This window comes from Anthonomus grandis, chromosome 5, assembly GCF_022605725.1.
Source record: "Anthonomus grandis grandis chromosome 5, icAntGran1.3, whole genome shotgun sequence".
NCBI lineage: Eukaryota > Metazoa > Arthropoda > Insecta > Coleoptera > Curculionidae > Anthonomus > Anthonomus grandis.
Window position 1 is genome coordinate 14,288,177 of NC_065550.1, and position 55,288 is coordinate 14,343,464.

The 55,288-nt window shown below is 31.8% G+C and overlaps 3 protein-coding genes across 6 annotated transcripts; 1 reads left to right on the forward strand and 2 right to left on the reverse strand.

Moving 5' to 3' along the window:
• Positions 1-6,836: 6,836 nt before the first annotated feature.
• LOC126736602 (checkpoint protein HUS1-like) lies at positions 6,837-30,271 on the forward strand. 4 transcript variants are annotated; one of them, XM_050441042.1, is made up of 7 exons: positions 6,837-7,120; positions 28,996-29,143; positions 29,200-29,406; positions 29,471-29,574; positions 29,633-29,740; positions 29,797-29,974; positions 30,048-30,271. In XM_050441042.1, the coding sequence occupies exons 2-7, from the start codon at positions 29,092-29,094 to the stop codon at positions 30,260-30,262; spliced, it is 864 nt and encodes a 287-aa protein (XP_050296999.1). In that variant the 5' UTR covers positions 6,837-7,120; positions 28,996-29,091; the 3' UTR covers positions 30,263-30,271. The 4 variants fall into 4 exon arrangements, with proteins under 4 accessions (XP_050296999.1, XP_050296995.1, XP_050296997.1 ...); XM_050441038.1 differs by having other exon boundaries at positions 6,838-7,120; positions 30,045-30,271; XM_050441040.1 differs by lacking the exon at positions 6,837-7,120 and adding an exon at positions 7,186-7,332 and having other exon boundaries at positions 30,045-30,271.
• Positions 19,199-21,007, reverse strand: LOC126736595 (uncharacterized). The gene is made up of 7 exons (XM_050441025.1): positions 20,839-21,007; positions 20,596-20,775; positions 20,390-20,539; positions 20,107-20,326; positions 19,708-20,052; positions 19,477-19,652; positions 19,199-19,414 (listed from the first exon to the last, which is right to left on the reverse strand). Exons 1-7 carry the CDS (start codon positions 20,885-20,887, stop codon positions 19,314-19,316), a joined length of 1,221 nt encoding a protein of 406 aa, XP_050296982.1. The 5' UTR covers positions 20,888-21,007; the 3' UTR covers positions 19,199-19,313.
• On the reverse strand, positions 30,251-41,698 carry LOC126736605 (transmembrane protein 222). Its single transcript, XM_050441045.1, has 2 exons — positions 41,252-41,698; positions 30,251-30,576 (listed from the first exon to the last, which is right to left on the reverse strand). Exons 1-2 carry the CDS (start codon positions 41,511-41,513, stop codon positions 30,317-30,319), a joined length of 522 nt encoding a protein of 173 aa, XP_050297002.1. The 5' UTR covers positions 41,514-41,698; the 3' UTR covers positions 30,251-30,316.
• Positions 41,699-55,288: the final 13,590 nt, after the last annotated feature.

The window sequence follows — 55,288 nt, forward strand, 5'->3', positions numbered from 1 at the left end:
GTTTATCCGATTACCCGGCAATGGCGCAAAACATTCAGATCCAGCTTTGCCCTTTAAGCGGCGGCACTTAAAACACTGGCCCAGTATTGTCTTGATTCGTTGACGACTTTGTACTATCCAATACTTTCTCCTCGTCTGCGCCAATGTAGCATTAACTCCACTATGGAGGACCTCTTCATGAGCCTGCCAAATTATCTTCTCCGTAAGAAGAGACTTCTTTGGTATAATTATTGGATACTTGGTTTCGTAGGGAAGCGAGGCTTCTTCTAGCCTACTTCCAAGCCTTAAAAATCCATTTTTATCTAAAAATGGACGTAATGAAAAAATTGGAGACTTGCAGCTTACAGGAACGTTATTGTGAAGACACTTTATTTCTTCTTTAAATTCTTCAGTTTGAACACTTTTGATCCAATGACCTTCAGCTGCTTTAAGTTCATCCACCGACAAGTGTCCCTTTTGATTTCCATTACCTTTTAAATTATTTACAAATCTATAAACATAGGCGGTAATCCTAATCACCTTTTCCAATTTGCTGTACCTGTCCAATGCAAATATTGGCCTAACCTCTAGAATATTGTTCTCAGTGTTAACTAACAAATTCTGCACCTCTGACACATCATCAGCTTTATCTTGGTACTCATCAGGGGGCCAATTCTTGGATTCTTGTTTCAGCCATTCTGGTCCTTCTTTCCAAAAAGTTGACTCTAAGAGAAATTTCGCTGAAACACCTCTAGTAAGTAAGTCTGCCGGATTTTCTTTACCAGGGCAGTATCTCCATTGTCCTTTGCTATTACGTTGAATTTCATTTACTCTATTTTGAACATAAGGCTTCCATTTTGAAACTTTATCACGAATCCAGTACAGTGCTATTTTTGAATCCGACCACAACGTTACGGAAACTATATTTAGGTCACAATTATCCAAAATATAACACTGAAGTCTAGTGGCACACAAGGCAGCGGTCAATTCCAGTCGTGGCAAAGTAAGCTCCTTGTTTCCCTTTTCGTTCATAGGAGCTACTCGATTTTTCGACATTAAGTATTTCACTTGTCCTGAATTCGCAGATTTAACGTACACCACCGTACCATATGCCTGAGAACTAGCATCTGCAAATAGATGAAGCTCGACGCCGTTAATTTTATCCCCTAAGACACACCTATCTATCTCGAAATTAGTTAGCATCGGAACTTCTGTATACCACTTAAGCCATGATTGCTTTAACTCTAAAGATAACTCTACGTCCCATTCTAAATTCGCCTTCCAAATACGCTGCAGTAGGATCTTGCCTCGTATTGTGAACGGTCCTAAAATACCTAATGGATCAAAAACTCTCGCAGTCGTTTGCAAAACAGTTCGTTTTGTTGGCACAGTGGTCGATAAGTTAGTTAGTGATGATAAATCTATAGTTAATTGATCAGAATATGAATGCCATAGAACACCTAGTACCTTTCTTGTCTGACCCACATCTGATACTTTATCTTCTTTCCTAAAACATTCGTTTATTTCACTATAATTGGATAGCCACTTCCTTAAATTCATACCCGCGGCTGACATAATTTCCTTTAACTACTCGTAAACTTTAACAGCCTTGTCAAAGGAATCCACAGACATAACAGCATCATCAACGTAAAAGGAACGAGCCAACAACACAGCTGTGTCCTTAAGTTCATCTGATTGACTGTCTAAATGCTTCTTTAGTGTAGCAGCCAACATAAAGGGACTCGACGAAACTCCAAAAGTGACTCGTTTCATACGGTAAGTAACGAGGTCTGGCAATTTGGACATATCGGTAAGATAAGGCTCGATTTTGTCTCTAAACCATAAAAACAAATGAGAGTCTCGGTCTCTAGCTGACAAGGAAATCTGAAGAAATGCCTTTTCGATATCGGCTACAAGGCCTACATTACCAATCCTAAAATTCAAAAGAATTTTGAGCACGTCGGGCAATAAATTATCGCCTATAAATAAGTGGTCGTTTAACGACAAACACCCTGGCGCATGCGCAGACGCGTCGAACACCACGCGCACCTTGGTCGTGTCCTTATCGTCTCGATAAACAGCCCGATGAGGCATAAAATACGATCGTAACTCGTCAGTCTTAGAAGACACTAATTCGGCACAGTCATTATTTATATACTCGCGCACTGCCTTATCGTACTCGTTAATTTTTCCCTGTCTGTAAAGACGCGATATCAAGTTCTTTACACGCGCTAAAGCCCCGTTGTAGTTATTGTCCAATTTTTCTTTCGATTTCCACGGCAATGAAATCTCGTAGCGACCGTTTTTAAAGTCAATATTCTCGTTAATAAAGTTGCTTGTAAAATTGTTCAAAGTTGTTTCGTTGGCCTTGATACCTAAACTTTCCAAGTTCCAAAATCTTTTTAAATTTAAATTTTCATTTTCGTTCAAGTCCGTTGCACAATCGCTTTCGACGATTTGCGAATGCAAGATGGTCGCCACGTTAAAATTTACAGAAAAATCTGGAACCGCCTCGTTAGATTCCCGAGCTCCGTGAATTGTCCAACCTACTTCTGTATCAATAGCCCTCAATTTATCCGTCAGATGGCGTGTTTCGCCCGTAACCAACAACCAATAATTTTCGCTACCAATAAGCAAAGATATTCCGGTAGAATTCAATGGCTTTGTTTGAATATCTGCTAATCGATTTTGCCTTGCGAATTTTTCGATAACTGGGTCGGTAAGGCAAGGGGGTTTTATCGAGTCAAAACATATTTCAGGAGCTTCAATTGCATGTATCGTAATTAACTTATCTGAGTACTGACTCTTTAAAACCACTTCGACTTTATTGCACAATTTTGCAACACCGCGTTGGGAATTACCAAAAAACACAAATCGATATTTTGTGCTTTCCAATAATTGGTAAATTAAGCTCACGCGATACATCTTGCTTAATATAAGTTAATTGGCTCCCTGCATCAAAAACTGCTCGTAAAAATATCTCGTTATTATTTTCTTTTGATCTCACAAAAACGCATGCAGTTTGCAAATACACATTTTCGAGACGCCCTGTAGAAAACGCGGTCACAGTCAATTGTTCGTTAGAAGTGTCATTTCGTTCGTTCTCATTCCGATTTTTCGGTTTGAATGATGGATCGCACAAGGCAGTCACATGTCTACCCTTACACTTTTTACAAGCAATGTCTTTCGCTTTACAAAATTTAGACTTATGATTTTGTCCGGTACACCGAAAACATCTGTAACTGTCTTGCAAAATTTTCTTCTTATCGTTCAAACTAATACAAGCACTCAAACAGTCTCTAGTCAGATGATTTTTATTTTTACAAAATAGACACTGATCATTAGCTACATTCAATAAACCCTGAGCAGTAAACAATTCGTTATTAGACGATTTAGAACTGTTCCGAAATTCGTTACGAGTCGAATGTCCAAAATCTCGCGCACGCGTAGGATATTTACTGTCCTTATTGTCGTTATTCTGAGCTTGCTCAAGCGCGTCCACTTCAATCTTTATAAAGTTCAATAAATCGGCAATCTGTTTTTTATAATTCACTCCCGATGAATCTCGACCCGAGATTGTCTCCGCGATAACTGAATTTGTGTCCGATTCGTTAAAGATTCAGTTTCATTTACTTTCTCGTTCGTGACATTCTGTATTTTAAATTTATTAAATTGAACTCGTAAACTATAGGGTAAAACTTTAAAAATCATAGATTTAACCATTAAGCCATACTGATCAGCTGATATGCCTAACGATTCCAACGAGCACGTTATCGATGAAGCCGTGTTAAAAAGTCGTCGCAGACCACTGGTGTCTTTATCATATTTTACCGATGGAATACTACAAAGTTTTTGCACGTAACAGTCAATAATTCTTTCCGATTGTCCATATTCCGATTTTATTAAATTAATCGCGTCATTATACGAATTTTGGCTAGACGTTAAGCCTGAAATCGTTAGAGCCGCTTTACCCGTTAAAAGCGACTTTAAATATGTAAATTTACAGTTCATAGTTAGCTCAGGATTATTATGTATGGCTTGACTATATTGTTCCCAAAAAGCTGGCCATGCTTCTAGGTCGCCGTTAAATTTTAATAAATCAAGTTTAGGTAGTCTTACCGATTTTTGGTTTATTTGGGTTTGTACGTTACCAACACCAGCGTCAACATACGGCTCTGCACCACCCTGTATATTCTGGAGCTCTCCCAAATTCCCAACTTCCACGTTCTGCAGTTGATCACCATTAATTTTCCGTTTTTTGGCCACTTCTAAACTTGCTAAAGCATCCATCGCTTTAATGTCATATTCCGCCACCTTATCACACTCCGTTTCAAGTAAATCCTCCGATACGCTAGGGAGAATTTTCTCGTTTAATTCGTTCAACTTTACCCTTATAAGCTTAATTTTTTCACACAAAACTGAGAGTTCGTCCGGTACACGTTCCGTTAATTTTACCGCGTCGTCAACAGTCTTGCATAATTTCGTTAATTGTCCACGATAATTTGTACGCAAAAACACATCTGCCTTTGAGTCCGCCATTATTTTTTTTTAAATGTTAATTCGTTCCACGTTCCACGATAATTTTATTTTCAACCAAGCACTTCCCGGGTTTCGGCACCAAAATGTAATGATCCGGGATAAATAAAAACACCCAAGTTCGTAAACAAGTGCTCTATATATTGGTTGATAAATAAAAGGTTACAAAAAATAACTAGCTCAAATAACAGATGAACGTACTACTTCATTATACTCGAGTTACACGTTACTAATTCTCTTTCATAACTAAAGACCGAAGCAAAAACCAATACCTAATAAAAATTATATTTTTCCTCCGTTTCGGCGAAGTCTATATTTAGAATTTGATTGGTATTTTTTCGCGATGCTTATATATTATGTTTTGGATTTAAGTTGGCTTCTTCATTATTTCATTCTATATAGGCCGTTCACCACCTGTCCGCGCACTATTTTCTACAGATTCTTCGCTTAAAAGTGAATATACAATTAAAACGCAAATAGAAGATATCGGTTTTAAAGATCCAAGAAAATTTCAACCTCTAGACAATATCTAGGTACTTTGGACCCGTAGTGACAGCAACTATATTAAATTCTAATTAATTTAACACCCATTCAAACTAAAAATTTTAGACTAGGTTGCTTGGATTTTTTTGTAGAAGCGTGAGAAATTTAAGAAACAACATTTTTAAACCACTTTAAATTCTTGACCCTGAAAAAGTAAAGCAAGATACCACACCATGAATTGGAGTATAAGTAGTAGTACCATGTATCGAAGTATAACGCACCTTTTAAAGCAACTATAAATCTGAAATAAGACCAATTGGAACTGCGGAGAGTGACCTGCTTAACAAGCTTGCATAGTTTTTGGGTAAATCTAGTAGTTAAATCTAGAAGATTGCCCAAGTCAATGCCCCAAGCCTTGAGCAAATCCGAGGAACCTGGAAAATTTCTACTTTATGTGACGCAGGCTGGCCGCTATTTTCAAACCCAACGTATAAGATTCAACCAACTGCGATAACTACGCCCTGGACAGAGCCTAATAGAATCGAGAATAGTTCGGATTTATAGGTTCTAGAATAGGATATGTTACAATAACAATCAAGCTGCACATAATTCAAAGATGGTGGTTAATCCTACTACTGGAAGAAAAGATGGAGAAACTGTTTTGGTAACTATATATTGTCAACAAATCGTTCCAGGAAAGACGCTAACTCTCCAGAAAGAATCTATTGCTCTGGTTCGAATTGTAAACTTGAAAGGGTAGAGTCAAGATCTGAATCAAGAAGAGAATGTGGGCTTTGCTTTGAAATAATCGCAGTCATGAAGGATGCAGATAGAATTTAGCATTTAAATAGAAACGTTCCTTTACCTGTATATTTCTAAAAACTTTTTGAAAAATCTTCTGAAGTATTTTTCTTAGACGATGGCCTGGGAACTATTTATTTAATGCGTAATGAACACTGAAGATAATGTTCTAATAAAATAGGTTCCTCAAAGAATTTCAATAGCTTAAGAAGGTGAGGTTTCTCTTATGCTCCAAGAAACGAATGCATACGGAGTTATAAAACTCTCCCAGAGACCTTGGACATTTCCAGTTTTATTCCAAAGAAAGAATCTATATTACAAAGAAAGGCAGCTATCCACTACTAAGAATTGACGACACTCACCTTCCTAATAAACGTTCCTTTACCTGTATATTTCTAAAAACTTTTTGAAAAATCTTCTGAAGTATTTTTCTTAGACGATGGCCTGGGAACTATTTATTTAATGCGTAATGAACACTGAAGATAATGTTCTAATAAAATAGGTTCCTCAAAGAATTTCAATAGCTTAAGAAGGTGAAGTTTCTCTTAGGCTCCAAGAAACGAATGCATACGGAGTTATAAAACTCTCCCAGAGACCTTGGACATTTCCAGTTTTATTCCAAAGAAAGAATCTATATTACAAAGAAAGGCAGCTATCCACTACTAAGAATTGACGACACTCTGGATAGCACGCTGGAATCCGGTACACGGTCGTTTTTAATCCTAAATCTGAAAAGTAAAAGTAGATAATACAATGATTATAACTTTTCTGAATTAAAAATAATTTATACATTAAAATATAGAGCAAATAATTTTTTATGTGATATACTGCGATCCAAATTCATGGAGAAATAAATTTCCTACTATAAAATTATACGTTCTCTGTTACATTTATAAAATCTAGGGAGTTTTTACAAAGCCTTATACCGAATTAATTAGGGCCGAGGGTCGCAACTCCCAACACTGAATTCTTTCAAGCATCCTGCATTTGACGCGCGTACTTTATCAACACGAGACTCTAGGCACTCCCGATATTTACATACGGCTTTTCCTTGTTTTTAGAATTCAAATTAAAAATCACATAATTTAGTCAAAACAATCTTTGGAAATCTGATCATTTAGATCTTGCTCTAGATAGTGGAGTTTTTAAGCTTTAAAATAAAACTTGAAAACGTATTGTATTCTAGAAATGTAGAAAATCAGTGATTAAAGGAATTATACGGCGAATTCAACAGAAGTGAAAAAACAAAACAAAATTGTATTAATTGTTTAAAACTAAACTAGGGCATACCAACTTTTTTTACCATGTATAAGCAGGAAAGGTATTTATATATTTGTTTTATTTTATGTTTACTTACACTAAACAGGTAGTATTACATAAAACAATTAATAACATATACAGGTACATGGTTTATGTTAACAAGAACGAAGATTCTCTAGTGAATTTAGAACTACGGTAAACTCTATAATTATAATAAATTTGGACAAATTTATTATGTGAGATCATGATTTGTCACACATTATCAGAGACCAGGTAGTATATGAATTGTTTAAATGACATTAATATATTTCATATAAATGTGTAATTATCAATCATGACATACAAAATAATATTGACATATTTATTGTATTCCTCCTTTCATTAAATGTATATTTTAATAATATAATTCTTATTGAAATATTTTATCTTTGATCTATTTATCCAGATTAATAGTTATTAATAAAATAAAATATAGTAATTTATTGATGGAATTTTTTACAGGTAAAACTGAAAATAAGATGTACCAAAAATTCAAAAATATTAAAAAAAATTTTGTTATAATTTTTTGTTATACATTTGGAATTCTCACTAACTATGGGCCACTATAACCAACACATATATATTGTTGGCTTGCTGCAAAAACTCATTAAGTCAAAAATGATAGTTTCTGGAAAAATCAATTGTTTACTAATGCCGATGGTTTAGGTGGTTTTGGGAAAAAATCATTTTGTAGTTTTTAGCTTCCCGCAATGAAATATGGTTTTGTGTGTTATTTCAAAACTAACACTAAAATAATAATGAAAAAGTAGTATTTTGTTAATCAATAATTGGAAAGAAAAATATAAAATGTGACTTGTGAGTGAGTTTTCATTTTATGTGAAATATTGTCAAATTACTGATTTAATGAGTTAAATTTTTATAAATAAACTTGATGTTGAAAAACTAGTAAACTTTTTTTGGTAATATACCTTTTTTTATTAAAAAAGAATACAAAACCTAATAATAAATTTTGTTAAACATAATGTAACTAAGAACTGAAATGTCTCCCCGTCTGAGTCAGAATATCCAGGTTCAGGAATCACATCCTACAATGTTGTGCTTATTGGCAGCGATTTATACCAACCATGGTACTCATTAGGTATCACTCCTTCTTCGCATAACTTTAAAAGGTCTTCTTTTTTTTTAACGGATATTGGCAGCATAGTTTTGTACAACTTGCTTATTTTCAAGGTACTATAGTCAATTTTTTGAGTGGCTCTCGATTTTCTTTCAATATGAATGCTTTTATATTCACCAAAATAATCATAGCGGTATTCAAGAATACCAGGCTGTATTTTCTGAAATCTGAAGCACTTTACTTTCAACCAGTTTACTTTATCATTATTACAATCAGTTGTCTTATTTCTAAATAAAGTCTTGGATAAATCCAGTAAATTAAGAAATTCATTAAACTTAAACTCTTTGGTGATGAATGGATTTCCAAATTTATTTCGGTTACATTTGGATCTAGCTCTTTTAAAAATACTTATCCAGTCATGGACTACATAAACTGGTTGCTATTTTTTCTCTTTTTCAATGGCACTGTGCATGAAATCAACCTCCATGTAGCTGTGGCCACTTTCTAAGAATTTATGCTCTATGATATCAACCGCAGTTGTTTGAACAATATAAAGAAATAGAGCAGCAATATTCTGGTTTCGGTTTTGTCCACCGCATGTATCCGAATATATGGTTACGTGTTTTACTTCCGGCTTTAAGCCTATAAACCAATTATACAGTGATGTTCCAATTTCACAGCTAACTCGCTTTCCATGTAGTTCAGTCCATGCAAAGCAGTATGCTCTGTGTGGTTCTGGAGCTTCATAAATAGTTAAGTTATACATATTAATTTTTCGGCTGTAATACATCGGTGAAACATCGGAAGATGGAATCTGTAACACAGATTGTAAATCGAACGTAACCATGATAAATGCAGAATTGTCTTCCAAAGCAGCTTTATCAATTTCTTTTGATCAGGCTGCTTCATTTTTCCTAGTAATATGATTTTGGTATGTATCTTCCAGCAAGTTAAAAGTAAGTTAAAGCGGTCTTGAATGTTAGAATTTTGATACCTATTACAAGTTACGCACTGATCTTTTTTTGGCTTAAAAAAAGAAATATTATAAGATGTGCAAAAAATTTTTCTATATGCATGGGAAGAAACTGATTTAAAATTATTCTTTAAACAGTAGGCCCAGTATAGGTCGTACATCTTTGAGATTGATAGCTTACGATCTAAATAGAGTCGTTTTGAAGATTTTCGATTGTAATGACTTTCCATTGTTGGAAAACTTTCAATGTGGGCCTTTACAATATCTATGTCAGAATTGGAAGTTTTATTAACAGAAGTTTTTTGTTCCTCTTCCATCTTTACCTTCGAATACACCCAAAGAATTTCTGTTTTTAAAAGCTGTCAAAATAGGACCATTATTTATATTAAGCGTTTTCATATAAAATGATTGACAAATTCTTATCTTGTTAGTACCTTTATAAAAATGGTATTTTTTTGCATTTGATCTTATCTTGCTATTTTGACCTTTCCTTGGTCTTCGACTTTGAGGCTCCTCTACATCAACATTTCTTAAAATAAAATCCATTTTGCGCTCATAAGCTTTAAGTCCCCAGTATTCTTTACAAATTTGTTTTCTATCGTCTTCATCAAATATGGTGGTGCACTTGAATCTACATAAATTCCCACAGGAGCTATTCTGAGGAGTTTTTGCCGGTCATACTCTCCCTTTGGTTGTTGAGTATTCTAGACATTTACTCATGTTTCTTTTATATTCGTTTCTATTCCATTTAGCTGGATCACTTTTCCTCCATCTTGTTATTACTTTCTTGCACCGATCATTATCGTAAGTTTTTGTCGCTCTCTTCCTTAGAAGACGATGCCTTAAAGAAAAAAGATCAAGTGAAGAGTCATCTGTTTCTTCGTCTGATGAGGAATAAGGTAGATTCAATAGATTTTTTCCTATATTTTGATTTTGATTATTTGTTATAGTAGCTTCGATCAAAAATCCGCTATTTTCATCTACAATGTATTCTGTAACTTTTTGATCACGTTGTGGAATTGCTACAAATAAATTCACTGTTTTAATATTTGATATTCTTTTAAATATTGAAAAAATTACCTAAGGTAGTTGGTTCTAAACATTTAACATTTCTGACAGTGTCATGCTCAAAAGTGTTTAACAATGAAGTGTGGTCATTTTGATTTTGCAATTCATTATTATTCTCGAGTTCAGACACATCAAAAACTAAAAAAAATACAATATAAGTAGAAATCTAGCACCAAAAAACAAAAACTGTACATATAAAATAAGTACCATTACAATAGAAAAATGCCAGCATTAATAATTAAAGCTTCAAATTCCTCGGGAACAAAGATTTCAACATTTTCGTCCATAAGTTTAATGGCAGATAATGGCACGAGTTCATTTTATTGATTTACATTTTCGAATTCATTATTGTCCGCTGGCGCTGGTGGGATATTTTCTTAAAAATACAGAAAGATTATAGTAAAGACCTAATATATATTTCTAAAGAGAAAATAGTATTTAAAAAAAAACAGTTTTATGAATGATTGTTAATTAAAGAGATTTCCTAAAATAAACATAAAAATAAAAGCTAAATTTTACCAATATTATCTGCAAATAACTCTTGTGCGCTACTGTCAGTTATATCTCTATTTAAAATATTATTTAAAATATTTTCATTTCCAATGCTCGGCTCATCATTTGTGATAATATTTTGACATCCATTATCTTAATAAATAAAACAATTATTATCAAAATGTGTGTTTGTAAAATATTGTACTATTGCAAAAAAATTAGTAGGTACATTACCTTCTTGGTTTTTGCCCCGTAATTCCAGTTGGAGTAACTTATTTGTGCGGTTTGAGTACATTTTCTAAACAAATAATCACTGAGAAAAGTCAAATTATATTCACACTACGGTACACTTTACCCGCCACAACAAAAATAATAAATTTTATTAAACTAAGAATTTGTAGGTTAGAAAACAGAATTTTATTTTGACGTTTAAAACTCACTAAGTCCCAGTGATGGCTTCACATTTATTATATAAAACTCATTAAGTCACTTAGTGAGCTTTTGCATGAACTCAAAACAGGCTTAATGACTTTTTTCGTGTAATTTTTATGGACTTCTTTTTTGGTACTTAGTGAGTTTTTAAGTGTTTAATATTTGGTTCAGTGATAGAACAACATTAGACTTAGTGATATTTATCAAAATCTGAAAATATTGAAATATTGACTTAGTGAGTTTTTGCTGCAAGTCGACGATATATATCCAATTATAACCGTATATTCAGAATTTAAGTGACTACTAGTGACTTGATAGATGTGCTTCTGAGACACTAATTCCAAAATGATGCAAACATTTTGAAAAGTAGTATTTCTGGTCATTATCTGATTTTACATAATGTAGGACTATATCCTGCTACAAACATAGTCAAACTTCATCAAATGCATATTTTAAAATGTACATGTACAATAATTGCAGTATAATTAAATTTTACTATATTAAGCCCCTAAAGGCTTCATATATCTTCCTAAAGGCCTTATATATCTATGTATTATCAATATAGCAAAGACTGCATGTGCAGAGGTTTTGTAGGTTAAACCTAGATGCTTTAAATAATTTCAGAGAATATTGTAAAACACTTCCAAAATTAATTTAAAAAACAAGACTTGATTGATCTTTGATGATCCATAATCAAGGGCATGCTTTAAATCCTATGGCTTCTAAGGCTTTTAATTATTTTTTTTCGGTTTGCTGTTTCTTAGTTTCTGTTATAATACACTAGGACAATCACAGGAGATCATACTTATTTATTTTGCTGATATGGTGCTTTTGGTTAGAGATCAGATCTGGCAGGATGCCTTTCACAGGGCCGGGAGGGAGAAACACGTCTACAATCAAACTGTGCCTGGCCTCCAATTTGCTAGGATTAAACATAAATAAAATAGACCTTTTAACTTTCATTAAGACATACAATTTTTAGGCATAGAACTAAATAATATACTCAACAATTTTTATGAACACAGGGAAGTCATTTCACCAGAAACTGTAATTGCTGTATAAAAACCTTGGTTGAATCAGTCTTATAGTATGGCAAGCGCCGTGTGCCACTCTGCCACTACTACTATAAAAAAAAATGGAATTTCGAAAGACAGAATGAACTTTGCCAAGTGCTCTACATAGATTTTTCAGAAATATAAACAACGTCGGTTAAATATTAACATTTAAGTGAATCATTGATTTTCGTGCAAATGTCATTAAATTGTTAAAAACTAGAGAACGTCGCATTTTAGGGTTAAAGAGATAGTCAAATGAGACGCCCATTTCAGGAAAAAAATATAGGTGGTTTCATTTTAAAAAAAATCAAATTATGTACTACGCTTTTTTGGGACACCCTGTATCAATCAAACTAATTTCAAAAAGTAGCCCCTTTAAGTTAATTAGCATTCTCTTTATTAAAGTTTTTTTTCCGTTTCAAGATGTATATACAGGATGCCGCATCGAAAACGAAACATTTACGAAAACAAGGCATTTACTGGCAGTTTATTTTTTTTTTGAAAAACGCTCAGACCCCTGTTTAAGGGGGAAACAAGTTTGGTAAAAAATCACGTGCAGCCCCGTGGGCGAGGGTGACATCACCCCTAAAATCTTAAATGGGAAGGAGGTTCGAGTGATTCCTTATTTTAAAGGACTTTCAACTCCCTTTAGAATTAGGTAAAATTCAAGTACTTCAATTCATTAGTTTTGGATATTTATTGATTTAAAGCTTAAAGTAGACTCTAATAGGAACATCAGTTTGTACTATCTTCAGAAAAAAATTTAGTAAAAGGATTTACTTAATAAGTAGGTGCTTTTCTTCACTACGCCCATGATTTGTTTATCCGTTTGTTGTTGAAAATAGCGATTGGAGCGTTTTTTGTGGCAAAAAAAGGGTATGTCTTGTACTTATTTTAAATAGGAATTTTGTACATATAGTATTGGCCAAAAGTAAATGAACTAATCAAAAATTAAAACAAAACTGGAATTTTAATATTTTTTTGTTTGCCATAACAAATTTCTCTCAGTGTAACTAAATATTCTAAATCGTGGAATAATAAACATAAAGCAAATATTTAGTTTTTGCAAAGGACAATAACATAAGATGGCAAACACATTTTTTGGTCTTTTTTTGACTGGTTAGAAGTAGATGAACAACACAGATATACTGAGATAATTTTATTTGTGTGTTGCTTTCAGTATCAGTTTAGCCACTAAATAGTTGTTTAGCTTCTGCCATTATGCCACGCGGTATTAAGTTTTCTGAAGACCTGCAGCAGCGTATAATTGACGCCTACCAAAGAGGAGTCCTGCAATCTGAGATTTCAAGACAATTGCAAATGGGAAGATCAGTCGTCCATTACATTTTAAAAAAATTTCATGACAAATGAAATGTTATAGCCAAACCCAAATCTGGTCGCCCCAAAAAAGTTTATTAAAAATTAAAAAAAGCCATTAAAAGAATTTCTAAAGAAAATCTGTTTTTGTCATCCAGCAAAATATATGGCAAAATTGAGGAAATGGGATATCAGCCAGTAAGTGCATGGACCATAGGACGGAAACTAGTGGAAATGCAGCTGTTTTCAAGAAAACCGCCAAAGAAACCGCTGCTTTAAAAAAAATGTAAAGGCCAGATGATCAGAATGGAAACGAGTGTGTTAGTGAGAATCTAAATAACAATTTGTTTTCTTCGCATGGGATTTGTCATGTAAGGCGTCCCCATAATAGGTACCCATTTGTTACCGAAACAAACCCGGCCAACAGTAAAGCATGGTGGAGGGTGAGTTATAGTCTGGGGATGTTTCTCGGGATTTGGAATGGGCCCTCTATACAAAATAAATGGCATAATGGATAGGCTTATGTATAAAGATATATTACAAAATATTTTGCCAGCTTATCTGGGAGAAAAGATGCCATGATTACATCATTTTCAGCATTATAATGACCCAAAACACGCCTGGGAAAACATGGAGGCTGCAATAATCAAAAGACTGCTTAAGTCTAGGCCAAAAAGATGCCAGGAAGTGATTCGCAATGAGAATTATTATACAAAGTATTAGTTTAGGTTATTTTAAAAGATATTTTTAAGAGTTTTTTTTCTAATAAAAATTAAAAAAAAGAAAAGAATGCTTTATTTACTTAATTGTGTATAAATGTCATAATCAAGTAGATATTTATACATAAATTAACCATGATATATTCCACGGCAGAAAGAGTTGAAATTCTTGAAATTTTTATGGAAATAATCAGTGAGCTAATAGAACAGCACAAATATTTAATTAATGATATGAGACCAGTAACGCGTATCAAAAATATGTTGAAATTGTAGATAAATTTCGGAAAACTGGATCACTGGCCAATAAAAAACGCAACATTGAAAATCCCATAAGGAACGAAGCAATAGAAGAGGGAGTTTTAGGGCAAGTTCATGTAAATCGACAAATACTGTGTGTAGTGTACGTAGTATCCAACGGATTCTAAAGGCTCATTGTTTTCAACCGTATAAAATTCACCTTATACAAGAACTTAATGAAGAGGATTTAGGTCGGCAATTAAAATTTTGTGAAGATATGAGTGAATGAATTATAAATGATCAACAATTTCTATTTAACACTTGCTTTTCCGACGAATGTTTCCTTTTTCTTAACTGGTGTAGTAAATCGTAAAATCTTTAACGATACCTTTCGTCGTTACATTTAATTTAAGTTCAATAAGTTTTAAATAATATAATTTACTTGAGGTATAATAGATTTTTTATATACCTAGGAGCTGAGGTTTAATCTATTAATCCCTGAGCTCGTTTCTTCTTTTCAATATCTTACCTAACTTTATTATGAATATTAAAATTGAAAACGATAAGAACAACGAGAAGACCTACTTATTTAATAAAAATACCTAAATTGAACCAACACCAACGTTTTGATAGTTATATGTACTGCCGTTATCAAGGTAAATAAAGTTAAATTAAATTAAAAATATGAACAAAATATCCTTATCTTTTCAATCTCTCGTCTATAATCCCTTCAAAACTACCTAATTCGACAATAGTTAACATACTTTTTTTATAATTTCACGGTTGATTAATAGCTTGACAAACTGTTTTGAAAGATACTAAAAAATTCAAAAGTAACTTTTAAAATTAAAGGGGTGTGATTCTAATGTAATTTAATGATAGAAGATACAATCAATATCATATGAATCTGAACGATAATAATTATTGTATATGAATATCATACCGGGTGGTGCGTCGCCGAGCGGAACATAGGAAATCCCATGTAAATTTTAAGGGGGTCAATTATTGGCTTCCCTGTACATTTTACAGAAAAAATGTGAGATAACTTTTTGAAGAGACCAATCTGGCAAACCCTCGTGCAAAGTTTCAAAAAGTTTTAATAAGCGAATCTTGAATTATTCAATTAAATGTAATTGCAAAATTACCAAATTTTCGGTTCAGGTAAAACCAGACACCAGCAAACAATTTGTTATAAGTCTTTGTCAAATCTGACGTACAGCAAAATACAAGAAATGATTTTATTTCGTTTTATCAATCTCACAAACATACATTCAAAGTAAGATACGTTAACATTACTTTTTTATTGAAATTGAAAAGTTAGTAGGCGAAGTCTTTTCTCCACAAATAAAACGCTAATCCTCTAATTTAAGGAGTGATGCATTTCGGCAAGTGTTCTTGCCATTATCAGACTAGGGTTACTTAACACATAATTCTTGAGAATTTGTTATTGTCTGATGCTCTAGTCGAGTGAAACATGTAACCTTTGTCATTTTATTAAATGTTTTCGTGATGCTGTAAATTTTGTGTTCTTAACTTTTATAAAAGTAAACACGGCTTCTAATGTTCTACTGTGCATAAAGTATTAAAAAAAGCAAAGTTTCACCCTTATAAAATATTCTTACTTCAAGCGCTATCTGAATATGATTTTGATGGCCGAAATGAGTTTTGTGAGCAAATGCAGCAATTATGTAATGATAACAATAATTTTGTAAAACGGATAGTTTTTTCCGACGAGGCAACGTTTGCTCTAAACGGCCATGTAAACAGACAGAATTGTCGATACCGGGCGACCGAAAACCCTTATTGGTTCACAGAATGCCATACACCACACCCTCAAAAAGTCAATGTGTGGTGGCGGTAAAGTGGAAGGAAGAATTTTAGGACCTTACTTTCTTGATGACACTCTCACTGGTAAGAGGTATTTGAACTTTCTTTAAAATAATCCGATGATGAATAAATGAACCCGACGTGGTTGGATAGCTAGACGAGGGTTCATTGAATGTCTCCCAAGTTCGCCAGATTTAACTGCCCTCGATTACTTTTTATGGGGATACTTCAAAAGTAAAGTGTATGTCACTAAACCAGCGTGTTTAGAAGATTTAAAAGAACAAATATGCCAGGAAATTAGAATATTACTCCAGATGTCATCGACAATGTTCAAAAAGAATTTTTAAAACGTCCTGGTTATTGTCGGATTGTTTACAGTCCTCAATTCGAACATTTAATTTAGATAGGTATTTCTTTAATTTAACATTTTATCATAATTTTTCGTTCAAAATTGCTTATCTAACCACCATTCGTTTGTACCATATTCTTTGTTAAAAAAACGTTCTTTCTGATTCTGCATTAAAAAATGGTGGTTTCCATTTAAAAAACATATTCATGACGTCATATCTTTTTTTTGAGTCATCCTGTATATTTAATTTTTACGTAGAAAACCCCTAAACCAAATATTAAAATCGACGGGTTCGGGTTTTTTTTTTGCAGAAACATTTTTCTATTTCATTTTTAATGAATTTATTCGCTACTTTACGGATGCACTGTATTTTAAATTATTAATTAATTTTAGGATGCCCTGTTCTATCTCTCTTTTTAGTAAAGAAATCCATGTATTAATTAAATCAACCGAACAAGTAGCTACGCATTTATCTTCATTTAACATTATAAATGCACTTTCCTTTAATTTAAGTAATTATGAAATTGGTTCCTTTGCTAAAATTGAGGAAGCATTCCAGTTTATTGTCGAATACATGTTGTGTAATTTTTGATTTTTGAACCTCATTGGTTTTTTGTTCAAGATTTATGTTCATTAATTCTTTTTGGTGATGGTCTACATGTTTAACACAAGTGCAAGGCATTTTATATATTATATTTTTATTAAATTAATTTTCATTGAAAGGCTTAGTTTTTGTTAACAAATATCGTAATGTATTTTGCGATTTTAAAATAGTTCTTATGTTAAATTGTTTAGCAATTTTTTTTATCTTATCAAAAAAACATGGAATAAATGATGAAATAAGATTTGTCGTAAAAATTGGTTGATTCAATTTTATACGTGAATTATCAAACAATTTTCCAAAAATTCTTTGGGATAATTATTTTGTATTAAGATATTTTTAATAAAATCTTTTTCAGTTTAACTATTGTCGAGTTAAGAAGGAGTTTTGAAGCGGGTGTAGACCAGCTCAATATTTTGCAGTATAAATACTCTCTTCAGATCTGTTATAGCATTTTCTACCAGCCTACATGTGATGACGTCAAGACAATTTTTATTTTAGCCCAGAGGCCTTAGTTCTTAAGGAGGTGTTAGTCCGGGTCATTGAGCAACTGAGAACAAAAATAGACCTATAAAGGTCATATGCAAATCCACTGATCTCACTAACGCAATGCTAAACAACTCAGAAACAACACGAGTTTAAAAAACCATTTGATTAGTCAGGATAGAATGCAGAAACAGCTGCAGAAGTATAAGCAAGTTAAACAAGCTATGAATGTAGTAAGAGGAGGAGGAGTACTGCTTGGTGTTAGGAGTTATATACAAGCCACGGCATTGATCTTCGGGACATTGAAAATTTGATACCTCGGATAGATATATTGGGATGTAAGCTGCTAATCTCTTATAAACCTGTATATATTTTTGTTAATTATATTTAACCACAAACGCCACTCAATATCAACTTTTTCTTGATTATTTTTCTGTGTATGAGCCCATACAAAACAATAAGGTCATCTGCATTAGAAACTTTAATATTACATCTATTCCCCAACTTAGAAAGTTAAATGATCTTATGGCATTATGCAGTTTCAAACAATTTAATATATGTAAAAATCCCTACAATAATATATTGGATCTTGTAATAAGTAATTTTAAGTGTGAACACTTGTTCTTGGAGATAAATCGCATCCCACCATAAATGTCTCCCTGGTATTGGAGAATAAATTATTATGTGGCTCCTTTCAACCTAATCCCAATAGTAAATGCTACAACTTTAAAAAGGTTAATTACCTTCTTCTTTAGAAACTCCTCTCGGAGACCAATTGGCAGTTTATGCGTCTGATGTCAATCTGGCACCTTCCTGTTAGACAATGTTTGGTAAAATAAATAAATGAAATAAACTATGACGCGAAGATTATTAATAAATGCCTGAGTTCTCCATAAATAACTAGATGTATAATAGGGTTATTACGGAATAAGTATTTCCGTTTTACTATGAATCACCCTAAAATACCAAAAAAAATCATCATCCAAAAATAAAGACATATTTTATTATTGTTATTTTTTTAAGTGACATGATAAGTTCATTTTAAGTATTATTATTTTGTGAATACAGATAAATATATAATTTAGTAAAAAGACCAACTTGAATGGGCATTTAATGTTTAAAAATAAATATATACAGAGTGTACTTATTTTAGAGTTACTTATTTCAACCCAACACATTTCTCTAAGGACATCGAATATTATATGAAGCGATGAAGAGCGGCAAAATTAAAATAAACCAACCTCTTTTATTTATAACGTATTTCAATCTAGTTGAAAATTTGGCTGTTCGATACGTCAATTCAGTGTCCATTGGAATCTTATTCTCTAAATAGAAAAACAGACTTTTACTTTTTCAAAGCTCATTATATCTAGTCACTTTTTATAATAAAATTTATTAATATTTTATTTTAAATAATGTGCTTTATTTTGATGTTAAGACCTTTTTATATAAGTATGATATACAAATTAAAAAAGAAAACAAAACTTTTTTTATTCGGTTCTTACTAAAATAGTATGTATAGTAAGAATATGCATTTTCTAAATGAAACATTTTTTTTTGAGATATTTTAATATTTACACTTTATGCTTCATTTTCTCCAATTAAATCATTTCCCATGTTTAGTTTTTCGGGTAGGGGTGGAGCTGATGATGGTTGATCTGATATATCAGTCGTTTCTGAAACTAAAGTAAAGAGTTTTTTAACTTCTGCCAGATGGGTTTACATGTAATACCTGTTGACTTACAATTAGTATTATCAAAATCTGAATAGTTTTTGCTGGTCTTCTGCTCTGTAAATAATACTTGAAAATCATTGCTAAATAATGGAGGTAACGCTTGCAAATAATGTGGAGTTAGAGATACTTGACTAGGTCTGTTTGATGGCTGACCCATTATAGAGATAGTATCACTTAGCTTCCTTCTAAAAACCATTGTATAAAATGTGTAGATGATTAAAATGATTAAAATCCTAATACCTTTTTGTACTTAATTTGCCAACAAATCTCTTGGCAATAAGTATAATAGCCACCAAAGCCACAATAATGCAACTAGTCACAATAATTCTGTAAGTAAGAATATGTGTAACGTCAGGAACACTATATACATTTAATCCTGCTTCTTGCACATAAGTCTCTGCATAAGTTTGCCATAAGATGCTTAAATGTTTCCTACTTAACATATAACCTTTCCACAAATCTTGTTCGTCTTCATAATGAGTCAGCTTGACAATTGGAAGGGCAAAAGTGAGCGTGACACATTTAGCTGAATTAGGCCATGCTATTGGACAGGGTTCTAGGTTTTCTATTTTAACATTGGCTGCTCTAAAAATAGTAGCATAAAAAACAAGTGTATCAAAACATGTATGAGTTACTTACGTTATAGTTCCATTTATAGGGCATTTTTGCACTCGACAATACTCTTTTCCCATATCACATATAGCCTGTTTTAGGACGATCAGTGCAGAATTAACAAACTCATTGGAAGATTTCCCTAGTAAGTAAACGGTTAAGGTGTCTTCCTCCTCTGGAGCAGCAGTTGGCATTAGCTCTGTTGTTGTTGTAGAACTAGGTTCTTTAGTAGTTGTAGCTGCTTCTCCTATTTTAAATGAAAGTCAATTATTTAAAGTAAGAATCAGTTAAAATTATATCCTTAACTTACCAACGCGGGTAAATTTCAGCGAAAAGGTATTAGAGCTATTAGATCCAGAATATTCCACCTGCAACTTATTACTATTGTATAAATAGCTTGGTTTACCACTCACAGTATAGCTAAATATTAGTGCGTCGTCGTTTTCCACATCATCGGCGGCTGATAGCAAAACGTTTATTATTAAAACTAGTACATATTTAATCAATTCATTTTACCATTTTTGACAGTAACATAATCTCCACTTTCTCCGTCTATATCCAATTGAGTAGCCTCTACTTGTATCTGATACCCTTCGTCTGCTTTAATAATGAGTGGACTATCACTTTTTGGTGTCCATGTTAAAGTTTGTACCTCATTTGTCAGTAGTTCTTCATTTATGTTGTCAGTGCTGAGAGCTTAAAATATTCAATTAAGTACCAAAAATGTAAATCAAGGAGTATTTAAAAAAAATCACTTACCACTGCTCAGCAATAAAAGTACAGAATAGATTACTAAACTGCGCCGCATATTAAACAAATTTGGTAAAAAAAATGACACATAATATAAATATTTAATGGTTTGTTTCGAATTATAATTTATTTGTTCTATCACTGTTCATTCAATCATTGCCACTGCTAATCTTATCTTAAGTTATCGACATCGACTTTAGATTATACTTACCTAGTATCAATATATCGATAAGAATCTAGGATTAATATTACTGTTGTAGTCAATATTTATATGAAATCAATTATATTGTTAAAATAATATACTGCTGCTTTTTTTATATTGTATAGATAAGAAGATGTATATATTTTTTCTTTTCCTGTATTTTTTAACCTTTTTTGCAGTTTGTTAAATTGTAAAATTCTCTCTCTTTTGTTTTGTTGTGTATTTATTTTTTTCTTGATCGTGTGATTTAGACACCAGAAATAGTCACAAAAGCTAATAAAATTTGATTTTTTGAAAAAAGTGAAAAGGTATATTTGAGATTATCCATTTACAGGGTTTCCATTTAATATCGCGGTGCTCGATTGCGTCTATATCTTAGAACGGAAAAAAACATTAAGAGGGGGAATCTTACTTAAGTTAAAGGGACTACTTTTTAAAATTAGTTTGATTGATACAGGGTGTCGCAAAAAAGCGTGGTACATAATTTGATTTTTTTTAATGGAACCACCTATATTTTTTTTTTGAAATGGGAGTCTCATTTGACTTTCTCTTTAACCCTAAAACATTTTTACCCTAAAATGCGACGTTGCCTTTTAATATTTACCACCGACGTTTTTTATCTTGTTGAAAAATCTATGTAGAATCTTTGGCTAAGTTCATTTTATCTTTCGAAATTCCAAAATTCATTTTTTTTTATACAGGGTGAACAAAATCGTTACTCAACTAATATTTTCAATTCAATTTTGCGCTATTTTTTAAATGGAACACTCTGTATCTAGTAACGCGTTTTGATAGAACACTGTTTTACCTTCAATTTGATACCAACCAAAGTTTGATTTTTTTCTAACCGTTTTCTCAAAATTTATTTTTAAAGAAAGAATTACATATTTTTTTTGGTAAGACAAATAAGGACCTATAAATACAGAAATCCTCCGTAGGAAAATGCCACAAGAAAAATAAGTATCACTCCCATCAAGTTCAGTTACATCAAGAATTCACCAAAAACATTAACAATCATCATATCTTTTCTATTTGTTGGTGCAATACGATAAACTTCGGATTTAACACTTCCGCACAAGAAGAAATCCAGAGGCGTTAATTCTGGTGACCAAGGAGGCCATTCAGTGGGACCTATCTAGTATAAATTTTAATAAATATGGATACAAAAGTTAATTTTAATAACTAACCTAGCCTTCCAATCCATCTATTACCAAATTGGTGTGTAATATGTTCCCTGACTTTTGCACTGAAATTACCTGGTGCACCGTTCAACTGTAGCCACATCTTACAAAGTCAGCAAGATCTTGAGTCAAGGGTGGAAAATCCACTTTTAAGAAATTTAGAAAAACTTCTCCTATTACACGATTTTCTGTGGCCAATTGGTTCAGTGCTGATGGCCAATTGGTTTCTTCATTTAAAAGTGATTCCGTTCTAATTTGCTTTTTGTACTCTACGCTTCCAGTACCTTCGAATTTATGTTTTTTTAATGAAATTTTTTCCTAATAAACTCTTGAAGCCAAAAAAGTTCCCAAGGCATTCAACGATAACGTAAATCATATTTACTAAGTCTCGCTGAGAGTAATTCATTTTGACACAAATTTACTTAAACATGTTTGCTTAACATGAATGATAAATAAACATTATAATTGGCATACGTCACACAACAAAGAATAAATTAATCATAGCCAACTTTTTACTTGTAAGAAAAAATTTCTTATTTTTAAATGAGATAAGCTTCACGGTTATTATAACTATTGACTTTTTTTCTTAGTAAAAACTGTTCGAAATAGCGAAATAGAATTGAACAGAGTGACAAAGTGCTTGTCACTCTTAATTGTTTTCCGTCGTAAGTGTGCTAATGCCTATGAAAAAAATGTAATTTTTTTTTAAGAACAAATTTTGAGAAAACGGTTAGAGAGAAAGGTAAACTTGTTGGTATCAAACTGAAGATAAAAGAATGCTCTATCAAAACTCGTTACTAGATACAGGATGTTCTATTTAAAAAAATTGCGCAAAATTGAATTGAAAATATTATTATTTGAGTAACGCTTTTGATTACCCTGTATAAAAAATAATAATTTTGGAATTTCGAAAGATAAAACGAACTTAGTCAAAGACTACATAGATTTTTCAAAAAGATAAAAAACGTCGGTGGTAAATATTAAAATTTGAGTGAACATTAACTTTCGTGAAAATTTCTTAAAATGGTTAATAACTAGGTAACGTCGCGTTTTAGGGAAAAACTGTTTTAGGGTTAAAGAGAGGGTCAAATGAGACTCACAATAGGTGGTTCCATTTAAAAATAAACTCAAATTATGTACCACGCTTTTTTGGGACACCCTGTATCAACCAAACTAATTTTAAAAAGTAGCCCTTTTAAAATAATTAACATTCCCTCTATTTAAGGTTTTTTTCCGTTTCAAGGTTTAGCCGCAATCAAGATATTAAATAGACACCCTGTACAGAGAAAAACAAACCACCAAAAGTGGTTTGTTTGTGGTTTGTTTTTCTCTGCCCTGTATAAGAACTTAGCCTACGTTATTTTTCTAGTATTGTAGCTTCTGAAATAGGCTGTGCACAAGTTTACGGGGCGGGGAAAAAATTTTTTCGCGGAAAGTGTAAAAATAATATAAAAAAAGCCACGAGAAAGAACGATATTGCACCATGATATATCGCGACAAGACTAATAGAGCGGAAAATACAAACATGGCCGAACAAAACTAAACTATATAATTGACTATAAGGGATTGGACCTTTATCCCTGTTAAGAATATTTTTTTGATTTTGTGAATATTGCTAAACTTTCGTATGCATCTAATTTTCTTATGTTATTACTTAACTGCTTTAACTGCTTCTTCGTCACGAATTTATTGCATTGCATTTACAAAGTTTTTTTGATCTTTTTTAGTTTTGACCGGCTCAGTATTAGTCATCTGAAGTTTCTTAAAAATTATTTCAACATGCGTAGCATGATTTTAATAAGCAATGTTAACCAAAATATGAAATCTCTATCCTTCAATCTAAATTTATATGCCGGCTTGCTCAATGGTTGAATTAAAATTAAATATTTGTGTTATTCTCTAAAATACCCATAACTCGCATCAGCGCTCATTTCGGTATTCTTAAACTGTATTAACTTCGTATGCGCTACCTCATTCAAAACTTTTGTTCTTTGAGGTGATGTGCTAAAAAGGAACAAATCTCAGATAAATAAACAAAAAAAAATCCGCACAGAGACCTTATTAACTGAAGCCGCATTGCTCAATATAAGTTTCATTGTGGATGTGCATAGCAATGTACAAAGTAGTTTGAAAATAAATATTTATCGATAATTATTACCCCATTTACACTGACGCTCATCATAACTTTGCGCTTTTTATCTATTTGGCGTGTCATTTAAAATACAATTTGTCATTAAAATGGCGCTGTGTCCAGAAGGATTTCCAAAATTTCAGAATATTTCCACTGGCTTATTGAATTTAATATATCATAAAACAATAACTAATTGAAAGTTTTGTCATTTCTTTAGCCACTTCTTCATAGTAAACACCAAACATATAACTTTACAGTTCATTTTGAATAGGCTTAGAAGTCCTTTTAACACTGTTGCTTTTTCAAAATGATCTTTTAAATCTCTATCTAATAATGGAGAAGTAAAATTGATTAATTCTCGAAAAACTGCTTTATTTGTGGATTCTTCAGACTCACCTTTACCTCGCAACGCTAATTCTAATGCGCTACAAAATCTAACTAATATATATATACATATATATATATATATGTATATATAAATCAGTATTTATTAACCTGTTTGTTGTGCATAATAATATTTTGTCTAAGCCGAATTTAACGAAGTCATTATATTTTATTTTCCGAGCATAGAGTAACTAAAAATATTATTTATATGTACCTTGCTATTTTAATTTTTTATAAATACTAAATTAGTGACACCATGTTTTTTTCACATCCCAACCCAACCCCGAAACAAAACACATACGAAACCAAAAATACATAAATTTTTAATTATATCCACAAATCCAGCTATTCCTAAAATATAAATTACGCTATTTTCTTGTACGGCGTTTAAAGCTAAATGTTGCCTTTTGTGTTTTTACAATTTCTAAATTGGAAAGAGGCCGTCCAAGTATTTTGATTTTCGTCCAACGAGTGCGTAGAAAAAAGCTCTGCTTGTGCTCGGTACCAACGTATTTAATCGTATTAAAAACGCATCGGCGGCGTGACTCCAAGTAACCGTTTCCAATGCATTAGCACCAGAGCCAGGATAATGCATTGTAGTAATAATTCAAATTAAAACAAATTTTTAAAATAATGAAAATTTTAAAAATGATTAAAACATTTTACAACCAGTGCCATGCCCCCTTGACTCCTTAAAACGAGCACTACTACATTGATGCTCCTACAAGTTTAACAATTATTCATAATTTTAGAATTAACTTTATCTTCTTTCTCGATCGCTATTAGTGTTTTTATTGGTCACATTTGCATTCAGTTTCTTTCAACTTACGGACCACATGAAAACCTTGTTAAAAGTTTTCAGCCTCCTACCGGCAGCCGATCCTGTATATTATGTAGGCTAGCTAGCTAGTAAATTATATTATTTAAGTTAATACGTACAGGGTGTCCCATTTTGGGTACTTTTGCGGGATATCGCCATTATTTTTAAGAGATAGAGAGTTGAGATTTTCGCGACACTGCTCTACTTTTTCGTAAAACTAAAGACGCTGTTAACAAAATTTTCATTGCATTATTTTTTAAGATACAGGTCATTTTTAAAATTTTTGCTTTTTGGAATCCTTCTCGTATCTCCGTTGTTTTTAAAATTTTTGTAAAAGTAAAAACTCATTCTTATAGATTTTTTTTCGTAGAATCTAGTGTTATAGATATTTTTTTTTGATTAATACTTTTTGAGTTGTAACCAAAACTTGTTTTTTTAAACCGAACACCCTATATATTTCTAGTTCATAAAATTGACCTTTTTTTAACCTTTTCAAAAATATATAACAGTGTGGACTTATTTTCAAAAATACGCAAATAACTAACAATTTTCTAAATTAAATGCATAATTTAATAGGCCATGTCAATAACAATAATAGACAAATAAAAAGTTACAAATTAATATAACGACGAATGGGGAATTGCATCATTCATTCATCATTCTTATTTTTGTTGCAATAAAAGAACATAAAAAACAAATATATAAATTTAATAAACACTATAAGAAAACAACCATATAACAAAACAACATTTTTACAAGAGATGTTCAAAATGACCAGCATCTTCTCTGATACAAAATTGGCACATCTTTGTAACCCTTTGAACATTCAAAATAATAATTTGTTTCCTTCTCAGATTTTTAAATGCTAAATGAATTGCGTCTTGAAGTTCTATTAGGATATTGCATTGTCTTTTATACAATTGATCTTGTATATACCCGCTATATTGGGCTAGAGGGATATTTTTCAGAAGTTGTGGAATAACTTCCTCAAGTATGTCTAGGTACCTACGTGCTGTAAGACCCCCTTTAAAAATTCGAGATACTATTTGTTTTCCCAAAATAAAACAAGACACTCCAACTCCAAAGCGTCCTTGTTGTATATATTAAATGTCTATTTTCTGCATGCCAATTTCGAATATTATGTCGGTAAAAAATGCCCGCACTTGAAAAAAAGGATTCATGAGACAAATAAGTTGTTGGCATCAATTTGCTGCATATACCATTGGCAAAATAGCGTCCGGCGCTCGGCAGCGCCAAGATGTAAATGTTGAACTATGTTAAATTTGTATAGATAATACTTATATTTTTTATATCCTTTGTGGGTCAGTGTTTGGCACTCCAATTTCTTTTTCGATTTTTCTGCATGAGCTCGAGGGTGTCGCTTCTATATAACCTAAAACATATATTTCTTTTTCTTCCCTATTTTCTTTATTGTATGCTTTAGGACGCGGCTGAACAAAAGACCGTGCTTAAGTAAATTGTCCTTTAAACGAGCAAATATGCCAAAAAAACGGTTGCCTTCTCTCTGCATATCTAATAAGCATAAAATTAAAAATTGGTAGGTAGTCATATAACGGCTTCTAACTTACCTATGGAAATATAGTTCTGAAGCTTCTTCTGCATGCTTTGTATATTGCCTACCATTAAATTATGAATTTGATCATTTAAAAAGGTAAAAAAAGGCCAATATTATGAACTATAAATATACAGGGTGTTCCGTTTAAAAAAACATAAGTTTGGGTTATAACTCAAAAACTATTACTTTTTTATTTTACTTATACAAATACCTTAAAAATAACGGAGATATCCCGCAAAAGTACTCAAAATGGGACATTCTGTACATCTATAGCAGTATTGCCCACACATGAATTTTATTATAGGTAAATCGATTACTTAAGATCGCGGGACAGCCCTTTTTGTCTAGTATATTTTTCTAAATTTTGGATATAATTTCTCGGCAATTTTCACACACTTAAATGACAAATAACGTACATTATTTTTGAATTTGAACGTTTGAATGCAGAGTTTACATTTAGTCAGATCATATGACACGACTTCTTCAATAATAAAACTTTCACCAACATATTCAATTTCCTCGATTCCTTTAATTAGAAAGCAAGTGATTATAAAGTTTCCTACTCATAAATAATCGATCTGTGAACAAGTGCCAAACCTGGAACTGGGATGTATGTATGTTAGCGACTAGCGTTATGCCTTAGCGAATAGAACAAGCATATTCTACCACTGACAAGCAATGGCTATGTTTGTACATCATACAGGCAGTTTCCAGAATAAATAAGGATGTTTGTGTAAGCATTCTTTTGGCCTTAAATATAGATCTGCACGTTTCTTTAGGTTTCAAGCCATATAAAGCCTCAAAACAAATAAAGGCTGTCGCCAACACTAGTGGATGTTTCCCCCGGAAGCAATGTCTGAAATTCTACAAGAGAATAATGTACCGTTTTTGACCGATCATAACAGATCTCAAGAGCAACCGTTTTTTCTATATTACAACAAGTTTCCACCCGTTTATAGAGAATCTAAATATGGTGGTTAAACTTTATTTGGGAATCGATGATTATTCCCAGGGTCTTCAAAACGAAATATGTAGGTTTTTTTCTCTTTTCGAAAGTGAGAGTTAACTTTTTCCTATAGCTATTTCTTTTTTTGAAACTAAAATATTTCCTAGAACTATTTTAGTTTCAAGTACTGAAGAGCTGCTTGAAAAAGTGCGAAAAAAATTGGATTTGCTTACAGAATCTAAAAACTCTTTAGGTATGTTTTAAAAGGTTTTTTAAATATCCATTATAAAAGAATATATCTAGTATTCTCTTGTCTTTTTTCTGTAATTTAAGGCAATAATGGTTTTAGCTATTACTCAAAAATTGGCCGATTTATATATTAATTATTCAAAATGTTTTAATGCAATAACAAAAATAAACGAGTCGAAAAATAACGAATTTATGTACAATTATCCGAAAGTCGCCTCAGGCGGGAGTCCGTTGTGATACGAAATAAAAAAATAACTGTTCTGAACAATGCAATGTGTTTGTTCCCAATGTCTTTATGTGATATATTAGACTGGACATCGGCTCGCCGTGTCTCATTTTGAACTTTCGTCTCACAGTCTACGCTTTTGATAGCCCAGCTATTATTTTTGGAAAATTAATAAAAATAATCTATAGATTAAGGTAAAACACTACTCATGTGGCCAATCAAGTAATATTAAAGTGACATTCATAGTATAATTATTATGTTCTGATCTGAAAAATATAAAATAGTTAATAAAAGATATAGCCTCCTAGAATTGAAAAAAAATGGTAATAAACAAGAAAATTCGAAATTAAGCATATTATATTTTTCTTTTTATTTAGTTTTGAGGTCAATTCTAATTGAATGCATTAATATCAGGCATCCAAAAGTGAAACGTCGTATTATCTTTTTATAGATTTTCATTTTAACCCTCATCTTGGACATCTAATATTCTCCATAGGCCAATGATCCACTGTCTTTCCTATTGAAGTTCTTGCAGCTCAAATACAAGATGAAATTTCGAGCCTTAATAATAGAAGCTGCTTCGATGCGGGACTTTTTAAGTAAGTTTCATACAAATTTAACAAAAATCGATTTATTTCCTCTATACCTTTTTCAGACATATCTTTAAGCTTATCAAAATTTTCCAAAACATGCGTTCTAAGATTGACGACCAAAAAAATTTACTTCATTGTTTCGGAAGATGATGGTGGACCTAGAAGACCATTGGTTTGGTGTGAACTACCCGTAAGCTTCTATTTTAAAGAGTATAACATTGTAGGTGTTAGCGAACTTTATAATGAGATATTCCTGGAATTATCTACAGGTATACTATATATTTTTTCCTTTTGGTTCTATTCAGATGTAAATATAATTAAAATATTCTTTAGCATTGTTAGCGAGGTCTTGTTCAGTACTCAAACAAGACGTTAAAACCTTTAAGATTAAATTAACCAATAAGGACAGTCCTTGTCTTACATTAGAAATGGAGTTGGTAAATATGTTATTATCATTTTTACTTAATTAATTATAGCTTGCAAAATTATGTGAAGGTTTCAGGGGAACAGCAAGGTCGACAATGTGTCCACGACATTCCAGTGGAAGTAATTTCCAGAAAACATTGGTCAGACTATCAGGAACCTGGTTATGATGATTTTCATGTGAGTAAAAAGTATTTTAAGAAAAGAAAATTGTTTGGATATTTTTTTCTTTTTAGGTTTCTATTCAGATGCCTAATTTAAGATCCTTAAAAAATATTGTCGAAAAAATGAAGAATATGAGTCATAGCCTGATAGTTAAGGCTAACAAAGCTGGAAAGCTAACCCTACAAATAAAAACCAGTACTGTGAAGCTTTCAGCACATTTTCCAGGTCTGAACGTTAATAGTTTTGCAGGTACCTTAAATCCTTTTCCTTTAAAGTTTAGATGTTTATAATAAGAATTATTTTATAAGAATTATTTTAGAAGGACATGTCAGAGAGAGTGTTTATGAGGATGAAGATGATAATAGTGCAGTATCATCCACAATCGACATAAAAAAATTTATCACATTCTTGACGGGCATGCAATTGAATCACTGCCAAGCAGTATGTAACATAGTTCAAGGAAAGATGGTTAAGTTGTACATGGAACAACCTGGAGCCTTGGCTTTGCAAATATTTTTAACAGAATTAAACGTTTAGTTTTATTTATTTAATAATACTTTTTATTTAATACTAAACAAATAAATTATTAAACTAAACAAATATACATAATAACACAAGGAATAATACTAAGATATAAAAAGGTAGCCATGTTTTCAAATAACTAGTAAAGGAAACATATTTAGCATGCCAAGTTATGAGTAACGCTAGCTTAACCATATTCCATTTGTTATATCCTTCATATTGCATTAAATTTAAAGCTGTTGCTACATGAGAGTGACAGTTATCGCAGCATATATTGTGCAGTCGGGTTTTATAGATTTCAGCTGACTCTATGACTGCAGAGTCCCAACCTAAAAAAAATTAGTTAAACTAAAGTAACTTACTAATTTGATAGGTATATTCTTAAATTTGATAATTTGTGGTGATATCGTTTCACCATCTAATTAAAATTTAATGTACTACTTTTATATTTGTGTTAAACAAAAATCTTCAGACTCTGCAATTCCCATTTATAATCTCACATTACAAGTATAATGTACTTGTAATGTAGGAGAGACAAGTTGCCTCTTAATGGGTCATTAACATCACTTAATAAAATTTAAATATTTAGATGTGAGTGAACTGTTGAAATTTCAATAAATTATTATTTACGATTCGAAAGGTCGGATTTTAAATGTGAACTGGGAATGGATGCAAGAGCTTAAAAATCCAACGTCTTTCCTTTCTCGAAGTATTCCTCCATACAATTTGGTAGTGTTTTGTTGATATTGTTGTAGAAATACGTTTATTATATATCCTGCATGTCAGTGTGATAATATTTTGTATTATCATGCAGTGATTGAGATTTTTTTTAAATCATTGGTAAGTAAAATTGAAGGAGATTTAAAAACTTTTATCTATTAAGTTATCTGATATTGAAAAAATTAAATTAAAATAATTCAATCATAAATACCAGAAACATATTTTATAAGTTTTTGGCTATTATTTATTGGGGTTTCGAAATGCCTGAAGGCGAATAAACCTATAATATATAGGTTTTTGTTGCGCTTGTTGGAATGTCTTTCTCTCACATCACCAGTCTTCAAATCTCTGCGACAACCTAAAGTATTCTTGGTAGCAGAATACTACAATAATTGTACAGCTTCTGTGACGTCGCGTTCGTATTAGTTCATACCACCATGTATTAAACAAACACGTTCATAAGATCGTTACTGTGCTTGACGATCAAGATGTTGATCTTTACATATTGACTATATTGAACCCACAATTAAAACAAATTCTCACTACAGTGGCAGCAAAAATTGTACTGGATACATTATTCAGCTTACTAAATACGCCTTGAAGAATTTAAACTATTTATTTAAATCAACAAGAATAACTTAATATAATGAATGTGATAAGATATGTTCCAAGGATTGTCCAACAAAAACAATATCCCAAAATTTGAATATCTTTTAGATTTTATAGACAAAAAATGTCTTAAAATGCTCGTTTTCGCATTTGGACAATCACATTTAAGTTATGGAATCGAAGGATGTATCAGGGACTCTCATACTGTATCCGTTGATTGAATATTTGAGAAGATGCGCAACCTTACGGGTGAAAATGTCGCTTCAAATGTACCCGACAATGAGATGGTGACACCGTCCCGTCGCTTTCAGTCCCGACAAATTTGCCAAAGGCGTGCGCCAACGGGGCGCTTTGAGTTAACATCTATTAATATTTTTTCAGGTGTACTTCGAAGGGCTTTTAAAATTGTTTGTGAACATTTAACAGATAAATTCAATATAAATGAAATGTACCGTTTCTGAAAAAATGCCCCATCTTTAATATTTGGTTTAAGGTTTTTCTATGTGAAAATTAAATATACAGGGTGACTCGAAAAAAATGTGACGTCATCAATATGTTTTTTAAACGGAAACCACCATTTTTAATGCAGAATCAGAAAGAGCGCCTTTTTTACAAAGGATATGGTACAAATGAATTGTGGTTACACAAGCAATTTTGAACAAGAAATAATGATAAAATGTAAAATTAAAGAAATACATATCTAAATTAAAGGTTCGAATTGAGCACCGTTAACCACCTGACAATAACCAAGGCGATTTAAACATTCTTTTTGAACGTTGTCAATGATATCTGGAGAAAATATTTATAATTTTCTGGCGTATTTGTTCTTTTAAATCTTCTAAACTCACTAAATCTTCTAATCATACACTTTACTTTTAAAGTATCCCCATAAAAAGTAATCGAGAGGCGTGAAATCTGGCGATCTAGGTGGCCATTCAATGAACCCTCTAGATAGACGAGGGTTCATCCAACGATTTGGAAAAACTTCATTTAGAAAATTGCAAACGGATCAAGCATAGTGTGGCGGGGCTCACGTTGATCACAAGATCACGTGCATGGCGGGTTCTTCCAAATCTGAATATAAAGTTATCGGAGCGGGATAAGATCATTTTGAAGAAAGTCCAAATACCTCTCACCAGTGAGAGTGTCATCAAAAGTAAGGTCCTAAAACTCTTCCTTTCACTATACCGCACCACACATTGACTTTTTGAGTATGTTGTGTATGACATTCTGTGAACCAATGAGGGTTTTCGGTCGCCCAATATTCTGTCTATTGACATGGCCGTTTAGAGTAAACGTTGCTTCGTTAGAAAATATTATCCGTTTTACAAAATTATTGTTATCATTACATAATTGCTGCATTTGCTCACAAAAATCACTACGGCGACAGAACGTTAAGCTCATCTTCTTCAGTTATTGAACCCCGACCAGCTTTTTAAGTATTTCGAACTTGCTGAACAACTGAACCATCTCCTTTTGAATACGCGACATTCCGAAACCAATCATGCACAAGATTTCGATTCTTTCACGTAAATTTTCTTATATTTCATACAATAACAGTAGATAATAAATTGTAGTTACTAATAAAACGCAGGATAACACTGCTTTCGCCTCTCAAAAAACATAAACACCACTTACAAATGTAAAAATAGTTCAAATAGTTGCACCAAAATACATTCACTTTTTGACACTGACAATAACAACTAAAATACCAACATTTAATTTAGATAGGTATTTCCTTAATTTTACATTTTATCATCATTTTTCGTTCAAAATTGCTTATGTAACCACTATTCATTTGTACAAAGGATATGGCTTTGTAAAAAAATGCGTTTCTTCTGATTCTGCATTAAAAATGGTGGTTTTCATTTAAAAAACATTGATGACGGTATATCTTTTTTTTGAGTCACCCTGTATATTTAATTTCCACATAGAAAAACCCGAAACCCAATATTAAATTCGACGGGTTCGGGCATTTTTTCCAGAAACGGTCCATTTCATTTTTATTGCATGTATCGGCTACTTTACGGATGCATCACTGTATATAATTCCCTATATTTTTTGTTCACTAAATAGAAGTTCATTTATTATAGAATTTTCAAAAAAAAGTGATAAATACTGACTTCTATTAAACTATTAATACAAGCTTTTTTATAAATTTTTCTTTTAGATACTTTAGCCTGTACAGAGCAATGCCGTTCGTTTAATTAATTTAAAAAAAAAAGGGGGTTTGGACATCGTATTAATTAGGTATCATTTTTCATTGTTATCAATTAGGTATTATTTTTTAGGTAGCTTATTTCTGAGCTAATTTGATTTAAAAAGTATATAATTATTAAAAAATAAAGCAAATTTAAAATTATTTAAACAACTATTAGATCAATACCTCGGGAGGTAATTAATGTATTTAAGGAGTTACTAATTCATAGATTGTTTAAAGTAATTCAAATTTAAATTCTTAATTTTGTCTTGATGTGTTAATTTAAATTTGATCTTAATTATTTTAGCTCAACTGAAGTATTTGAAAATAATAAAAAAAGAAATAATATTCACTGCATTAACGGATTCATTTACGCCCTTATTTCAATTATATTTGAATATTTGACAAACTCCTTTGATTGTGAATATGTTTTAACTAATCAAGAGACTATTTTCTATTTTTTTCCCTAAGAAATTATTTTTTGTAATAAGAAATAGGTGTAGATACAATGCAGTCAAGTCAAGCGACTTCGAATCGCTTTGCAATGCATTGATATTAGATTGCAAAAATCATTGGATAGTGGAATTTGTCCAAATTTTTTTTAGAATTAGATAATAGTCAGACCAGTTTTAATTTTAGATATTGAACCCAACAAAAATTTTACTAATTATTATTCCAAAATTGCATCTACAAGATTGATCTTCAACTTCGATCAAAAATATCGAATAATTCAAACAAACCCTTAATTTTGGAAATGTGTTCTCATATTAAGTTTCTGGATATTTCGCAAGTGTGAAAACAATTGTGAATATTTTTTAAAAAAGTTTAATAAGCGATAAAAAAGAAATATTTTAAAGGAATAAAAATTACTAAATCAAATAATTTACTTCTCTAATTAACCCATCAAATTTATGTCAAAACACGATAAAATCATTTAATGAACTTTATCATACTCTAAAAGTAAGTAATAATATATCGGAGTCAATTTATAAAATATTAAATAAAATTGAAATAAATAAACCAAACCTATCTCCACGGCACATTGAGAAATATTTTACCGTTATTATTAACAGTTATAATTTATAATAACCTGAAATGGAAATCTCAAAACCTTATTAGAAAATCTAATTATAAACCTCACCAAAAATTATTTAATCTACAAAGACCTATGTTCCGCTGGGTTAAGAGATTCTTGTAAACCTCTCTTTATATTTCAAAAAATCCTAACTCTTTATCTTAGAAACAGCTACTCTTATTCATAAATGTCCTAAACCTCCCTCTAACACTGGTCATATGACTCGCCAGGTTAACGATTTTCCCTACATCCTCCCTCACGAAGAACTCAATTCAGACAAATTTTAGAAGTTAAGAGATTCAAAAAGGAATTAAAATCACTTTTATTATCCAGGGCATATTATAGCCTTGACGATTTTTTTAATGATACCTTTTAACCTGTGCTCTGACATCATTTTAGTGTTTTAGTTTTGTTTCCTGTTAAATAATGTAATTTACTTCTTCTAAATTCTGTTTTATTGACAGCTTTACTTATTTTTTAATGAAATTTATCAAAAAGATGCTTTTTTTTCTCAGTCTGTTTTGTTATGATTAATTTTGGTAAGGTGTGTAAATTTTATGGTAAAGTGTTTTAGAAGTTATGTTTGTTTGAAATTTAAAGTGAATTTGGAATTTTTTAGTTTTTAGGATGCTTGTACACAAGATTTTGTTGTCTTACGTAATATAGCACATTTTCTTTCTTTCTTTCTTTCTTTCAAAACCGAGATCTTACAACAATAATTGTCTCTTAATTTCTATGAAAACCCATTTCTGCTTTCCTTTTTCTTACTTTGTCAATTAAATCTTAAATCAATTTAATAATTCTATGATCTTTAAGTAACAACCGGTCAAAATTCTGGTAAATGATTTTCCAAGAAATTTAGGTGAACTTCAGCGTTCAAATTTTCCGACAACTTGAATGGTCCAATAAGCTTACCATTAAGTATTCCTGTCCACAGGTTTACTCTAAACTAGTATTTTGACCGGTCCTCTCAGTGTAAATGTGGATTTTTCACATACCACTCATGTATGTTGTGGAGATTTATGTATCCATCCTTCTTAAAAGACGATTCATCGGACCGTAGAATTCTTTTCAAGAATCATTATCTTTTGAATAAATTATTTAAATTTACCTACTTTACGGGGAACAATAATTCATAAAAAGTTTGGAATTAAAATTAAGAAAAAGTGTACACTAATCCAATTTAAAACGCCGTATCAGGAATGGAGGCAGACAATTTGAGCATTAGTTGCAACTTAAGTGAAGTTTTATTGTACTGTACAATTATAAACTTAGCTTAGAGTAGCAGCGTACATTTCGTCACTTCAGATCAGAACTAGCCTATGTCCAAAATTCCCAAAAATGACATTCCCCCACCACCGCATCGAGTCGGGCCGCCCGGGTTCAGTGCAGAAGTAGCGTAACTCCCGAACGATACACAAGTCCGCGCGTCAGGAAAAAATAAATAGCCTAAGTCTCAAAACAAAATATTATTTGGTGCAGAAGGAGTCTAACTACAAATTAAAGCCTATGTGAATATAATAAATTATAAATGTGGACATAGGCTACTTCTGGTAATACAATTAGGCTATTTAAGCAATAAACATAATAGTGGACTTAAGCTTCTTCTGATCTGACAAGTTCATAATTTGCAGAAAGAAAGGGAAAGGTTTTCCTTATTTTTTAAAAAGTGTTTAATAAATTTGAGCTATAATGTACAAGAAACGGACGCAAAGAATGGTCGGTGCAATGCAAAACCTCGAATCTACAAGACAAACAGGTAAGTACAACCTATAGAATTTTTGAGTGCGCATGCAAAAAAACTAATTTTTTTAAAAAATAATAACTGTACTCATTATTTCGGATTAAATAGGTAGAGCTCTTGAAAATCTTAAAGTTATTTTACAGTAGTATTTTACCTAAAATTTCACAAAAAAAAGTTTTATTTTTATACTTTTTTTTTAATGGTGACAAAAAGGCACTATAAAAACTTTATAAAAAAAATCGCCGAAACACGTCAACTGAGAAACGGATTGAAGTTTTAAAATGCGGTATTGGTTCTTTATAATAATTGGTACAGATTTTTTTTTACAAATTTTAGGGTGTGCTATTTATGTGATCACCACTGTGTGTATTTCTGCATTTTTATAAGTTATTTGGCTTTAGGTGATGCGTTTCGGATTTTTTTATTCATTTTTATAAAAGTTCTAAACCTTTGAGCCTAAGGCACATTTATAGGCTAAGTAAGTAGCATATTATCGCCACACCTTTTTGCTGTTTTTTTTTGTTCAACCATCTGCCAAACACCCTGTATATTAAAAAGGCAAACAATTTTAGTGTTATCCTATACGAATATTGAATAGTCTCTTAATAAGTCTTCATTTTGCTTTCAGATTCAAAATGTAAAGATGTATTAAGAGACCTCGGTACACGTTTGGAGACTATGGAATGTTTAGCTACTAAATGCAATAGCTCCTTGACAATGGAATCTATAATGGCCAAAAGTGCGGATTTGGTACCACCTCCCGAAGTTGATATAATCAAAACTTTCACTTATTTCAATTCGATTTTTGCTTCAGATATAAAGACAATTGAAGAAATAAGAAGACAGATGTTGCCTGATGATACTTCTCATCATCCTGCTATTAGGAGCCCTGCAAATTTGGCACAATCTCCTAAAGAGAAGGAAATGATAGTTTTGCCCTCGGTTTTGCCTTCCACAAGTAACCTTCGACCGCTTCAACAGAACACACAGCTTGAAATGGACTTAGACTTATCTTCCTCAGAGTCTGATCCTTTTAAGAGTGATAACGAATCAAATGATCCCGACTACAAGGAAAACTCTTCCGAAGTGGAAGAAAGTGAAGAAAATGAAAAAGAAAATGTCAGTGAGCAAGCAAAATCGTCACGAAAAAGAAAGCGCAATACAGAAAGCTGGAAAAGATCAATAATAAAAAAATGTCGAAACTCCGGAAAGTCATATAGAAATTGGAAAGGAAATGCTCAACCCAATCGAAGTATAAAAGTTGCTTGCCAAAATTGTCGAATGAAATGTACCGAAAAAATTACAGAGGACCAAAGAGTCGTTGTATTTGAGGAATACTGGTCTATGGGGGATATCAATAGACAAAGAGATTTTCTAGCAAAGTAAGACAACGAAAAAGAGGTACCGCTGCTGATGAAGCTGCCGATAGCAGACGATCATTTACGTTCCGTTATTTTTTACTATTTGAAAACAGCAACATTCAAGTTTGCAAAACCTTTTTCATCAACACATTAAACATAAGTCCTCAGGTAGTCAAAACAGTTTTTAAGAAACTAGGAAGTGCAGGTTTAGTTCAAGATGACAAAAGAGGCCGGGCATCCAAAAATAACATCGTAGATGAGGCAGTGAAGCAAACTATTAAGCAACATATCAATTCCTTCGAGACCATTGAAAGTCACTATTGTCGTAAAAACTCTTCAAGATTGTATTTACCAGCGTCACTTAATGTGCTAAAAATGTATAGCCTTTATGTTGAGTATTGTGAAGAAAACAATATCTCTCCGCCTGCTACAGAAAGCATGTATAGACACATATTTAATACGGAATTCAACATGTCGTTTCATCGCCCAAAGAAAGACCTGTGTGATATTTGCTACAAATATCAAAATTCTACATCCGAGGAAAAGATAGAGTTGGAGGTGCAGTATCAGAATCATATAGAGAACAAAAATATTGCAAGGGATTTAAAGAATTCTGATAAAGAAAATGCAAAAGTTAATTCTCAAATGTGTGTGGCTGTTTTCGATCTGCAACAGATATTGCCCGTTCCAAAATCAGAGGTAGGCCTTGCTTATTATAAGCTTAAGTTATCGACATTTAATTTTACTATATTTGATTTGGCTACGAAGGACTGCAACTGCTTTATGTGGTATGAATGTATTGCAAAAAGAGGGTCCTCGGAAATAGGAAGCTGTCTTCTAATGTTTATAACAGATCATATTAAAAAGGGTGTCAATGAATTCTGTTTCTATTCGGATAATTGTGCAGGGCAGAATAGAAACAAAAATTTGTATGCCCTTTATAACTACCTTTCACAAAAATATAAGATAACAATAAATCATACCTTGAACGTGGCCATACCCAATCAGAAGGAGATCATCTTCAGTATCTGTGCCAGAAAAGCGTTATTGCTAAACCATATCACGACTTCTTTCGTAATTTGCCACATTCCAATCAAGCAGACTCTGATTTAAATAAGGACTCTGACAGTGAATAGTGTTTAGATTTATTTTTTAATTTTTAAACGTTTATTTTTGTACCAAAGAGTAAAAAATTTTTCTTTAAGGTTAATTTAAGCCAAAATGTATGAATTTTGTTTCGTTAATAAATATTTTGTTTCAATAATAAATTAATAAACTGAAATTAAATATATAAAATCCCCTTTACATATTTCTTTATTTACAAGATATGTACCCATGGGTACAAAATACATTGCTCGGTAAGTATATCAATGTCACTTGTATAATTTTATGCTCAAAAAAATTGCAAATATATTTTTTTTAACCTTTTTATTTTAAGAAAATTATTTAAACTATTCTATGTCCACTGATAGACCCAATTATAGATTAGCCTATGTTTCTTAATGGACATTGAATATGTAACCAAAATGACTCGAGTAGCCTATGTCCATTATTTTAGAAATACAGTGGAACTTTATAACTATTTATAATGTATTTTGATCAAGTTTGCTTATTAATTTCGTTTCCCATATTTCAACAAAAATTAAATTAAAACATTTCAATGTATTCAAAAAAAACCTCCTCCTGAAAAATCTCTAAAATGTGACTTTTGAGGCTAGTTCTGTTCTTAGGTGACGATTTAACTATGCACTAAGAAAATATACACCCATATTGAACCAATAATCTAGCAAGTATCTTACCTTTTTGAAATTTAGATTAGATATGCTAACTTTTGAAATCACTTGCCAAACAGTGAAGTAATTTTCTTTTCCAGTTAGTTAAAGTTGGGAAATGATGGTCAAAAAACACAAGTTAAGAAAAATCTGATAATTTCTTAAAAATGTGAACAGTTGTGTTTGAATTTAGTTTTGTAATTTATCATAGTGTTATTCAGGGTTACATAAAAAAAAATTCTTAAGAAATCCAAAAATTTGTAACCATAGTAATAAAAAGCAACAGGGATGTCAATTTTTTTGGGTTTTCTATGAATGCCTATAATTTTAAAAGTACTCAAGATAGATTTTTTTAAATATATTTTTTTAATCCCTGAGCATCTGGTCTATTGCTCATTTTCGGCTTATCATTGATTTTTGGGACACCCTATATATTGTTGGTCATTTGATGTACAACTGAGCTAAAACTTAAAGCAAAAGATTATAATCTTATAATTTGATTTAGATAAGTTACATTTCTTTTGATACAGAATGAAGTTATGTAGGTAATTAGATGAAAGTTTAAATGAAGTCAATTGGAACAGCACCAGTTAACTTGGCTGGTGACTGTTTAGTAAATACACCAGTTGTCAACATGCTTTTATTTTTGATAGCAAACCAGACACCTGCCAAATATATTGGTGGTGTTCCAATTGACTTCATTTAAACTATAATTAAATATTTCAATTTTACTTTTGTTTTGCTATTTTACTTCTATTATACTACTGGGCAGTAAAATAAAATACAAGAAAAAAGAAAGAAAAGCTGTCCATCACATCACAGATTTGATCCAGCATAATTTCCCAGATACATTTTGAATTACTAGGTTTAAAATCAATTTTAATATAAAAAATAAATGCTTGGCTGGTTGCTTGGTTCTATTACCAATAAAAAATGTGAAAAAAAGCAGGGTAAAAGATAAGAGGATTGAAAAATACTTTATAAGTACAGGAATTCTAGAATGTGGAACAGCAATGATGCTTTGCAAATCAACATGGTTACCATGCATCCAATCTCAAAATAAGGAATTAAGTAGCGCAGCCATCACAGTATATTATGCTGTGCATATAGATATTTTCGAAAAATTTACCAAATGTTTTAAAAGTATAACATAACTATGGTGAGGGATTGATATCCATACACTGAGGCAGAACTCAGTAGTGTTTTATGTTATGGTTCAGTGTTTTATGGACATTTTCATAGAACAAGTTATGATATAAGTCAATTAAAGGATGCTTATTTAGCAAACTCTGACGCAACACCTAACATACAAAATTCAGGCCCTGCATTGACCATATTCATCTTCATTATTACAAAAACCAAGGCTTTTCATGGGCAATTTCCGTATTTCATATAAACCATGAAAACAAATAAAAGATAAAATTATTCTATGCATCAGTGACAATTCTTGCTCAACTAAAAAGTTTTATAATAGGCATAGTAGCTTCCATATATGTATTTTTTTTTCATTATTTATGTTATACCTGTGATACCCCCTCTAGCCAAAGCAGGGTCAAGCTGCCAATATTTAGTTGGTTGACCGAATGCCATGTTATCTTCAGATACAAAGTATGGTCCAGCAAAATCTCGTATGACTCCTGAAGACATGCAAATTCCCATATGGCCGATAATTGGAAAAAGCCAAGTTAATACAGGAAGGGGAGTCCAAACTATACAAAAGGGAAATCTGGCTCTTTCAAAATCCATATATCCTGGAGATGACATTGTTTCTGGATCTTCTTTCATATTTTATTCATAGGGTCGAGGATTAAGAGCCACAATGCATTTTTATACTCTTAAAATCAACTCAAAAGGTCAAACTTATTTGACAAAAAGTAACAGAAAAAACCATAACATTCAATATTCAATAATAATAATGATGAACACAAATTTAGAGAAGTGCCTGCTGAGTGCTGCTTAGTAAACGCATAGACGCTTGTGACACAAGCGCTCTCCATAAGCCTGAATCCACATTGGTACGTAATTACGGATCCGTTGAGACCACGTGATTGTTATCAGCCAATGAGAGACCCGAGAGGTTTCACGTACCCACGTGAAGGATTTGGTTAATTTGAATTTCATTCCGTTTTTTGCGTCCGTTGTGCTATTTATTTTTTTATGTTATAAGTTTTTACCAAAACATTTTTTTGCGGGGGATTCTGTAGTTTCTAGGTAAGTCCTTTGTTTTGAAACTAATTTTTTTTTTACTAGTTTTAATTTTGTACCATTCTCTTTAGAATGTCAAGTTTGGGTGTGACCCCGGGTTGTACCTATTTTAAATGTGGCTTTTTCATTAATAGTCAGTACCAAAATTATTTAAAACACCAATGTTTTCATGTATATAAGACATATAGAGTAGAAGGAGAACCAGGGTTTCGCCTTCGAGCTAGGTATATGTTTATTATTGTTATTATTTCATCTTTTTGTCAATTTTTTATTTAGTGTCATTCTAGTACATATTATAGCTTTTATTAGTTACACTTTCTCTTTGTTTATTTATTTTGTAATATATGGGAATAAAGAGTAGTCTGGATGAAATAAAAAGAAGCCCAAGGGAAATTGAAACGAAGGCAGAAAATGTACTAAAATATATTAATCCGGAACTAAAATTGAAGGATGTAAAATTTAAAATCCTGGCTCCGAATAAAGAAAATACTCCAATATTGGCTACATTTAGATCAGCTGAGGAAAAGGGCCAAGTCATGCAAAAAAGAAAGTAAATTGGGAAAATAGTTAGCAACAAATGTCATATGACAGGATCGCAACTTATTTACCTAAATGATGATTTACCCAAGGAAACAAGAGAACTATGTTTAGCAGCTAGATCTCTTACTGAATATGGCTACCAATTTATATGGGTGAAAGAGGGAAAAATATTTGCGAGGAAGAGGGAAAACGATCCGGTTGTAAGGATTAAGTGCATGGAGGATGTTAAAAAGATAATGCAAGATGCTTGGGTTGGTTAGATATGTTAAATATATGAGATGGTAGTATAGAAAGTAATATTACTTCTTTTATATTATGAACCTTAACTCACTATTAGATGATTATAATAGCAATAAAGGTAGTATTAAAGTATGTGATAGACTGGATAACATAGTCTGTTTAAAAGAATCAGTCCAAAATTTTAATTTATTGCATGTTAATATTAGGAGCTTAAATAAAAATTTCGATAACCTTGTTCTTTTTCTCGAATGACTGGAAAGCAATTTCGATGTTATTGTTTTATCTGAGACCAATGTCGTTCATGATCCTTTAAATTTTCGTATTAATGACTATGATTTATGTTATAATGAGAGCAAAATTAATAAATGTGATGGTAGTTTAATTTAATGTAAAAGATCATTAGTAAATGTGAGTAATATAATCGAAATTAACAATCAAAAGTTCTTAAGAGTCACACTTACTAAAAATAAAACAAGCATAGGGATCTCCCATCATAGATCCCCTTCACTTAAAGAAGAAGATTATATTTTTTCTTTGGCGGGTCTGCTAGGTCAGGCTAATTATGCTTCTTGTGATATTGAGCTTTTTGTGAGAGACATTAACATAAATTTATTGAATATTCAGTCTTCTATTCTTAATGAATATGTAAGTTGTCTTAATAGCTTTGGTTATATCTCTAAAGTTAATAGGCCTACTAGGGTTGATAGATATAGTAGACATGTAGTAGACATGTATAGACCATATCTTCATGAGAAGCAAAACAAGGTTTCAACTAACCAGCTCGGTTTCCGACCATCATTCTTTATTATTTAATATTAACTTACAAAATAACTTAAACAACGCATCCAACGAAACAAATACTATTAGATCTTTTAATGAAATTAACTCTGAACAGCTTAAAAACTAAATACAATCTCAGAAATGGGATGAAATTATATTATATCGAGTCCCGGATACCGCCTCTAAAATGTTTATGAATACCTTAAAAAAACACATACTTGCAGCAACAAATGTAAAATCAATTTTAAATAAAAAAAATCGCCTTAAACCCTGGATCACTCCGGGCCTGCTAATTTCAATTAGAAAAAGAAATGAGCTTCATAAATTATGCATTCGAAATCCTTTAAATGAAAATTTTCGTATTAGTTATAAAAGTTATAGAAATATGCTAACTAAACTTATTAGAAGTACCAAGGTTAACTACTATAAGCACCAATTAGAGGAGTGATTCGAGGAAAACCTGGGACATAATCAAATTAGCTATCAATGAATGTAAGATAAAATTTAATATTCCTTGTATTAAAAATACTAATAATCAAGAAATCACTGACCAGAAAGAGGTAGCTAATGAACTTAATATGTATTTTAGTTCTGTTGGTTCTAAGCTGGCCAATAAGATTCATAAGCCTAATAATGTTCGTGGTGTGATCCGGGAGCAACAAAGGGAATTTCCATCCATGTTTTTGTCCCCTGTCACCAAAAATGAAATTGTTAATGCTGTTGCAACTTCGAAAGCAAAATCTTCTCCAGATGACTTTGGTGTTTCCAACCAGTTTGTGAAGTCAAATATAGAATTTTTGATTGTGCCCTTGGTACATATTGTGAATTTGATATTTACCAGTGGCGTTTTTCCTACTATATTTAGAAGAGCGGTAATTGTTCCCTTGCATAAAGGTAGAGATAGGACAGAACCGGGTAATTACAGACTCATTGCACTTACTAGTCCTATCTGCAAAGTAATCGAGAAATGTATAAAAAAAACCGTTATGCAGTTTTTTAAAAGCTACTAGGCTCTTGTCAGAATCACAGTATGGATTCACTGAGGGTGTAGGTTCAGATGATGCTTTAAATGAAGTCTACACTTTTATTACAGACTCTTTTAATAACCGTTGGAAGCCTCTGGCTGTCTTTTTAGACCTTACCAAGGCGTTTGACACTGTGGATCATCGCATCCTACTAAATAAATTATATAATACCGGTATTAGGGGAATTGTACTTGACCTATTTAAGTCATATCTTACAAACAGATCTCAAAAGGTAAATCTGAAATCAGTTTCAAATTCTTATGTAAGTGTGGGTTGTGCTATTCCACAGGGTACAGTGCTTGGCCTAATACTCTTCTTAATCTACATTAACGATCTTCCACATGTAGTTCCGAAAGTAAAAGTGGTATGTTTCGCCGATGACACAGTTCTTTTATGTAAAGGGGATTGTTGGGATGAAGCTTTTTTAAAGGCTGAAAGTGCAATGTGTAGTGTTCAAACATGGATGAATGTTAACTCACTGATAGTAAATCTCAAAAAAACTAACTTTATGTGTTTTTCAATGAGTATAGTGGGATTACCAAGCAAGCATGTTCTTAGGATTCATACCCCAGATTGTAAAATGAATATTGACTATACTTGTGCTGGCAGTATCAAATCAACAAACAAAATTAAATACTTAGGTGTTTATTTTGACAATTATTTAAAATGGCAGCATCATAGTGATTATATTCAAAACAAACTAAAAAAACTAATATATAAATGTTGTGAGGTACGTAATATTCTCAGTAAAAAAATAATAATAAATGTGTACAAAGCACTAGCTGAATCATGCCTAAGGTATGGTATAATATGTTGGGGTGCTGCCTACAATGAAACTTTAAAGAATATTAATATTGTAGAGAAATATCTTTTAAAAGTTATTTTATTTAAATCTGGACTGTTTCCCTCCAACCTTTTATTTGAACAATCTGCAATTTGTAGTAACCTTTTTAAAAATTTTATTGGTCATAATGTTAATACTAGAGCAAATACACATCAACATCTAATAATACGCATCCCCAATTTTAGTGTAACTCGTAAATGTCTAACATATATAGCTCTCAAATTATTAAATATGTTGCTGGAACAATTTAAAAACAAAAAATATTATACTGTAAAAAAGAAATTAAAAAGATTAAAGAACATAAATTCCATCAAGCGCGCCATTAACTTCCATTAAATTCTAACTAATTAGTATTTAGTCAATTTAATATTTCTGAATTTGATAATATTATTTAAGCAGGTATATGTTACTATTATTAGTGTTAGGCTGAAGTTCATTATGAACTAATTGTTGATGAGCTTGATGTGCATACACACAGATACATTATGTCCATTGTATGCATATTACATCTCATAATAATTGTAAATTAATATGTAATTAATTGATTAAATAAATAAATACTTGCCCTTTTAGATTTCTTTTATATTTCTTATGTTATAAAAAATATAAAAAGAATTTGCATAAAAAGAAACCAATTTCCCATATACAAATCTATTTTAACCAAGAGAACACCAGCTGACTGTGCAATTTAATGTAGCTTTCTGAATTGGGCAAATATGTATAGAAGATAAACTGCAAATTTAAATTTTAAAATCAAAAGAATTAAAATAAAAAACCTTCGTACCATTAGACAACTTTTCTACTTCAAAAAATGTGCTCACGTCATATTGATACACATATGTTATATACAAAAAATAATATTTATTTAGTAATAATGTCTATTTAAATTACAGGTAAAAAAATAAAACACAACTGTATGATTTTATATACACAAAAATATATTATTTAATCGTCTGAAAAATGAAAATACAAGAGTTCAACTATTCTAATACAATATATAATTAACATTGTTAATTTATAATAAAAATATAAATTGTAATATAATAATAATAGTCTGGGATATGTTTTGTTTCTGTACCAAAAACTGTAATAAAAAAAAATTAGTTCAATAATAAAAAAAGTTTGTAAATAGTAAATTTGTCTAAACTTCTAAATAGAACAAAAAGTATGAAAAACCCCAAATTCTATTTAAATTATAATATCCTACATATCAATATGATAATAACTGCAATTGGAAAGCCAATTGAATAATTTTTTTTCTCTACTTTAACATAGAAAAAGTATTAAGTAAAATGTGGTTTAATAATATAAAATAAAATAATAAGCGTCGTCAACTTTATTACTGTTATTTAATATATTTTTTGTTGGCAACACTAAAATATGTTCAGAGTGACCAACATTAAAAGGACACAACTACTATAAAAATAGCGGCCACCAGCCAGTGGTGATTTTTGGGTATCGTGGCCATATGCATTAGCTGGTATATTTACGTGGGGCCGATGATGCAAAGCAGGCAGACAGCATAAAATATAAACCTACGGACAGTAGTCCGTAGGTTTTTCATACTTTTTGTTCTATTTAGAAGTTTAGACAAATTTACTATTTACAAACTTTTTTTATTATTGAACTAATTTTTTATAATTAAATTAATTTTTTAATATTAAATTTGTAATTAAATATAAGCCTACGGACTACTACCGTACTACGGACTACTGTCCGTAGGTTTATATTTTATGGCAGAGAGTGACTGTCGGCACACGCGTTTGGCAAAATTCTCGGGTTCACTTCGACCGACGCGACGGTGTCGCCATCCCATTGTAGGGAACATTTGAAAGTACATTTTCGTCCATAAAGTTGCGCATCTTCTCAAATATTCAATCAACTTCAATCCTTTATTCGTAAGCTAAAAATCACACCCATAAATATTACAACCATCTTAGCAACGACACTGTAATCACTATTAACAAGTTTTGAAAATAAAACCATATTAAGTAATACCAGTTATAGAACCTAGTTTAACATAAATTCTTAACTTGAGAAAGGATATTTCTACAAGCCTGCAAGATTTGCAATTTTTGTTTTTTTTATTTTTTAATGTGTTCATGACTTATTTCTTGATGAATCAGCCGCAGGTACGAACTCAGGGTAGATTCCGTAACTTAACCGGTTTCTCCGGTTGTGCCGTTCTATAACTATACAATTTCTGAAATTTGGTTTGGTTATGATGAGGTATGTATTTATATATTTTTTTAAAAAGGTACAAACCCCCTATTTTGATAAAATACTTACGCACAGGACCCATTTCCTCATCATCCCTAGAGCTATACATCCCTACTAGAGCTTTCGTCTTCTTTCATTTCACTGCTTAGGAGCAGGAGCTCAAATATACCAACAGCATTTGCATTTGCATTTATTATGGGTATTATAAATAATAATATGTACCTATAACGCAAAAATGGAATTTGTAACCTAATATTAACAAACAAAAACCAGACCAACGACCAACAAGAAACCAGAGCATTTCATTTCAAACCGATATTTTAGGAACCGTAAAAATACCGCTTCTAATTGACGATTCACCAAAGTTAGGTTACGAAAATTACCCTTAATAAATCTACCTGGACTGCCAATTCAATGAAAAGTAAATGACTACTACTAGGGGGCCGCCATTTTGCTTGATTGTGTCTTTTCGATGTTGGTCACTCTGACAAATTTCAGTTGTGCCAATTGTAGGGTAGGTATTTAACAAAACAATTAAAGTTTTTGCGAGGTTATGTCTACAAATACAAAAAGTTACATTTAGTTAAGAATTTAAGATAGTTGCGTTAGATCTGTGATTTTTCTTGTATTTCTTTAAGAGTTTCCTTAAAATTTACGAAATAAAGTAATCCACACCTAAAATGAGACAAAGTTAACTTGGGATAGATGCATGCACTTAAATATTTGTTTTATTATTCTGATAATCTTGAATCTTATAAATCTAAACTTAAACTTGGATCTTATAAATCCTAATACCATGAAAATGATGATCATTAAAATTCTTGCTTGTATTTACTTAACAAATTCAGTTAAAAACACTTTTATTTTCTTTCTATTTTTACAATTACTTAATGATGGCAATTACTTTTGTGTAATTACTAATTAATAATAACTTAATTTTACTTTTCTTCTATGTACAGTGTGTTTCCACATTAATAGGTACAACCATCTATAAAAATAAAAATATAGATGATTTTATGAGGGTTTGTAATTAGCAAGGGTTTATATAGTAGAAATAAATAACTCTATATATTATGCTGTCATAAACAACACAGACAGACAATTCACAATAATTCGGTTTTAAGAAACACTTAACGAAATTTGTTTAAATAAGGATGGTGATACATTATCCACGTATTAAACAAGGAGGAAGTATATGCCTGTTGCAGACGATATACCCAAGCGTCGTTTACAAATCGCCAAAAACTAGGCAATCCGCTATACTCACACGTTAAACGTCAGCGTCGTCAACTTCATTATCGTTATTTAATATATTTTTTGTTGACAACACTAAAAATGTTCAGAGTGACCAACAAGTGTCACTAAGATCACTACTGTAAAATTTTCCTAATGTCAAGTCACCCTAACACTTCCGCGTCATCTTTCACCCAGTCTACACGTGGTCGTTCTTTTCCTTTCGGATTCCTTTCCTAAACCCTTTCCTTTCCCTTGCCGTTAGATATAACGTGCTTTTAAGAATTAAATTTAGTGAAACTATCAAGCCCACTTGCGCGTCATCCTTCCTGTAGTCAACACTTGGTCGTTCTTTCATTTCCTATCCTTTTGAACACTTTCCTAGAACCTCTCCTGCCCTTTGTCAGTGGTAGCTAAACCTATTCACGCCGGTAGCCAGGCCGGATGCATCACGGGGGAACCGTCACCGTGCATTTTTGTATTAACAAATTAACAATTGTAAAAATTATCGATTCGGGGAACAGGGTACATACCCGACGGTTTTCCCGAATCTCCAAATCGTGCTGGCAGTTTGCCTCGTAGCAGAGCCATTAGCTTAGCAAGTCCAAGTCACCCTAAGATGACCGCCGTCCGAAATCCCGTTTTGGCGTATGAAGTTTCATGAGGCTGCTATCTTCTATTTATTATACTTAGTTGTTTTAATCCACTAGATTAAAACAGATATTTTCTTGTTTTTCGCTTATTCACTGACCTAGGGTGATGTTGCCATATTGACATACAAATAAGCAAAACACTTAAAGTTATTTTTATTTGGGAAAAAATGTTGAGGCTATCCAGGTTATACTTGTTTAAATTTTGTATAACTATTTTATTAAAATATAAATCCCAATGGACTTTTGCCACAATGGGATTATTGGACGCATTAGGCAATATCATAAAATATTTTCCAAATTTTCCTTTAAAAAGTTCTAATAGGGGTCTAATCTAGACTATTTGATGTTGCCATTGATAATAAACTAGTCAAACTTGGGAGGCACCCATTTGCTCGATGTTCCAACCCAACTCATCCCATCCCATCGTAACCCAACCCGTTAAGCACCCGAAGGACTTACGATAGTCTTTTACTATTGTGAGTTTCTTTTTAATTGCCTTTTTTTTTCGAACAAACGTTTTACAAAATTTTGCCGATTTTATTAGAACTTTTTGTTTTTCTACATTTTTCCAGAGTATTTGTAAAAGTCATACCTAACATTTTAGGAAAAACTTTAAAAACACTTAGTTTTTTTCCATTTAAAAAAAACTGGATTTGACTTACAAAAAAAAGGACAAAATCTTGTTTCCGCCAGCACATCTATAAACTTTATAATCAATACAAAGTGCCTAAACCAGAAATATACAGTTTATTGGTAAAAAAGCTGAAAACCGTTTTGTAAATAATTACTTTTTTTTTCTAATATTCGTTTAATTATTTTCAAGAATAGTAACAAGAAAGTATACAGTGTAAGAGTATATATTCTCTGACCCGTCGATTAGTATTTTTAGTTAAGCTTCTTTTTTTTTGAAAACAAAGTTATACAGTGTGTCGTAATTGCGTAAAACTTAATGATTATTGGATACGGAAATGGAACAAGAACTCCTTTTGGGGGTTATGGATTTATTCAGAAAGATGTATCTTGATTTACCACCGATAAGCAAAGTACTGTAAGCAAAATTGAAAATCAAAAAGTTTCTAAATCAAAAACAACTATTTTTCGTAAATCTGCGCTCAATTAGAATCCCAAAATATAAAAAAATTGTCCGTTTAAGAAAATCCACTAGAAAACAATTTCCACTAGACAAGTAGCGCGCGAATTGGAAGTGAGTCAGTAGTAAGGATTCTGAAAGCACAAAAATTTCATCTCTTTAAACTAACAACTCTCCTGGAACTCAATAGAGAGGATGCAGATAAAAGAATCGAATTTTGTGATAAATTTATGGAACTATTGCAGAATAATACTACTAAAACAAAAAGTATTCTCTTTTTTGAGGAGTCTACATTTATGCTGAACGGAGAAGTAAATCAACAAAAGCGTCGTTATTGGGCACATAAAATCGATGTTGGATAAGACAAGGCCAAACTCAACACTCACAAAAAGTAAATGTTTGGGCAGGAATTGTAAGCCAAGAAGTTATAGTCCCAATTTTCTTTGAAGAAAATCTAAATGGAGCAAGGTCTTTAAAGTTTTAACACGAAGAACTAATAGAAGAAATAGCTGTTCTGTTTCCTGATCAAACGAAAAAGCTATATAGGAATATATGGTTGTTAATATGTAGATATGCCAAATAGGAACATTTGATTTCAACAAGATGGTGCGGCTTCCCATTTTGCATGTCCTATTCAAAACTATCTGGATACTATATTTCCAGGCATATGGATTGCTAGAAAAGGACCTTTTGAATCGCCACCAGGATCTCCCATTTAAATGTTGTCAGTAAAATACGAAGTCTTAACGTACGAATATTTGGTGTCAAAGTGCATCAAGGTTAAGATCTTCACAACACAATCTTCGACCTGGCCAACAAACAGTTGAAATTAAATATTCATTCATCATTGCATTTCGACATAAAAAAATGTCACCGAATTGCATCGAAAAATATCACCGATAAGCCGCTGTCTATATTGGTTCAGTTTTCAAATGACGCGACGCATGTAGCTGTTCTTAAATCTCGAAAACTTCTTAAAAACAATTAAATTCAAATGAAAGACGATCTTACGAAGTCTCAGTTGGCATTATTAAACAGTGCGGTGAGTGAATTTACAAAAAAGAAGTGTGTGTTCTCAACGGCGATATATATGTGAAGTTTAAAGGCACCTTGGCTAGAATTAGTGATGTAAATAAACTGTCTGCAATAAAAAATCAAAATAAAAATATCCAGTTTTGAGAACTGAGAATAGGACTTTTTAGTGTTGTAAGTACATTTTTGACTTTTGGAAAAGAGAAACATAATATTTCATTTTGGTTTAGATGTGGGGCTGTTGATATCTATTTAGTTTTAAGTTCTTTCTAACAGACTAACGATGTTTCGAATTTTACAGAACATACATTTAAATCCTGATTTGATTTGAATTATATATTTAATTTTACATACATATAAGTGCTCTTTTTCTAATATGCAATATGTAACAAGTAATATTATATTACGTTTTATTTTTATTATATTATCCCAAGATAGTCAAATTAATTAAAAAGATAAATAAATTGTAATGACTTTATTTGTGCAGTCTCAAATAAGTGAGCAAGATAGAATAAAATGTATTTATTTGCATGTATTAAAGCCACTCTTAGTCAATCTGCTGTTAAAGTTGCCTAATTTTTCTACCCTCTATAACAGGATATAGACCTTTGTGAAATGAGCGGATTTGGTTTGTTTTGGTTGGTGATATTACAATTTTTGTTTTATTACTGGTATGTTTTTTTGTTATCTATTTTTTAGTTTCATTGTTTGGTTTCATGTTTATGTTGGGGAGTATTTTAGCATTTAAGTTTATTATGCGTTTATAAGTTTATTATGCATAATCTTGGATGTTGCGGGGGTGGCGATGCGATGGGGGTGCGCACCGGGGAGGGGGCCTATTTGAGGTATTTGGATCATGGCTAATAACCATTACGGTTCGCAGGTGTCGAATATCGATGAGGGTGTGGGAGTGTGCCTACAAGGTTTCTCGGAAAATGTGTCGGTGGGTCATTTGAATATCAGATCCATAAATACGGGCTTTGATGACTTTTCATGCTGTCTTTCTCAATATCCATTTGATTTCTTTTGCATTACGGAAACATGGCTTAATAAGAGCGCAAACACTAGATGCTTTGATCTGCCAGGTTATAAATTTATAAGACAAGACAGGGAGGAATGTGGTGGAATAGGGCTCTATGTAAAAAACTCTCTAAACGTTAGTATACTACCTTTAACATTTGAAAGCTTCGAGTTTTTTTTTTCTCCGAGGAAACATCATTTGCGTTAATTACTATATATCGTCCTTCATCTAGTAGTATACCAAGATTTCTAGATAACCTGGAAGACTTACTTGGTTTAACTCTAAACTTTGATCATGTTATTATGACAGGCGATTTTAATATTGATTTTTTAAAAAAGCACGCGTATTTAAATAGGCTTAAACAAATTTTTAAATATTTTAATTTATCTCAACGTATATCACAGCCAACACGAATAAATATGGCAACTGGAAACGCAAATCTTATTAACTACATAGTAAGCAGTGATACTTTGATTCCTTTCAAGTCACTATCAGTGCCCATCTCAGATATCATATGAGACCATAATATAATTTTTTCGATTTTTAAATAATTTAAAGGCGATAGGAAAACATATTTCGTTTCGAGATTATAACGCAATAAATATCGAAAACTTTTATAATGATGGGGAACTTATTCCCTGGCACGAGATGTACATTCGTGCCGAAAAAAAACTGAGACAGCAAAATCTCCTAAATCTCTTGATCTATTAAAATAATATATTTTGATGTGGTCAAAGTTAATTTAATTTTGTGACAGCCGCGTCAACAAAATCGTTCTTTCAAAATTCCTGCATTATCTCCTCAACAAAAAGCGATATTATACAATTGTCTGATGGATGAAGTTCCTATAAGAAGAATCGCAGAAGAATTGGGCATTAGTAAAATACAGTTTCCTTACCTAAGGCAAAAATTGCAGAAAATGGAGCTATTTAAGAAATCCAGGTTCTGGTCGACCAAAAATTTCAAACGACATTCAAGATAGAGAGTTAGTTGGCTTTCTAAGAAACAATCCGTTTGAAACAGCAATAAAGGCGAAAGAAGACACGCATTTTCCTGGTTCTGCTAATAGATACAGCTCGTAGCAGGATAAGAAATTCGGAAATTAAAAGTTGCTGTGCAACAAATAAAATATTTTTGACTGAAGCAAACAAACAGAGAAGATTAGAATTTGCCCATGAATATGCACACCAAAACAACATATAGGAAACGGTAATATTTTCGGCTGAAAAAACCTTTCAATCGTACAGTAATGACAAAATCCACGTTTACAGCTATATATTTGTGTTCTGTAGTTTACAGGCCTCCTAATACCAGATATGATGAAAGATATACAATAATTTTTTATTCATTATTATCAAAAAAGATATTAGTTAGTTTTGGTTTATTTATAAAATGTGTTCCAAATAAAAATAAATATCGAAAAATAAAAATGTTTTGTATCAATATTATTACTTAAATATGTAATTTTAAGACTCCAAAAATTCATAATGCGTAAATATGCATACCATGCCCAAGGAATGCGATTTACTATAATACACTAGGAGACAATTCCCTACCTAAATTTTAATGTCCCAGTTTTTTTGGTCGTAGTCATGCGGCACGATGGTACCGCATGACTGATATTAATGAAAAAGTTGACTTTTTTAACAGAGACATTTTGACAATCCTAAATAGGCATGCACCTATTAAAACTAAAAAAATCAAGGAAAAACCGTTTTGTCCTTGGATAACATAAAATATAAAAACTTTAATAAAACTTAGGGACTGTCCGCATAAAAATATTTAAAAACTAAATGTCCAGCGCATTTTGCAGTATTTTAGAGAACTAAGTAATTACACAAAACACGCAATCATTAACCTCTCATCTAAGCCTGAACCGGCAGCCGGGTCCGCGTGCAGCGAGATATATCGAAAAAAATTTTTAGTATTTCCGCAAGACTAAAAGAATGAGTGGATGTTGGTGGTGGCCACAGAACACAAATATACAGACGAAGAAAGAAAATTGTTTGGTAAGTTTACAATTATTTTATTACTTGCCTCTTATTTTTATGAACATTGAACTAAACATACGCTAAGGTTGGAAAATAGTATTTATAATAAAACAAGTCATCTAAATTTTTGACAATTGCCTACTTCAGTTAGAAAATAGTCACTTAGGACATTTCTAATATCATTAGCCGCCCTTCCACCTTGCATATTTGGTTGTGCTGGCAAATTATTCATACCCAAAACTGTCATGGTATCCTTAAAGTTATAGCCATCTTTTTCCCTCACGAAATTGTGAAGCACTACACAAGCTTTCACAATACTAACGGCAAAATCTGTATTAACATTCAAAGGTCGATGCAAAATTCTCCATTTGTTGTCAGTATACCAAAGGAGCACTCAACATATCTCCTGGCTCGGCTGAGGCGATAATTGAATATTCTTTTTTTCTGTGAAAGTTCCTTTCCTCCAAAAGGCCATAGTAAATTAGTATTTAATCCAAAAGCTTCATCTCCTATAAGAAAATAAGGTATATTTGGACCTTCAGAACTAGGTAAAGGCTTTGCAGGTGGCAATTCCAAGGTCTTTTCTTGTATACTCTTCCACAAAGTACTTTCTTTAAAAATATTTGAATCACACTCACTTCCATATGCGCCTACATCAACATAAACGAATCGATAGTTCGAGTCAG

Coding starts and splice junctions, on each gene's coding strand:
- LOC126736595 (XM_050441025.1), bottom strand. CDS start 20,887: ATGCGGCGCAGTTTAGTAATCTATTCTGTACTTTTATTGCTGAGCAGT. Junction 20,327..20,389: donor GCTGAAATTTACCCGCGTTG/GTAAGTTAAGGA, acceptor CATTTAAAATAG/GAGAAGCAGCTACAACTACT. Junction 19,415..19,476: donor AGATTTTGATAATACTAATT/GTAAGTCAACAG, acceptor TCTTTACTTTAG/TTTCAGAAACGACTGATATA.
- LOC126736602 (XM_050441038.1), top strand. CDS start 29,092: ATGAAATTTCGAGCCTTAATAATAGAAGCTGCTTCGATGCGGGACTTT. Junction 29,144..29,199: donor TTCGATGCGGGACTTTTTAA/GTAAGTTTCATA, acceptor TACCTTTTTCAG/ACATATCTTTAAGCTTATCA. Junction 29,975..30,044: donor GAACGTTAATAGTTTTGCAG/GTACCTTAAATC, acceptor GAATTATTTTAG/AAGGACATGTCAGAGAGAGT.
- LOC126736605 (XM_050441045.1), bottom strand. CDS start 41,513: ATGAAAGAAGATCCAGAAACAATGTCATCTCCAGGATATATGGATTTT. Junction 30,577..41,251: donor GGCTAGAGGGGGTATCACAG/GTATAACATAAA, acceptor AATTTTTTTTAG/GTTGGGACTCTGCAGTCATA.